The sequence below is a fragment of the Furipterus horrens genome, unplaced genomic scaffold (genome assembly GCF_987537825.1).
Source record: "Furipterus horrens unplaced genomic scaffold, mFurHor1.1.pri manual_scaffold_10, whole genome shotgun sequence".
In the NCBI taxonomy this organism is placed as follows: domain Eukaryota; kingdom Metazoa; phylum Chordata; class Mammalia; order Chiroptera; family Furipteridae; genus Furipterus; species Furipterus horrens.
This window is the reverse complement of record NW_028327180.1, coordinates 38,995,815-39,062,494: the sequence shown is the minus strand read 5'-3', so window position 1 is coordinate 39,062,494 and position 66,680 is coordinate 38,995,815. Positions and strand designations below refer to the sequence as shown.

The 66,680-nt window shown below is 53.2% G+C and overlaps 1 protein-coding gene across 3 annotated transcripts; it reads right to left on the bottom strand.

Moving 5' to 3' along the window:
* Positions 1-6,502: 6,502 nt before the first annotated feature.
* On the bottom strand, positions 6,503-62,126 carry NFIC (nuclear factor I C). 3 transcript variants are annotated; one of them, XM_090289290.1, is made up of 11 exons: positions 62,036-62,126; positions 51,831-52,362; positions 26,878-26,949; positions 23,365-23,439; positions 22,531-22,654; positions 21,773-21,897; positions 16,715-16,840; positions 13,948-14,132; positions 13,175-13,322; positions 11,001-11,086; positions 6,503-6,690 (listed from the first exon to the last, which is right to left on the bottom strand). In XM_090289290.1, the coding sequence occupies exons 1-11, from the start codon at positions 62,063-62,065 to the stop codon at positions 6,673-6,675; spliced, it is 1,521 nt and encodes a 506-aa protein (XP_090145416.1). In that variant the 5' UTR covers positions 62,066-62,126; the 3' UTR covers positions 6,503-6,672. The 3 variants fall into 3 exon arrangements, with proteins under 3 accessions (XP_090145416.1, XP_090145418.1, XP_090145417.1); XM_090289291.1 differs by lacking the exon at positions 13,175-13,322 and having other exon boundaries at positions 6,628-6,690; XM_090289292.1 differs by lacking the exons at positions 11,001-11,086; positions 13,175-13,322.
* Between the last annotated feature and the right edge of the window lie 4,554 nt (positions 62,127-66,680).

Here is a 66,680-nt window from a genome sequence, read left to right as displayed (position 1 = left end):
GTCCTCAGTCCTCCCACAGGGGGGCGCCAGAACCTCACTGCTGAAGGCAGGAGAAGCTTCGCATCCTAAGACTGCAGAGGGTTGGAGCTGTCAGAAGCAGAGCTGGGAAGGGCCTGGAGGAGAGCTCACCCAAACGCACCATCTGAAGCAGGTCTCTCCCCTTCAGCACTGCCGCCGTGGGCACTGGGGGGGGGGGGGGGCGTTCTGGGCACTGTGGGTTGTTGAGCAGAAGCCTGGCCTCCACCCATTCAATGCAAATAGCTTCCCCAAGTCATGACCACAGATGTCCCCAGACATTGTGAGAAGTCCTCTGGGGACATTTGATCTAAAGGTCTCAGGACGCCTGCTGGCTCACCCAAAGTGTGGGGGCCCTTGTTTCCTATGGCCACCTGCCCCTCCAGCCTCTACCCTTCACTTTGGTACAGAACACAGAACAGTCGGCACTGAGCGTAGAAAGGATCCAAGGCAGCCAGAAAGAGTCGAAGCATAGCTTGTTTAATTTTTATACATTTTTCTTTTTTATTTTTTGCCTTTTATTGAATCTTTTATGGAATCCCCCCTTTTCTTCTTCTTCTTTTTTTTTTTTTTTTTTTGCATAGGGAAACAAACAAACAAAATAATAATAGCCAGAGTCACTTTCTGTAAATGGTACTTAGGCGCGTCTGCAAAAACCGAAATGACTGCATAATATACAAGGTTATGATTGGAGTATGATGTGAGGGAGCAGGGCGGGCGAGCCAGGAGAGGGAGCAGGCTGGGCCCAGGTCTGCTCAGATGTCCCCTTGTCCCCCATCCAGTCCCCACACTGGGGAGGAGGAGGAGCAGACCCAGCCAGAACCTCTCCCAACTTGGGTTCATGAGCACGGGATGTGTGTTACCCAGTGTGTGCAGCAAGCAGAAAGCAAGAAACAGTAAACTATCCTGGTAATATCAGTAAAATATAAAATGAGAAAAAAAAAACCCTCAAAAAATATCTCGGACAAAAAAGAAAACGAACAGCAACACCACCAAAAATTTTAAGAAGGAAGGGAGGAAGGAAGGGAGGAAGGAAGGGAGGAAGGAAGGGAGGAAGGAAGGAAAATGGGTCTCTTTCCCTCCTTCCTGTTGGCCCCACCATGCTGTGTGCTCTGTCCCTCTATCTACACTCTGCCTGTCCTTTCCCCATGTGGGGTCCTGGGGAGTGGGAGGGCAGGAAGTGGTGGTCAGGGGCGAGGACCCTTGGACTTGAAGGGGCTTTGGTTTGGGGGGGCCTGACTGGGACCCTAGATAGGAGGATCAATAGATACAAGTGTTGATACATCTTGGGAATGGGCTTCAGGGTTCCCAACTGGAGGGACGCTGGGGAAGCTCCAGTTCCCCTTCCAGTGGGTCCCCTTCTAGCCAGGTGTGAACAGAGGGCTGTGGGGAGGGGCGGCAGCTTGGGGATGTGTGACTTCCTTCCCCTCCTGGAGCCCTTAATCCTGTTAGATCCTGCCTCCTCTTTCCTGAGGCCTGGCTCCCCCCACTACCCCCAGGGAGTTGGGGAGAACCCCAAAGCCACACCAGCAGACATGTGAGGCACTGCTTGGGAAAAGTCTGTTTTGGTATCGCTGGCAACAAGTCCTGCTGGTATTGCTTTGGGTCTGTCTCCCTGCCTTGCTGGGGGCAAGGGTGGGGGGTGGGCCTCGGGTCAGGTCAGGTCCCACACACTGTGATAGTGATACACTTTAGTAATGGATGGATGGTGGGGCAGACAGTGTCAGCTTGGAGGTGAGACTCTTAGGAAGTGTCCAATGGCACAGAAATGGGGAAGATGGAAGCATGTGGAAGAAGCTGGATTTGAGGGTGGATGTCTGGATCCCCTTTCCCAACACCCTCCAGAAAGAAAGGAAAAATCAGGGTCTCAGAGATTCCAGGCCAAAACAAAAAGCAGCCACTATATAACCTGTATTATAATAAAATAATTCATATATATATCCCTACACTGAAGGTCAAAGTACCACTGGAGAAGCAAGAATGAGGTGGGGGGTCCTGTGTGCTGCCTCTTCTAAAGGGCGCTCGATGATTGCTCATGGCCCCAGGGTTCTGCCTAACTGGCTACTGTCCAGTCAACTCTGCCTGCCCCGGAACACTGCTGTCTCTGGGGACAGATGGAAGGTTCTGGAGCGGGAAGGGGGATCCTTGGGGCTGAGGCTGGAATTGTCCGCTGCTTGGGGAGCTGCAGCACCCCTGTCTCCTTTGGGATTTCTTTAGTCTGATTGTCTAGCTCAGGGTGGGGCTCAGAACTCAATCAGAACCTGGGTTCCAGATCTGGGCATGGGGGACCCCAAACCCTGTCCCCAGTCAGATAGGGTCAGGTCTTCTCATACCTCCCTCTCCAACCTGGTCTGGTGCCCTCACCCGAGAGAGGGATGGGGGCAGTTTGCATATATTTAGGAGGCCCCTCTATTCTCTTTCCACAGCATGAGCTGAACCCCAGGGTCAGGCTGGGGGTTGGGGGGTTTATACATGGGTGGGGATAGATGAGTCCTAGGTGACACGGGCTTGGGAGAGGGTTGAGAAGATGTCAGTTTCATACATGTGGAAAAACAAAACAAAACACAAAAAGCCAACCCAACAAAGGCCTCTATCCCCACCTCGGGGCATAAACCCAAACTGCAGAGGTGGGTCAGGGGTCTGGTTTCTGGTGTTTCTGCCTTATTCTGCCTGCAGCGAGGTGCCTGGGAATTCTGCCCAACAGGGGCCTTATAGCTTTTCCAAGAAAAGGGGACAAACAACCCCAGGATAACACACTGGCTGGGCAAGACTTGCCTGCAGTATCAGCAATGGTGCTGGAAGGGCAAGATTGCAGACAGGGAGCCGGAAGGGTACACTGTGGGGGGCAGTCCATGGAGGGACAGAATGGTCCCAGAGGGGCCGAGTATAAAAGGCAGAAATCAGCCACATGAAAATTGACACGCATGGCCTTGGGCTCTCTGGCCAAGTGACAGTTCTTAAGGGCACTGTCATAGTTAGCAGAGGCCGAGGTCTGGGCTCTTTCCCTGTTCCCTGGCGCTCGCGGAGGTGTCTTTTGGGAAGAAAACATGAATGAGTGTATGGTGGCTGATGGAAGCCAGGGCCTTTCTGCAAAGTCCCACCCTGCTCTGGAGACAATTTTAAAGTCCAAGGGGGCATCAGGCAAATAAAAGGGGACCATCGTCCAACTGGTGTGTCCCCCTGGGTGGGGTCCTCCCTGCCAGGCACCCCATTAACCACCTGCTATTGTCTTGCCTTTGGTTGAGTTAAAGGTAGAGGGCATGGGAACTTAAAAAAAAGAAAGGAAAATAAAAGAAAATTAAAAACGAGAAAAAGACAACAGCAAAGCCAGCCACCCAGACAGAGGCCTATGATGGGATGTCCCCCTGACTGTCCCTGACCCCTCTGGCCTCCCTAACAGGGCCTCTGGTGGCTGGGCTAGACCTACAGGTACAGACAGACAGATATTGCATATATCAAGTTTGGTTTTTGATTTTTTTTTTTTCATACCAGATACCCTCCATTAGTCACAGCTGGAAGACATAGAAGTGGGTGTTGGGGGGAAAAGACAGGGCAGGAGAGATCTGACACCCAGTGCCAGTCTCCAGGGATGGGAGACAAGTGGGTCCTTTGGCAAGAAGGAGGGGGTACACAGGGGAAGAGAGGGGACCTCTTTGGGGATGGGAGAGCAATTTGACCCTGAGCCAGAGGGACGCCAGCCTGCATGAAAGGTGGGAGGGGGGTCTGGCTATCGGCAGGATGGGCACCCTGTGAGGGTACTGCCTGGGGTCATGCATGCATGCGTGGCATCTGGGGGACTGGCTGGTGGCCCAAGGGCACACTCCTGAGGTCTGTCTGCTGCTGTGGGTGGGGGCTTCACAAATGACCCCTTGGAGCCCAGGGGTGGGGCTGGGGGTGGCAGAGCACCAGGGAGCACCCCCAATGCAGCAGGAGCCATGGAGACAGAGCCCAGGGCAGGTGGGGTGTGGGCGGTGGGGCTGATCACCGGGCCATTGCTCTGTGGATTGCTCTTTTACCGTGTAATTTTTTTAAAGTTGTTGTTTATTATTATTATTATTTTACAAATAGAAATACATCCCTTTTCCATTTTTACTTTTTATTTCATGTCATTGTTTTGTCTTTTTCTTTTTAACTACACGAGCAGGGCATGCAGCTACCTTTGCGCTGATATTGTTTAAAGGTAATACTTATTTTCGGAAGGCAAGGCACATCATGTGGTAGAAAATTTCGTGCAAATTAGGAAACATGGACTTTTTTAAAGGTTTTTTTTTGTATCTTTTTTAAAGAGGAGGGGAGTAGTGGGGGCTGGGAGGCTGGGGGTGGGAGATAGAGCCAGGTACAACTTGCCATGCAGTGTCAGCTTCAGCGAGCCGACGGTAGGAGCCAGGTCACAGGAGTCCTCGACTAAGCACCATGCAAAGTTAGATCGCGCTGGGGGCTGCCAGGCGCCCCCTCCCCTACCACGCCTACCTGCACCCTAAGGTTCCCGGTTGAGAAGCTTCCGGATACCCTAGCTGCCTTCCCCTCCTGCCCTCCCAAAGATTAGCCCATGCTTTGGTCCCCACTGGCCACCTGGAGGGGCCCTGGGGATCCACAGATGGACCAAGGGTTCTTGAAACCCTCTGGACAATAGGAGGGTGGGTTAGTGGGGAAGGGTCTTGGGTCTTTCTCTTTATGATCAAGTGGGTTCGCCAAGCCCCTCGGGCTGGTTTGGGAGGAAAGTCCGGTTTCTGGAGGTGGGGGGTAGGCTGGCCAGGCCCAGGGAAACCAAGAGAAGGAGCAGAGGGCCAGGCTGGGAGCAGATGAGGCGGAGGCCCTGCCCAGGGCAACAGCTTTGGCCTAGGCCTGGGATAGGCGTCATGGTGGGGTAGGTATTCCTCAGCGCCAGGTATGGAGGCTGGAGGCGGCCAGTGGGGGCTCAGATGGATGGGCCAGGAGGGGTCTCTGTGTTTGGGTCTTGTGACTCTAGAACACCTAACACTCCCTCCCAGGCCCCCCACCCAAGATGGCCATCCCGGGGTGGGGGCAGGAATGGGGCTGGGGAGCTGGGGTGGGGCGCACCCGGTATCCCCAGCTTAGTGTTTTTGGAGCGGCTCAACGGAAAACGCTTAGCAGATGGGAGGCCCCCTAACAGCATAGGGGGCCCAGAGGTGCTGGCACCCCCTCCGCCAGAATTCCCCACCCCTTCCAGGATTGCATGAATTGCAGTCCTTCTGGGGGCCCAGCTGCAATGCACCTCCCTAGCTGTGCCCACTTTGGGGGGAAATAAAAGTGCAAACTGTAGCCCCCCTTTGGGCTGAGAGGCACCAGGGAGGGGGTGTCGCTCCAGGATGTAAGGCACTGGCAGAGGAGGCGTGGGGGGGGGGACACCGGTTTCCCCAGACCCTGCCCCCGCCCCCGCGCCCCAGCATGGCAGGATGCTTGGGGGACACCCAGCTCTGCCCCTTGGGCCCACTGGGGGGTCCCCATCTCTCTGAGGGGAGCATAGCAATGAGGGGTCAGGGACTGGAGGTGGCGGGTGGGGATGCCCACGGCCACTCTCACATCTCAGCTGGACAAAGAGGGGCAGGTGGTGGGAATCAGGCACTTAATCCACTCACTCTCACCTCCCACCCACTCTGGGTAAGTGGGAGGGCCCTCCCCTCCCAGGGCTCAGTGGATGGAGACTCCAGATGACCCCCTTTCTTGAAGAGCTCTGGGTCTTTCCATTCTGCCCCCAGAGCCCCTTCCTTGGAAAGTGCATTTCTTACAGTGTGTGCAACGTGGATCCCTCCCCTGGGGGTGTGGGGCCGCAGGCGGTGCGGTGGGGGTGGCCTTCTATGCCGCTGGGTGTGGGGCTGGGGGGGCAATTGCATAGAGACTTCTCCTCCCAAACAGGCAGGTGTGGGGATGAAAGACCGAGTCCCAAGCCAGCCCAAATGCACACTTTGGGGCAGGTAGACATCTCATGACTGACAGCAGGACACTCCTGAGAAAGAATCTGCCATGCGTCCTTGTCCCCTGGTGATGACCAGGGTCTCCCACAACCCTCTTCTGCCCTTGTCACTTTCCTGCTCACCCTGGCCTCCACGGTGCCTGCCTTCCTGCTTGGAAACACCAACACCAGTGTGGGAAGCCTGGCCAACATCCTGGTGGTAGTGACGATGGGGGCGCGGGGGAGAGGTGGCCTTTCTGAGTGTCCTGCCCCATGGGGCCTGGGCACTGTCACAGGCACCAGGCTGCGCTCACCTGGTCCTGGTGGAGGTGGAGGTGGGCACCTGCCCTTCCAGAGCAGCAGCGAGAGATGAGTAACTTAGGGAGACCCCTGTGGCACTGTTAGATCCTCAAGTCCTCTACCGAGGGGTGGCAGGTCCAGCCAAGGGGTGGCAGGTCTAGCTGTGGCGTCCCAAGAGTCTGAAGCGTTGCAGTCTTCTTTACCTTTGTCTTCTTGCTTGGGTGGGTTTATTTTTATGCTTTTTTTCCCGTTTGTCTTTTTTTTGGCCTTTTTTTCCTTTTTTTCCTCCTGTGTATATGTGTCTGTGTGTTTTGTCTTTTCGGCTGGGCTGGGAGTCGGCGGGATGTTCTTGCTTGCTCTAACTTTCCACCGAAAACATGGGCTGGGGGCCGGCTGTGCAGCACCCCCGGGATGAAGGAGCAGGGCGTGGGAAGAAATCTTGCTTATCCCAGGTACCAGGACTAGCCGGCCCCAGGGGGACACAAAGAGAGAGGAAGAGAAAGAAACTGGGGTCAGGCTCTGCCACTGCCCACACTCACCTCTGCCCCACCCATCCCCCTGTGACCTGTGACCTCTGTCTACCCACAACCCAGACCTGTCTTCACTTGCTGGGTGGTCCTGGGCAAGTGACTTTCATCCCTTAGCAGAGCTGCTACATAAAACATAGTGCGCCCAGTGAAATCTGAATTTCCTATAAACCTTTAAGTATCTACTGAGCAACTTGTGGTATACAGTTATTTTTACCCCCTTTGTTTATCTGGAATTCAAATCTACCTGAGCAACCTGAGATTTTTTCTTTATTTCTTTTCTTTTTTTTCTGAATCTGGCAGTCAGCACTCTGAACCTCACTGCCCTGAGTGTGAACTGGGGGGAAATGTCATTTCACTCTCAGTCATTAAGCAATGCCACTAACCCAAGCACTGTCACCAGGGTTGCTTCCTTTTTCTTAAAACATTCTTCCATTTAATGGTTGCCTCAAACTCCTGTGAAGGAGGGACCACCCTGTTTCGCAGTGGAGAAAACTGGGAAGTCAAGCCCAAGGCCAGCAGCGTGGAAAATGGAAAGCCGGAATCTGCACTCAGGCCTGAGAGGCCCCAGCCCTCTATTTCCCTCTGCCTGGGACTGACCCCCAGGGAGTCAAGACTCCCACTTTGCAAACTGGGAGGCAGAGGCTCCTGGAAGGGAGGCCAGACCTGCACTGGACAGCTCCGGCATCGGTCTCCCCCCACAAGCTGCTATACAGACTCTTCCCCTGGAAACACAACCTCCCCGTGGCAGGTGGGCCTGGGGACAGCTACCACTTCCCTGAGGTCAGGACAGTGCCATCCCCGACTCCTGTTGTAAATCAACTGCATCCCTCTCAACCAGACTGCCCTGCAGTGGCTCTGCCATCCCATCAAACTGGTGCTGTGGCTCCCAGCCCCCAACCTCCAACCAAGTTCAAGTTCATCCTGGCCATTACCTCATGTCTGGTTTCCCTTGGCAACCAGACAGACTTTGGGCGTGGCCCTCTCCAGTGGTGGCCAGCCTCCCTTTGGCCCTTCCTCCCTCCTCCCTTGCTTCCCTTGCTGGATGCCCTGCTCTGGCCCCAGTAATGGGGGTGGCATCCTCAACTCATCATCCTCCCCCTCATCTGAGAGACTGAGGAAGTGCAGTGCCAGGGGTGAGGTCTGGGCTTTGGCGTCCCCCTGGGCTGGCTGGAGCCACTGGTATGGCTTTGGGCACTGGTGGCTTAACCTCTCTGGCCCTTGGTTTACTCAGCTGCTGAAGGGGTGTGACAGGCTCTGGAGCAGAAAGGGTCTGGTGCAGAATGTTTGGCCAGGGGGCACCCCATCACAGGTGAAGGGGTAAGGTGCCAGAGTCCCTGGAACCCTCTCTGTGGGCCATAGTGATGGCTGGCTCAGGGTTGCGGGGATTGATGGTGAAAGACGGGGAGCGGAGGGGAATGGAGAAGGTGGTAATTGACCAGGTGGAGATCAACAGACATTGTTCGGGAGGGGGCACTGATGGGGGGGAGAAAATATTGATCAGGGAAAGAAGGCACTGATGGGGGGTAGGGGAGGGAATACTGATCAGGGGAGGGGCACTGATGGGAGGAGGGCATATTGATCAGGGGGAGGGAGAACTGATGGGGAAGGAAATATTGATCAGGGAGAGGGGACACTGATGGGAGGAGGGGATACTGATCAGGGGGATGGGGCACTGATGTGGTGGGAGGTAGGAGGGTACACGGGGAGGGAGAGAAGCCACAGCAGGCTGGGGGTAGGGAGGGCGTAGGGGGGCAGAGTAAAGGAAACCTGCCAGGAATAATGAAGGCGGAGGCAGAAATGCTGACTGGGCCAGAAACCAGAGGCCTCTGAGCTCTGAGGCCTTTGCACAGGGGCTCTGAGATGGGGGAGCAGGGTCTCACTCAAGGCTTCCTCCTACTCCCTTCCCTCCCTTCTGTGACGGAAGGGAGGCCTGGCCCCACCCAGGGATTGGGGTGCCCTTAGTCCAGTGACCCAGGGTCCAGCCTGTGCAGTACCAGGGAGAGAGGTCTCATCAGATTGGGGGCCTTGTCTCCCCCATAACCCAGGCTCTCTTGGGAGTTTCTAGTCAATTGGACATCTCACTTCCGTGTTTCCCCCCTACCAACATCAGTCCCAGAAAATTCTTTCCAATTCCCAGATCTGGCTGTGCCCCTCCCTCACTCTAAACCCTTCCATAGCTCCCCATGGCCTCCAGCCATAGCCCACATTTGAGGTTTCCACATTCCAGCTATTTTTCTGTCACCTTCAGCCTTTGTCAGTGCCGGGCCCTTGCTGAGACACCATCATCCTTCTCTGCCTGGCAGGACTTTGCTCCTGGGACCCAACCCCCTCTACCCAGGCAGCATCCTGAAGGCCCCTCCTCAGAGCCTCACCAGCCCTGTCCCAGCCTCTCTGGGTCCCCAACATCCCCCTGACCAAGAGGGGGCAACGAGAAGCCTATAGAAGCAAAGGTGCCTGTCCTTGCCTGTCTCAGTATCCCTCCGCTTTCAGGCTGTCCACTTGGGGTGGGCCCCCTCTCCCCCATGCAGACTGATGATGGAGGAGGTGAGGTGGAGGGTGGCTGGGGAAAGGTTAGGCAGGCAGGGCCCCTTCTCTGTTGTTTTTACTAACTTGGGTTTCTCAAGCAATCAGGACATTCCCAGCCTCCTGTGGGGAGGGATGTGGGTGGGGGTGGGAGAGGAAATGCCTGGCTCTCTGAGCATCCGAGGGGCGGGGTACCCACACTGCTGGAACTTATGAGAGGATGGCTACAGGGGACCCAAAACTCAAAGCGGGGAGTCTTGGGATCGTTCCAGCTTGCTGGGTGACCCTGATCAAGTGAACCCTTGGTCTAGATCCCAGTGGGGGCTCTGTAGGCAGAAGGCTTAGTATGTGGGCGTGAGAGGGTGTGTGGGATGGTCCTGGCCTTTCTGTGCTCTTTCTGGGTGAAACTGGTTCCTTAACGTTCCAGGCCCTTCAAAGGCTCCCTGGGAGGTGCCCGAGGCCAGAAGAGACAGAGAGGGTAAGAAAGCAGGGCTGGGTGTGAGAGGGAGAGGGACGGCCAGGTCCTCCCTATACTCTGTACCCTTGGAGTTGTACTCAGGCCAGCCTTGGAGGGCCCCCAGGAGGCCAGGCTGTGGAGGGCAGGTCCTTGGGCCTTGTCAGCGTGGCTGCCTTTGATCTCAGAGGAGAATGGGAGATGTGGCTGTCTCTTCACCTCCTCCCTACCCACGCTCCTGGACTCAGTTGCAAGGGACCCTCCCACAGTGGTTGGAGGGTCTGAATATGGCTCCTGGGATTTCACAAATCTCTGATCTCTGAGGCTGTGGCAATTTGAAGCTGTTGGGGAGCCCCGGGTAGGTTTCTTAGGTGCCCTGTGGGAGCTGGTGCTTGGGCTATTTTACATTCTGCTATCCCCTCCTTAACAGGTGCCAAAAACCAGGGGTTCTGGGGTCCAGCCATCACCCCCAGACACTGCCTCCCAACACACTCCCAGCCTTCACACAGCACAGACTTGAACCCTGACCTGAAGGCTGGAGTCAGAATACATGGGTGGGGGGGGCTGAGGCTACTCCGCACTCCACCAGAAGCTGGGAGCCAGTCCCAGTTCTGGGTCCACGGGGGCTTTGTCCTCCACTGCTGTGCAGCTGCAGGTAACTTGCTCCTCTCTGAGCCTCCTGGTCTTGTGCTCAGCCTGCTCCCCTCCCCAGCCTTGGTGCACTCTCAGCTGCAGTAATGCCAACTCTGCCTCTGCTGCCACCCTCCCTGCCTCGCAGGCTGTAGCCTGAGGCCCCATCACCTGTCACAGGCTGCCTCAGTTTCCCCGCCTGCCCCTGGCATTCTGTAGTCCTCTGACACCCCCTGCCCCCTTCCTCAGGGTCCCTCTGGCCTATGACATGGGAGGGGTAAGACTGGGGGGGGCGGTTTGAAAGCTTGGGCTGATGTGCTGTGTGATCCTGGGCAAATGCCCTCACCTCTGTGGATCTCAGTCTCCTCACCTCCAGGCAGGCCTGGGGTTACAACAGCCCAGGAGGGTCTCCCAGCAAGGAGCTGTAGGCAGGGTTTAGAGCTACAGTCATATCTGAAGCCCTGGAAGGGTACAGGAAGCTGGTCCCCCTGCCATGCTTAATGCCCACTGGGCCATGGGTACGGCGAGGGAGGGGTGGCTCGGGATCCAGCAGCTGGCCTCTCCCTGCACACCCAGGCTGGCCCGTCTGCCCTGGCCCTCCCTCCCCGCCACCAGCCGGCCTCTTGGCCCCTACCTGTGCCTGATAAATGCCCGCTGGATCCCTTGGTCCTAATCCCACAAAGGAACGGTTTGCAGGGGACGTGCCGGGCGTAGAGTAGGCTGCGGGGAGGAGAGAGACCGAGAGCCCGTTAGCAAAGGGGGCCGCACGGGAGCACCCAGAGAGGGTGGCCGCTGCCCAGGGTCACAGAGCACCCAGTGCCCTCCCTCGACTAATCTGGGCACCCAGAAAGCCCACAGTCGCAGGCCCCCGGGGTCACTCGGGAGGGGTGTCTGCTGGGAACAAAGGCACAGGATGAAAGATTCATAATTCAGATACCGCCTGTGAATTATTCAGGGTGTTCTCCTGCCTGGTCCATCCTGCAACGGCAGCCTGCAGCCCGCACGGGGCGCCATCAATTACTGAGACTATTTTATTTATTCATTTTTCTCCTGGAGAGGATGGGGAAGGCTGGGTGTTTGCATCCACATGTACATATATATTTGTATTTTAATTTCCCCCATCACATTTTGTGGGCAAGTGAATAATTCATGGCTGGGCACTGCTGTGGGTCAGGGGCCTCAGACAGACTGGGATTGGGGTGATGGAGGGTCCCTGAATGATTCTGGCCAGGGTGAAGGTAAGTGGGAAGAGTGAGGCTTGGGGGGCTATGAGGGGAAGCAAGCTAAACTTGTCATTAAGAACCCAGTGCCGGGAAGAAGAGGGAATCCATGTTTAGTCTGCATCTATTGTATGCCAGGCACTGGGTATAATCCCATTTAACCCTCAGTGGCCTCAATGAAACCAACATTATTTTCCCCATTTCACAGATGAGGAAGTGAGTAGTGGGTGACCACCATCACCGCACACTGACTATTCTGCACCTGAGATCGCACTAAATGTTCTCCCCAATCTATTTCACTCACTTGCTCCCCTCCGACCGACAAGTCCGGTTTTGTGACTGACCCATTTTGCGGCTGAGAAAACTGAGGCTCAGAGAGGGGAGGACATTTGCCCAAGGTCACACAGGGACTGAGCTGCAGAGGCAGGATTTGAACCCACTGTCCCGCACGGCATCTGGTGTTCAGACAAAGCCTGTCTGTACCTGAAGCTGCCCCAAGTCTTGGCAGGCACTGGCTGCTCGGGGCAGGAGGTGCTGCATGCCAGGAAAGGGGCCAGCGAGGCCCAGATGGAACTGCTGGCCCCTCTTGCTCAGATGGAGTGAGGAATCTCATTTGGGGAGTGAGAGAGAACACCCAAAAGGAAGGTGAGAGGCCGAATGAGATGTTGGGGAGAAGTCTCGGGGCTCAGAAACTGTCTGCCCAGTTGGGGCTGCTTGGCCCAAGAGGAGGAGGTAGGACAGATGCTTTGGGTGCTGGGCACTGGGAGGATAGTGGGATCAGCGGCCCCAAGCGAGGCAGCCTGATGAAGTGTGGACAGCCCACCCAGGCCTGCTCTGGGATCCAGTGAGTCTGGGCACAGAGCCCCTGCTGATGGATAGAGCCCAGGGTGGGGAATCTTGGAGTGGCTTCCCAGCCTGAAGCAGCCCCAGATGGGGGAAGTGAATGGAGGTGTGTGTGGGGGTGGGGGTGGGGCGGCGAGCTGTAATCTGGAGCCATATCCAGAGAGCAGAAAATTCTAGAAGGTGACGAGACCAACCAGGGGCTTCTGCCATGCTATCACCTAGAACCACATCAAGAATGGCAAGTTCTAGAAGGCAAGGTAGCTCACCCAGGGCCTTTCAGGGGGGTTAGGCAAGCCAGTGGAGACTGTGTATGACTCAGTCCAGGTCACTGGCAAGAAGAGGGTCTATTGTGATCATTTTTTCCCAAGAATTTGGAACTCTGTAATTTTTATGTAAAATGTCCTGATTTTAACACAACAACAGATTTTCATGTCCCACAAAGGGCATCTGGGGGCCAGGTCTGGCCCTCAGGCTGCCTTTTGGAGATCTTTATCTATCGTCAGTGGCTTGTTGCACAGAGGAAGGCTTAGGGGTTCAGAGTGGGCACATGGGAACCCCAGGCCACTTGGCCAATTAGGGCAGGCTGCAGACTTGTCTCCTAGGGCTTGTATCTGGGAACCCACAGAATTTGCCAGTCCCCACCAGGCTGGGACTGAGCCCCCTACCCCAGCAGTCGGGGAGGGGAGTGGAGGGGGCCCCTTGGGGACGCCCGCCCTGCCACAGGCACCGCTTCCCGAGTGCTTACAGGGTGAGGTCGGTGACGTGCTTCCTCCCTCGTGGGTGGGTTTGGTGGCAGGGGGAAGCGCCAGTCTCGGCAGCCCAGGGGGTGGGGGTGCCAGCATCTGAGCAGAAAGGCAGTGACTGGACATTTTGAGCTGCCCACTTCCATTTAACTGGGGGGAACAGAGAGACAGGCGGTTAAGGTGACAACACCCCCTCTGCCACCGGCTGCCGTCCACAGTCCTGTGGGGGACGAGGTTGGCATGGCCGGGTGAGTTGGGCGGGTAGGGGCCCTCAGGCCTCCAGCGTCCTGGGACTGCACTCCCTTTGTCTCCTCCTTAAACCACTTTATACCCACTCGCTTTCCTTCTATGAGATGCTGCCTCGTCCTAAACAACATGGGTTGACATCATGGGCAGTTCATACGCTTTTCCTCATTCACTACCAGGACCTAGCCATCCACCACCTTGCCAGCAGTTGCAAAATCCAAAAAGCTCCAAATACTGAAAGCTTTTTGTGACAGTTTGGCAAAAGTAGGCCTGAGCTGCAGCCATATGACCATGTTTGATTTCGAAGCATTTCATAAAATACATGCTGTTAATTCTAACACCTGCAAAGCCCAAATTCTGAACCAGCCCAGCTCCAAGTGCTTCAGAAGAGAACTGTGGACCTCCGCCATTCAGAAAACCATTTCAAATAGAGGATGCACGTCAGAAGGCCACCTGAGACAGCCCAGGGCCCCAGGGAGGTCGCCTGGAGCCCAGCACAGGAGGGGAGGTCTGCACCCTCCACACTCACCGGTCCAGGTTGTTGGCTGGCCGGGTCACAGGCCAGTGAGACGAGATCTTTGAGCGGGTCCTGGGGGTTGAGGTGAGGTGGGTAGCGGATGGCTGTGTGAGGGAAGTAGGTGGATGCCGTCTGGGGCAGGATGGAGGTGGTGGGGAAGTGCAGGGCTGAGGACGGGTGAGGGCTCCGGGCTATCCCTGTGGAGATGGAAAGGAGCAGTTACTGGGGGCCCTGGCTAATCTGTTCTGCTCTCTGTGACTGCTTTTGTGGGTTGCATGTGCACCTTGGTGCATTTGACAATAATGAAAGCAGCAGGACCCAGCAGTGCTTGTGATGGCCAGGCCCCATGGTCATTCACACGCCCAAACTTGCTGACTTTCATGGAAAACCCTTGAAGTTCTAGTATCATCCTTGTTTTTGTTTCTGTTTTTTTTTAAATTAAATTTTATTTTATTTTTTAAATAATTTGTTTGTTTATTTATTTTTAGAGAGAGAGGAAAGGATAAAGAGAGGGAGAGAAACATCACTGTGTGGTTGCCTCTCACTCACGCCCCCAGCTGGGGACCTGACGTGCAACCTCGTCATGTGCCCTGACTTGTTTTTGTTTTTAAATGAAGAATGACATGGTGGCTCTCAGATGTTATGTCCTCTGCCCCAGGCCACACAGAAAGCAGATGGCAGACTCAGGGTTGGAGCCCAGGCCATCTGGCCCTATGGCTCACACCCTAACCGAGGGCTCAGCTAGCTTTTTTTTAAAAAAAAAAAATTTATTTATTTATTTTTAGAGAGAGGGGAAGGGAGGGAGAAAAAGAGGGAAAGAAATATCAATGTGTGGTTGCCTCTTGCACGGCCCCAACTGGGGACCTGGCCTGCAACCTAGGCATGTGCCCTGACTGGGAATGGAACCGCTGACCCTTTGGTTCACAGCCTGGTGCTCCATCCACTGAGCCACACCAGCCAGGGCTCAGCTAGCTCTTTTCATAAAGGGCTGGGTGGTCAGTATTTTTTTAAATTGATATGTAATTTGCATACTGTATGGGGGTGGGCAAAAGTAGGTTTGAATTCAACCACCTCAAGGAGGTAGTGGGGCTCACCCAAGTAGGTCACTGAAATTCAGGTTTGTTTACTGATTTTCAAAGACTATAAGAATGTGTAAATAATGAAGGCCGGCAAGTTGAGCACTAACAAGATTTTACCTAAGTGCACTGTGCCACTGTGACATATTTTTTTAAATCCTTATCTGAGGACATGCTGATAGATTTTAAGGTGGGGAGGGGGAGAGGGAGAGACATTGATGTGAGAGAGAAACATCAATCGGTTGTCTTTTGTAAGCACCTAGACTGGGACGAACCTGCAGCTTAGGCATTTGTCACGAATGGGAACTGAACTCGTGACTTTTCAGTTTATGGGGACAACGCTCCAACTGAGCCACGGCAGTCAGGACCACTGTGAGATTCTTTTGAGTTAGTAAAGCTACTGTATAATAATCATACCCTGTGTGTCTTTCTTCATACAAATAACTATAAACCTACTTTTGCCCACCCTGTACAATTCACCTTTCTACTGTATATACTTTAATGGTTTTTAGCACATTTACAGAGCTGTGCAACCATTGTAATGCTCTCTTTTAGAAAATTTTCATCATCCCCAAAGAAGTCCCCATTTCATCAGCAGTCACTCCCAACACCACCCCTTTCGCAGCCTCTGGCAACCACTTTCTATTCCTGAGGATGGGCCTGCTCTGGACATTTCACATAAATGGAATCACACACTGTGTGGCCTTCTGTGTCTGGCTTCTCTCACTGAGCACCATGTGTTCAAGGTCCGTCCACGTTGCAGTGAGTGTCAGAGCTTCACTCCTTTTCATAACTGGTATTTGCTTTTTTTCTTTTTCTAAACAATCCAGTGACTTTTAGTATATTCACTCTCTAATTCCAGAACATCTCTTATCACCCAAAAAGAAGCCCTGTGCCCTGTCACTGTCACTCCCATGTTTTCTCTCCAGTCTGTGGCCAGACAGTAAATATTTTCGGCTTTTTGCCATATGGTCCCTGTTGCAGCTACTCAACATTGCCATCATAGCCTGAAAGTCGCCACAGAATGGGTATGGCCATGGGTCAATAAAACTCCCTTTATAAGGACAGGCTCTGAGGGCCACAGTTTACCAGCTACTGGTCTAAACCGCTCTGCTATGCTTTTCTCTGCCTCTCTATATGTGTGTCTGCCGTTGTATGGACCAAATCATTATCACAACAGTGGGGTAACAGGCAATATTCGAGGGCTGACCACAACTTAACTCATTTAGTCCTAATGACAGATCTGGGAGGGGAAGCCCCAGTTGACAGGTAACATTAGGGAGGGCCCAGTGCAGACCGCTGGAGTTTGTTTCCTTCTGTTATTGGGGTGACAATTTGGTCTGTGTGGCCGGGAGTGCCCCCATATCACCTGTGTGGCCTGTGTCTGGCCACGTGTCAGGAGTAACTGCCTCCTTCTGTGACCACCCAACACTATCATCTGTCTGTGAGTGCAACATAAGGGAAGCAGGTTGAGGGGCAAAGCCACAGGCTTTGCCTCCTTCTCCTGCAAAAGGAGAAACTGAGGCCCAAAGAGACAAAATCAGGTCCGGGCACTCTCCACACGGCACCTCCAGGTTTCCTTGCCTGGAAGGGAGGCTATAGCAATAGGACTCGTGCTCAGATGGCTGGTGGGACTTCCCTGGCCTCAAGGGGACTGGTAAGAGTGCCTGGTCACACCTCCCCGCAGGGGCCCATGTGCTTACCACTGTGCACTGCTATGACGGGCCGGTGGTGCTGGGTGAAGCTGGAGAGGCGTGGGGAGTCCTGGGGAGACGGGCTGTTGAAAGGTGATTTGTCCATCTCTGTTTTCTTCACCGGGGATGAGATGCCTGTATTGAGAGGGGTCAGAGGGTCACAGGGCTGCAGGCCACTCCCGGGACCCCAGTCTTCCTACTAGAGCCCTTGCCCCTTTCTCTCAGCAGTCTGTGGGCAAGGGGCTGGAGGGCCTATTTTATAGATGGAGCAAACTAAGGCTCAGAACAGAGAAGGGAGTTACCCAGGGTCCATGGCTTTGATGACAACATGGGCCCCTGATGTCCCAACCTGGCCCCCCACCTTCTCTCCTTCCACATACAGGTCTGCCCAGGGAAATGCATCCTTTCCCTGTGGCATTTCCACATAAGGAACTTGCTGTCCTCTCTGACAGCATAGCTTGGGGTGAACCAGATTTGGGAACCAGGGCCCCCGACGGCCACTCAGGCTATCAACTGCTTTTGCTATTATAAACCATCCTGCCCTCGGTGGCCCTGAGGATGCACAGTGTTGTTTGAATGAGGAAATCCTGGCACATGGGTCAGCTGGGCCTTGGGAGCTAGGGTCCAGTCTTTCCCAGGGAACAGGAGGAGCTAGTGGGATGGACAGTTGCGGACATGAGAGGAGGCTGGCTCTGGGCTGTATGTGTGTGTGGGGGGGAGGGGTGGCAGCCTTTCTGCTGGTGCAGGGCTGCAGCAGAACCAGGTTAGGGCTGTCAGACACTCACTTAGGAGGATTTCCTAGAACAGCCTGTCCTGGATGGAAATAGCTTGGTGTGGACCCGCCCCTCCTGAGCTTCCTGAGATGGGGCCTGTGGGAGCCAGGGCAGGGCATGGGAGGGAGAGCCCAGTGGGTGCTGTAAGAATAACCATTTGTGCTCCTGGGCAGGCTCTAGAGGGCCCTGAGCGTGCACCCCCACATTGGGGCATCCCCCATTTGTTCAGCAAACAGGCCTATAATGCCCCCATTTGAGCTACCACCGTCAGTTAACACATCCTCCATCTAAGCTCCTGCTTCTCCTTTTAACCTGTAATATCCCCCTCATCTGAGCAGCCGTCTTTCTCTCGGCACACACAGCTGCAAGTCCCCATCCCAGCATCCTGTTTGCCCTCATCAAAGATGTACACGTGCTGGTCTGTCCCACTGAAGCACATAGTCTTCAAAGAACAAGCAGGACTGTATAGCTCCCATCTGAGCATCCGTTCGTAGAACAAACAAGGCCATCCCCCACTGGAATGCCAGCTCCACTGTGCGTTATTCAAGTGTGACTAAGGGAAGCAGGTTGAGGGACAAGCCACAGGCTGTGGGAGCGGTCAGTCTAGCTGACCGCTTGGTCTCCAGGGCCTCAGGGCCTCCAGAACACAGGGTGGTCAACAAGAGTATGTGGTGAATGGAGTGCTTAGTCTGCTGAGACCAGCCGTCATTCAGTGAACATTTACTACGTAGTAAGGCTCCCTCCCTTGGCACTGTGGACACTGGGGATGACCACAGATGTCCCCAGACATTGCCCAGTACCCCCTTGGGGCAGAGTCATCCTGGGTGAGGACCCTTTGTGAGGTCTCGTGCAGAGCACTCGGAGCCTGCTCTCACATCATCCTCTCAACTACCCCATGCAAGGCTTACAGGAGTCACCCCTGTTTCACAGATGTGGTGATTAAGGTCTGATGGGAGAAGTCACCTGCCCAAGGCCAGGGAGTCAACAAGCAGTGGAGCTGGGATTCAAACCCAACTCTGTAACTCCACAGGCCATGTTCCACCACTCAGGGGGCAGAGGAGAGGGCCAGGGAGCCGGGAATGGGGGGTGGGATGGGGGTTTCTTGCTTCACCCCCATAATAACCACTTATGTGAAGGGCCTAAGTCCCCAGAAGGGCCACAGAAGCAGCAAAAACAAAGCACCCTGGGAGCTGAGCAGAGAGTGCCCTCTTTCTGCCCCATTTGTATGAGTAACCAGGGAAGGCCTCAGGAGGGAGGTGGCCAGGAGGAGAAAGGGCACTTCTGGATGGGGCAATGGCCTGGAAGCTGGCTCATGGGGCCTGAAAGATGAGGCTGCATGGGTCTTGCCTGGGTGGAGTTGGCATGATCTCTTCTAGACCGCTAACCCTCTCAAGCAAGAGTATGGCTGCTGGAGTTGGGGGTTAGCTGAACACTGCTTTTGGCAGCCACAATAGAAGAAGGGAGAGAGTGCTCCAATCAGCTTAATCCCCTTAATGAGCAGCTAATTGTGGGCTGTCTAGACAGGAAGCTGGAGGAAGCCAGGAGGAGGAGAAACAGGAGGAGGGGAAAAAAAGGAGGAGGGGGAAAGAGGACATAGGAATCCATTTCTCCTACTAGGCTGTGAGCACCTGCAGGGCAGGGACAAGCATACAGCAGGGTTTTTACTGAGGTTCCCATAGGAGGGAGTGACTTTGCCATCACTGGAGACAACCAATGGAAGCTGGAGGGGGGTAGACCCCCCTGTGACACGCCCTTCCAGCTCCCTAATTCCCCATCACACACCCAAAGCTGGTACAGGTTTCCTCCTTGTTCCTTCATTGGTGCCACTCCATTCTCAGGGCAGGAAGGTCAGACCAAGCCATAGTAATGCGCTCTAACATCTCCTTACTTTTAAATCTTTTTCTTTTTTGAGCTTCCTGAATTGAAAGCTAGGTTCTTTATTTCCGACCTTGCTCTTTTCCTAATCAATACTTAAGGCTATAATTTTACCTCTCAGGGCTGCTATGGCTACATCACAGAGGCTGTATTTCAGGTTTAAATAGTATATATTTTATATGCAGAAAGTCTCTTCAATCACAAGAGTTAATGAGAAGGGCTTTTGAGTTCCCAATCCGTAAATGACAAGGCATAAGTCTTCCAATATCTGCTCTACCCTTCTTCTTTAGTAACAGAACGCTTAAATTTTAGATGGGCACATAATTGACCAGAATAAGACTCTAGTCCCCAGTGTCCCTTGTAGCAGAGGGTGGCCACATGATTCAGGGACTGAGATAAGCAGAGGTGGCAAGTGCATCTTCTGAGAGTTATTTTTAAAGGGGGACGACATGCCAGGTCTTGACCCTCCTTCTTTCCCCATGGTTGGAATGCAGACATGATGGCTGGAGCTCCAGCAATTGTCTTGGACCATTAGGTGGAAATGAAAACCTCACTGAGTAGAGTATAAAGCAGGAGCTCCCTTACATCACACTTGCCAGGGCTCCTGATGGCTGGACATTTCTTGCAGGAGAAATGCATTGTCCATTTGAGTTTCTGTTTTTCACAATCAAACTTCAAGCTTACTGAATACAGGGTCTTTATAAAGACAAACCTGACAGAAACAGGGAACCCACAGAGACAGGCCCATTGAGACACTTTGACCCATAAATTGGAGTCTAATAAACAGAGAAAGGATGTCCCAGAATAGGTAGTTGCTTTGGGAGCCCACACCGTGGAAGGAGGACCCTTGAGACCTCAAAAGTAACAACAAGAAGTGTTACAAATCAATTCAGAGAGATGGGAATTTTACAAAGATATGAGCAACAATAAACTCTCCTGCTTCCTGGGTACTTATCTTGCACCATACAGTTGCTCTGTGTATAACCTACCACTTCCTCCTTCCAACTTTCTGAAAGAAGAGTTATCTTATCACTCCCATTTTGGAATGAGAAAACCAAGGCTCAGATAAGTTGTTACCTGCCCAAGGTTACACAGCCCACACAATGAGTCAAGGACAGAGCTGGGATTCAAACCCAAATCTCTCTGATGCCTGAACCTGCCCTCTTCATTGTAAAGTTGCTTTTCAGGAATCCTGCAGATATGGCACTTTGTGTAAACATATCTTTATAAGAAAGCAGGCTCTACAGGTATAAAGAGGGGGAGAGAAAGGAGGAGGGGAGGAGAAAACAAATCCTAAGGTTTACTGCGTGCTTTATGTGCCAGGCGTGTATAAGGGACATCAGATGTATTAATTCACTTAAGCCCCACAACGGTCCTATAAGGTGGGTACTGCGGGTATTAACATACTTATTTCACAGATGGGCAAACTGAGGGTCAGAGAGATGGGGTCATTAGGAAGCTGTAAGGACTGGTGAACTCGAGTCTCTGTTCATAACCCTTAGGCTATCTCGTGGGGTTGAGCCCTTAATAAGGGATAAGGGATTGGATAGAGAGATGCTTCTAAAATTGCGGGGCACAGACCTGCTGATAATCTGAGAAGTAACAGGGACGCCTGCCCCAATGTAATGTGGGCCACTTTGCACACCATTTCTTTAGAGTCACAGACGCCGGAAGGCTAGAAAGAAACTTAAGGTAAAAGAGATTCTTTAGATGAAAACCGTGGTGGAGAAGCGAACTCTTTGGAGAAAGCACCTGGAGAGACGATGTGGAAACAAAGAATCCCCAGGAGCCCAGGAGCTAGAGCTCAATAGAAAAGAGACACTTCGGAACTGCTGACACTATAGAACAGAACCCCACGAGAAAGTCTGGAGAGTACCCTGTATAAGACAAAAGAGCAATAGAACAAAATCCCCCTGGAAAAGAGCGCTATGAGAAAAAGACGGGGCTCCTACAGAACTGAAATGACACGGGGGAAGACCCCATGGAGATGGGAATCTCATAAATATAGAAACGTCACGGAGGACCCCAGTGAGAACTGATCCTAATACCTCTGGACCTCTAGATAAGGTCTATGGCAGACCCCACAGGAAGAAGTACCCTGTTGACCGGAATCGCTACAGTCAGTCCTATAAATCAGGAACCTCACAGAGATTTGCCCCTGACGGGAAGAAGGCAGGAAAGTCAGGGGAGGGAGAGAATCCACCCTCCCCCGCCTGAGCGGAACTCAAAAGCTGCGAAAACTTGAGCCGGGACTTTACTTTCAACCGCACACAAGCGCGTGCCTACAATTCCCAGGAGGCCTCACAGACCCAGGCCTGCTTCCCACTCGGTGGAGCGCACGCAGTGCCTGCCGGAACACGTAGTCCTGGCCGCGTAACCCCGACCGGAAGACCAGCTCCACCCCCACCACCAGCCCCACCTCCTTCCATGTCTTCCGTCCAGTTTCGGCTGCTACTCGTGGGAGAGCTGGGCGACGTATAATAATCGCCTCCAGGGCTCGTGTCCACGTCTTCCTCCATCGAGCCCGATTTGTGCCGCTTGCTCCTGAGGGGCGAGGGAAGAAGAGCGTAGGCCAGTTACCACGGAGACGCGGGCGGAGGCGGTGGGCTCTGGAAACTTTCAACCCTTAGAGGGCGGGGCCAGAAGGGTGCTCTCGCGAGACATCATGGGAACCGTAGACTTTCAGCCAGTTCTGTAAACACCTGTTTCAACCTGCCGATTGCTTGGATTGAACACCTGGGGCCAGAGGCCGGGAGGGACCCAGCTGAGAGCACACAGCAAGCTAGCAGAGTGCTGACTAAAGCCCTGAGGCCTGGCCGGTCACTTGGCCTACTGTAATCCTCAGAACAACGGGTAGGATTATGATCCCGGTTTACAGATGAGGAAACAGAGGCAAACAAGATGTGACCAGCTCTTGATTACACAGCACATGCCTGCAAAACCTGGTGTCTTCATTCCCATGGAGTCTCAAGGGTTGGGCCTGCAGGACTCAAGCCCAGAGTGGGAAGTCAGGGCTGGGGAAATAGGCACTTGGGACTTGGTTTTGAAGGATGAGTACGTGTTTCCTAAGTGGACCCTGAAAACAAGCGTTCCAGGGAGAGGAATCAATCAGCTGAGGCCAGGTGACGGTAGGCAAGGGGTCATGAAATGCCCCAGGATGAGGATCCAGGCACGTACCCACTGGAGGAAGTGCTGGGTAGCGTTCTTCTCATGCCGGTGCTGGCTGGATTCAGGTCATATGCCAGGTGGCCCTGCAGTTCCCCCAGGGAGAAGTTGGGTCCTGTTCCAGTCACCACTGGTGCTGCAGAGGGTGACAGAGAGAATGAGGAAGGGAGCAGAGTCCAGGGCTGCAATTTGCCCTGGAGGGGTGGGGAGAGCCTGGTTCCTAATTTGGCCAAAACTGGTTTTATTCAATGGATCAAAAGACCAAGGCCATCACGAGAGGCCAAGGTCGTGCTGTGAGGCAGAGACATAGCAAGAGGTGGAGCCCAAGTTTTCCAGCACATCAGAGGCTGATCTGGACAAGAAAACAATGGTCAGGGTTAAGCAGAACTCCCTGGGATGGGATTCAAAAGGGGGTGTCTGAGGAAGTGGGGTGAGTATCTAATAGGTTCATAGGGAAGGCAAGGGGAAAGGAAGCAAAATGGAGGGTTGGAGCCTTCTGGGGTTCCCTCCTGGGACAGGGGTGGGGGAAGGTCCAGGAAGGAGGGATGCTGGGAAGGTTTTTCAGACCCTCCACCCAGCATCTGGAGTCTATTTCCTGGGGAGGAGCATGTCACCCTGACCCTGGGCTCTGAGAAGGGCCTGGATACTGCCCTTCCTAGAAACCTTAGCTTGACGACAGGGTGGCTGGAGAGAACAAGGGGTCGAAATGCATCCTCCTCCCTGAGCCCTTCCCCTGTCCTTGAGATCCTTTCCCTCTTGGAGCCTCCATCCTGAAGCCCCTTCTACTCTCTAACACCCCTCCCCCAAACAAGCCCCTTCCCTCTCAAGGTGTGTGGGGGCACTCACTCCTTGACACTTGGATGAGCTCGGTGACACTGAACACGCCAGAGGTGATGAAGCTCTCCTGGAAGTCGGTTGTGTCTGGAACAGGGAGAGAATGGGCATCAGTGGGTTGGTTTCCCTCCTTGACACCCCGGCAGTACCAAGACTTGGGGGGCTGGACCCAGCCTAGGCAGTCACCCCCTCCACCCTTGCAGTTGGGGCTATCAAGCTAAGCCCTTCCGCTCAGATGGGGAGTCCCTCTGCCCTTACACAGCTGAAGCAGATGTTCTTTTCTTAATATCTGCAGCCAGTCTCCCCTTCTCCGGGGAGGCCTCAGGTGGGCCCCGTTTCCAGCTTTACCTTCATTTGGGGCTTCCTAAGCTGCAGCAGGCTGGAAGCAGAGGCCAGATCCTGGTTCATCCACTTGGTGGTGATCCTGGGCAAATCCCCTCCCCTCCATGCTCCCTAACTTTGAAAATGGGGACGTATGCCCTGTTGTCTGAGCAGTTGTGAGATAGGAACCAAAACACCTAGGAGGGGCAGGTTTGCTTTCCTTGTATCAGTCATCACCCAAGGCAATGCTGCCATTTAGTATCCTTCTTCCAGACTGGGAACTTCACGAAGGCAGGGATGTCTCTGCCTAGGCCATGCCTTATTCCCAGTGCCTAGACCAGAGCCTGGAAAAAAGGCTCAGAACCACAGGCTGAAGGGAGGGTTCACAGGTACCAATTAAAATCCTGGGTCCCCAGAACCACTCCCACCTAAGGTCAAAGAAAGAAGGACTCTCCTCTCTGGGGATGGTTTGTATACAAATGGTTCACAGCAGCATGATTCATGAAAGCCCAAACTGGAAACAACCCAGTGTGCACTGATGGATGAATAGATAAATCCAATGTGGTCTACCCAGGCAGTGGAATATTTTTCAGCCATGGAAGGAGTGAAGCACTGACTCGCTACAACATGGGTGAAACTTGAACACATGATGCTCAGTGAGAGACACCAGATACAAAAGGCCACATAGGATGTAATTACATTTATGTGAAATGTCCAGAACAGGCAAATCCAGAGCCAAAGAGTCAGTTCATGGTTGCCAGGGGCTGAGGGAAGGGATGGGGAGTGACTGCTAAGGGGGAATGAGGTTTCTTTTGGAGTGATGGAATGTTCTGGAACTACATAGTGGTGATGGTCACACAACATTGTGGATGTACTTAATGCCATTGAATTTTAAATTTTAATATGGTTAAAGTGATAGAATTTCTTATGTGTATTTTATCACAATACAAAAAATTAAAATAAAACTTAAATATCACTAACTCCAACAAGAGATGTGCCAGGCAGGGGTAAGGCAGGCAGGGCTGGGGGAGCCTACTGGGAAGGGACATATCTTGTACAAAGAGCTCAGAGAAAGCCTCCCTGAAAGGGCAACGTTTTACCAAGACCTCAGGGTACCACCAGTGGATAGCAGGAATACGTGAGTTAAAATTTGTTAAGTGTCAAGGACAGCATGTGGCACGGGGTAATGGCCCTGTGAGTGTTGGCTACTCTGGTTAGGATGATCATAAATGTGATATTTCGCCACCTCCCTGGGGGCCACAAAGTTCCTGGTGGCAAAAATGGCCTGTGTAAAGCCCCTGGGATTGGAACACACTTGGCAAGCTGGAGGCCAACAGGGCTGGAGTGGAAGAAGCTTCTAAATCCTTTCCATTCTTCAGAGCTCTGCTCTCAGCTCTGCTTCAGGGAAAGTGGTCAGGAGAGAGGTGGGAACGCAGGCAGGAATCTCAAGGCTTGGGCGGTAGTGTGTGCTGGGAGCAGTTCTTATGCCCCACAGGGGGCAGCACTGGCTGCAGGGAGCTCACCATGATGCTCACTTCTCCAGCTGCAGGACACCCTGGACAGTCCAGGAACCCCAGTCTTCCTGGTTACAAGCTTTGTGCTCACCACTTATTGAGCATTTACTGTCTCCCCAGGCTCATGCTGGGAGACTCAGGGCCACAACGTCCCAGGGAGGACAGGGCGGTGGACCCCTAGTATCCAGAGCAAGTGGCCATGGCTGCTTCCTGCTGACCCAACTGGCCAGCTGGTGTCAGCACACCCCTCTGCCCTCCCCACCGCCGGTGTTTCCTGTTTGTGCAGCACTCGCCCAGCTCCATCTCCAGGGGACTCCCTGGCGGGGCAGGGAGGAAGTGATTTCCTCCACCAGACACTGGAGCTCCCCAAGGGACCAGGCCAACCCTGTGCAGCTGTCCCCCCCTGCCCCCTGCCTTCCTTGAACATCTGGCTTAAAGGGAGGAAGCCAAGGAGGACTCTGGTCATAGATGACCAGTGAGGAGTGGCCTAAGGGCCTGTGAACCTCCTGGAACCAGCCAGGCCTCCCTGGGCATGGCTGTGACAGTCCATCCAACAGGATGCCCTCACACACTAGCTGTTCCTTCCTCCCTTCCTCCTTTCCTTCCTTTCCAGTTCTCCTTTCTTGTCCCTGATGTACCACCTCTCTAGTTTCTCTTTTTCTCTCAGCTTCATGCTTCCCTTCCTTCTTTCTCTCTACAAATATTTATTGAGCACCTATTGTGCACTAGGTCCTATTCTAGTCACTGAGAACACAATAGTAATCAAAATACACAAAAACCTCTGCCTTTAAGGAGGATATGTTCCATTAGAGGAGATAAGCAAACACATATGCAATCACTAACTTTCTCTGAAGGAAATATAAAACAGAAGGTAGTGATCCATCCAGAGTGGCTGAGGCTGCTTGAGCTGAGTGGCTCAGGGAAGATCTCTCTGAGAGGGGTGCAACTGAGCTGAGACCTGGGAGATCTGGAGAGAGAGACAGCAGATGGCTGTGCAGGCAGAGGTCACAGCACATGCAAAGGTCCCGAATCAGAACCATGCCTGGCCTGTTGGAGGAACAAGGAGGAGCCCATTGTAGCTGGAGCAGAGTGAGTGAGGGGGAGAGAAGGGGAGAGCAGGGAGGACAGGGTGGGGGACAGGTTGTGCAGGGCCTTGTGGGAAGGACTTGGGCTCACCCCCCACCTGAAGGCGGGAGCTCTTGGCGGACTGTGGGCGGGAGAGTGGTGGGACCTACCTCAGGTGTTCACAGGTGCCCCCTGGTCACTTTAAGGAGGACTGACTGTAGGGTTCAGATAGGGGTGAAGGCAGGGAAGAAGCAGCTTCCAAATCCTCCCCATTCTTTGGGGCTCTGCTCCCAGCCCTTGCTTCATGCAAATTCTCCCACTTTCCACCTCCCAAAATAGAACAGACTTGTCCTACTTATTGTTAAATGTCCCATGGGACTGCAGGGCTCTCTAGAGGGCATTGCTTGTGGGGTGAGTACCTTCGACCTGTCTGAGCCTCAGTTTCCTCATCGGCAAAATGGGACACAGCAGCTACCCCATAGCATAGCTGTGAGAACGAACCACTCATGTGTGCGAGGCACACGCACAAAGCCACAGCACACGATGGGGGTGCTCAGGCAATGATTTCCCAAGAAAAGATGGGGACAGGGCCTTGCCCTCTACACCTCACATCCCCCAGACTCACCCAGCGTGATGGGCTTGCTGTCCTCCTGGTCGGAGCCCATCCCGGCCCGGGGACTGCCGCTCTGCTCCACGTCTGCAAAGAGAGGAAGGAGTTGGTAACACAGCATGTCAAGCTCTGGGGTCTCTGCTTGGTGCCATCCCTTGGCTGCTACCCTAGAAGGTCATGGATGTCTGGCCAGGCACCTGCAGACATCAGCACAGGCACCAAGGGCTCACATGTACCTGTGAAATAGGGTAGCTCATTTAATCCTGCTTTAGCCCTAGGAGGTAGAAGCTATCATGCCCATCTTACAGATGGGGAAACTGAGGGCCAGAGTGATGAGTCCTTGAGCCCTTGGACCCTCTCCCTTCGGCCTCTGCCCTTGAAGTCCTGAGAACTCAGCCCTTGGTCTTGGGGTCCCATTCAGGGCCTCCAGAAAAGGGGCCAAGGGGTGTCCCTCTATAGCTGCAATTCCCACCCACCCACCCACCTGGCTTGAGGGCTCCCTTCTGCCCCAGCACCATCCATCCATCTAATCTAAAAATAATCAGGCTCCTTGGCAGGTGATTGTAGCAGACAGACGCTGAGCTCAGCTTTTATTGGCTCCAGGGGCCTGGATGGAGAGTGATCACGCCAGTTCCCTCTGCAGCCCCCACATCCACCCAGGACCAGGCTGAGGGGGCACTTGGCCAAGCCCAGCCAGATGGAACCCAGGACCCACACATTTTGTCTCTCAGATCAAACAGAAAGGTGGTGAAAATCACCATCAAATACCAGAGGAGAGAATCGTACCCCCACACTGACCATGCCATACCCCAGAGCCTAAAGTAATCGCTGTGTGACCTTAGGCAAGTCACTTAACTGTTCTGAGTTGCAGTTTTCTCTTCTTTCAAATGGGTGTGAGCAACACCCAGGCTCGAGGGGGTTGCCAGGAAGTGTCAAGGAGATAATGCATATGAAGTGCTTGGGCATACACATGGTAATATACATCACATTATTATTATTATTGTTATTTTTAACTCCCAAGATGACCACAGATGTAGCACTTCACTGTTCCCATTTCATATGTTCCCCTAAATCCTTAAGATAGCCACAAACTAGCACTATTATTGTATCCATTTTATAAGCAAGGAAAACAAGATTAGAATGATGAAAAGGTCCCCACTCCATGCCACTTGTGCTATGAGGGTCACAGTTGAACCTTGAACAACGTGGAGGTTAGAAGTGCTGTTAAAAATCCTCCAAAAACTGAATAGTCTACTGTTGACTACTGATAACATACACAGTCTAACACATATTTCGTATGTTATATGTATTCTATACTGTATTCTTACAATAAAGTAAGCTAGAGAAAAGGAAAGGTTATTCAAAAAGCATAAGGAAGAGAAAATATGTTTACAGTATTTACTGAAAAAAATCTGTGTATTAGTGGATCTGTGCTGTTCAAACCCATGTTGTTCAAGGGTCAACTGTATTTCGTTCATTTGTCTGGGCAGGCAGCCAGACAACCAGCACTGCGCATGCGTGAGCTATCTGGCTTCTGGGATCAGATGCCTGAGTTCCCATCGTCTGGGAGTCTCAAAGGAGGTGTGGTTGTGGGGAGGTCACTTCCCCTCTGGGGCCTCAGTTCCCTCAGTGTTGTCATGGAGATAATAATAATGATGCTACTTCCTAAAACAGTCACGAGCCCTCACTGTTTGCCTGGCACGGTGCTAGTGGCTTTGCACACATTGTGTGTTGCACACCTACCTACTGGCTGCTAAGAGTGAGGGTACCATAAACAGCACAGGAGTAGGGCCTGTGCAAGACCCTGTGCCTCAGTTTCCCATCCAGGAGTGGGATGGGGGCAGCCCCTTCCTGACTTGGCTTTGCAGCCCCAGTCGTGGCCGACTGGGCTGGACATGACTGGGCAACAACCGAGGGGAGTGTGCCCGGCTCGGCCCTGAGCCCTGTGACTACTCCAAGGTTGGGCAGCCAGCAGCCCCTCAGAGCTGGCCAGTCCCGCTTGGATGGCCCCACAGCTGGGCACGGTGGCCAGTCTGTTGGGAAGTGCCCAGCCCAGGCAATCATCTGTTGGGCTCCGGGCCTCGGGCACAGGACCCTCTTCTGGAACTGGTGCCTACATGGACTAAGCAGGCAGGAGTGCCTGGCTGGTACTGGGGAAGAGGAGATGTTCTGGGAGCACTGCCTCTGTGCTTGTGGCTCTGGAACCAGGCAGACATGGCCAAGGGCCTCAGATGCAATGCCTCATTTCTCTCTCTGCCTCTCTCTCTTCATCTGTGAAATGGGCACAGCACCTCTCCAGAAGGCTGCTCATCGGGGAAAAGGTGGTAATGCATGCAATAAAGTGCCTGAAACAAAGGCTGGTGTGCAGTAAGTACCTCACCAACTGGAGGAGGGACCTTATTACTGTTGTTTGTGCCTTGGTTGCTTTGTATCCATTAAAAGCAACTGCACTAGGCTATGGCTGGTTCTAGCTGAAGTCCTTTTCTCATTGTTTATTCACTGTGTCCTCAGGCCGGCCACAACTGCCTCTCTGAGCCTTAGTTTCCTTATCTATAAAATGGGAAGATAATAAATCCTACCTCCCAGGGTTTGTTGAGTCTCCTAGTTAGCTAATATTGAGTGTAAAGAGTTGCCACCAAAGTGACAATCAATACATGGTAAGTTTGGGGACAGATTATAAACGATATTGTGTTTTTAATTTAATTTGTTTATAATTGTTCACTGCTAGCATTTAGAAATGTGATTGGTTTTGTGTATTAAACTTGTATTTTGCAATCTGGACTTCTTACTTCTTAGTTCTAAGAGCTTTTTGGTGGTTTTTTTTTTTTTTAGCTTCCCTGGAATTTTTTATGTAGACCATCATGTCCTTTGCGATTAAAATGGGAACAGTTTTATTTCTTCTTTTCCAATCTGTACACCTCTCATTTCCTTTTCTTGCCTTATTGTACTGGCTAGGATTTCGAGAGCAATGTTAAAGAGAAGTGAAGGGAGCACATGTCCTTGCCTTGCTTCTGATCTTAGGGAACTCATTCAATCTGTCACTACTAAGTATGACAGCTGTGAGTTTCTATAGATTCCTTTATTGGGTTGAAGAAAATCTCTTCCTTTTCCATAGTCCTAGGAAATATTTTTTAATTTAAATAAGCATGGTTGCTAAATAATATGATGCTGTACTTATATGCCATCTCATTAAATTTTTAAAATTTCATTTCATTTTTCACTAAGGAATTATTTTATTGTACTTGTTCCATTGCCATTTATCCCCCTTATACCCTTTCCACCTCCACCCCCCACCTCATTTGAACTTTTTAAAATTTACTTTTTAGACTGTGGTTCAATATATAACATAACATTTACTGTCTAACCATTTCTAAGTACACAGCTCAGTGGCATTGCATACATTCACAGGCTTTGTGCAAACCATTCCCACCATCCATCTCCAGAACTTTCTCTTTTTCCCAAACTGAAACTCTGCCCCCATTAAACACTAACTCCCCAACCCCCTCCCTTAGCCCTTGGCACCCACCATCTACCTTCTGTCTCTATGGATCTGACTCCTCTAGGGACCTCCTATGAATGGGATCACACAGTATCTGTCTTTCCGTAACTGGCTTATTTCACTGAGCATCATGTCCTCAGGCCCATCTATGTTGTAGCCTGTATCAGAATTCCCTTCTTTTTTATTATGCCATCTTATTTTTAATCATCTCTAAAATTTCAATATTTCTCATCCACCTGCTGACCACTTGCCTGTCATTTGGCTCCTGAAAACTCCCCAGCTTCTAGAGCTGTCTAGTATGGGAGCCACTAGCCACATGCCACTTTGCATTTAAGTGAGCTGAATTGGAATTAAATTAAATTTTCAGGACATCAGTTGCACTGGTCACCTTTCAATAATAGCCATATATGGACAGTACTCAACACTGCGATCATCACTGAAAGTTCTACTGGAATTCTCTGGGTGTTCCGTGAAAAATAAGGAAAAAATGGCACTGCTAATTCCTCCTCCCATGTACTCAGACATCCAATCCTATAATGGATCTTCCTTCAGCCTAAAGAGATGTGCCCACAGTAGATAACGTCTAAAGGCCGGCTAGTGTCCAATGCCTCAAGATGTCCCAGCCTCCAAGTGCGCAACTTTCAGTTGCTGAGTTCTCACTGTGTTAAGAGCTTCATGGCATCATCTGATTAAATCCACCCAGCTGATGACATTGGTAAACTAAGACCCAGCTCAGAGAGTCTACTTCCCAAAGCTGATGTCAATTAGAAGTTGTCTGCCTAGCACAGAGGTTCTTAACTGGGATGATTCTACCCCCCAGGATGATGTCTGAGGACATCTGTGCTTGTCTCACTGGGGATAGCCCTGGCATCAAGTGGGCAGGGGTCAGGGTTGCTTTACAACACCCCAGTGTCCAGGATGGCCCCCTGCCAAGAATGACCTGGCCCAAATTTCAGCAGTGGGGGCAAAAATTGGTTCTTGGCAGGGTGATAAAGGGGCTAAAGAATTTTGCTCTTTTTATGAATAAAACAATATATAGATACACAGTATAGAAATAGGTATATAATATACCAGTGATATTAAAATTTTATGGGGTGAAGTGATTAGGGAAAAAATGTCTAAAAAGGCTCTTTATGGGGAGGCAATAATAATATAAAAAAAGGTTATGTACATTTTTAAAGGGTTGCAAAAAGAAGAAAAGAATATGTGACAGAAACTGTGTGACCTTCCTGGTCTAAAATACTGTATTCTCTATGTGACCCTTTACTGTGTGTTCTTAGGCAAGTTCTTCAATGTTTATGAGCCTCCGTTTCCTCATCCATAAATTGGAGCTCAACTCTACTACCAATTACTTCTCTCCTTTGATCACTCAGTGCCTCCTGGGTGCCAAATGCTTGGAGGACACAGCAATGACCAAGATGGACGAAAATCCCTGCCCTCCTGGTACTGACCTCCTAATGGGGGGAACAACAGGTGACGAACAATCATGTTAACTAGGAGGATAATTCCAGGCCTTGCCAAGTGCAAAGGAGGTCACACAACCCTGAGATGCAAATGGCAGCCCCTGGTGCATGAGAGGCTGAGGCTGGCTCCTGGGAAAGTTGACAAGGTCACTCCTTTTCAGATGGTACCAATAGTTAACACTTAGTGAGTCATTCCTTTGACTATGTGAGGCTGCAAGTTTCGCCTCCATTGACTCATTTAATCTTCAAAACTCCCCCAGGACAGACATGTGATTATCATGTCCATTTTTCAGATGAGGAAACTGATGCACCCTGCAGCAGTCCTTGATTGAGACTGACAATCCTGGTTTACCCAGAGAGGGTAAGTAAGTTATCCATGGCCACACAACAAAAACAAACAAACAAACAAACAAACAAAAAAACCAGATATATAGACCTGGTTCTATCTGCTCATCTCTTAAAAACATAAAAATGAACATTGTATTGAACTTTAACATTGCTTGTTTGTGAGTCTTCTCCTGACCTTGTCGAACCTCATCCCCACCCCAAATCCGTTTTCTGCAGTCCAGCTTGTTCAGTTTCGCTCCTGGGGCTGCTCAGAATGTATTCTCAACAATATGAGGAAAATGTGGATGGACACACTGTAAAAACTAAAGCAGGACTGTGGAAGCTGGTCAACCAAAGTTCATGCTGTTAGCAGTTGAGCTGGAGAATCCCTATGGGGGAGCCCAGAGATGTGAATAAACATTACCTGAGCACGGGGTTCTATGGTCGAAAGGCATGTGTGGGACTTTCAGAGCCTGTAAAATGCACTGGGATGTTGAAGAAGAGGCAGCAAGTCCCAAATTCATCTGAACTTGGGCATCTTCTTAAAGCTACAGCCGTGCCCCCAAACCTGGGGTTGAGTCCCAGCTCTGGCACAGCCTGCCTGCCGTGGGGCCTTGGACTACTCATGTCTCTCTCCTTCTGAGCCTTGGTTTTCCACATCTGTAAAGTGGGCATTCTCAATTGTTTCCTGTCTTTATGGGTTTGAGGTTTTTAGAGCTCAGGGAAGGGAAGGGCCAATCAAAGAGAAGGGGATAAAAACTGTTTTGCTGAGAGCATTTTGCCAAACTCATAAGTTAAATGAACTTTGTCTCTCCTCTGCCCACAACCTTTCAGGGCTCCCACCTCCCTCAGGGTAAGAGCCCAGGTTCTCCCTGTGGCCCACAGGCCCTATATGACCTGCCCCATCCCAACCTGCCCTCGCCTCTTTCCTCTCTCCCCCTCGCACACTCTGCTCCAGTCACACAGGCCTCCTCGCTGTCCTTCACATGCCTGCCACAGTCCTCCCTGAGGACGTTTGCATGAGCTGTTCCCTGTGTGAAACACTGTTCCCTCATTATCTACATGGTTCACACTCTCCCCTCATTCTGGGACCTTCTTCAAAGATCTCCTCAGAGACACACAAGGCCCTTTGGCACCACACATGAAGCATAGCTAACCACATTCATGCTAGTATAAGTGAGAGTCTAGTCCTCAACAGCAGCTGTATTTCAAGTGACCAAGGACCTCGTTTGGCTGGGGACCAGTTCTCTCTGCTTCCCAGGTCCATGGGGTGTTCATGTGCAGCTGGAATGTCACCACCCCTTGTAGCCTTTTGCTCAAACAAACACATGATCATGGAGACAATAGAAATGTAACCTGGATCCCATTGACAAGAGTGTACAAACTGTTCTTTCCTGTCCGTGGCCATGAGCCCAAATTTGGCCTGTCCCAGTCCATGACAAAAGTGCTGTGGTGGCCTCCAGTGCTGTCCTTCCTGCCCTGGGGCACCCACCCCCTTTGCACCTGACAACTCCTTTCATCCTGGTGGCTAAAACGTCTACGGTTCAAAACCGGGAGATCAGCGTGTCACCCGGCACTCATGTCACAGATGTTTACTGATGACCTACTACTTGCCGGGCATTGGGGAAATGGCAGAGAGCCAAGGGAGGAGAGACAGACAGGAAAAGAACAAACAGAAGAAGGCTGAGATAATTTCATGTGGTTCTACAGAAGCAATAAAACTGGGTGAGGGGACAGAGAGTGGTTCTGGGTGAGACTTTCAAAAAAGAAGTCAGGCAAAACCTCTCCAAGGAGGTGACATTAGCATTGAGGACTTAGGAATGGAAAGGAGCCGGCCATGGGGAGAGCTGGGGCAGATGGCGCAGCAAGTGCAAAGGTCCTGGGGCAGGAATAAACATGAGATGTTTGAACAGCCAGACCATGTGGCTCAAACATGGTAAGCAAAGGGGATCAAAGGGGAGAGAAGTTGGACCACTCAGGGCCACATGGGCTTCCGTGAGAAGCTTGGGTGTTACTCTCAAGCAAGATGACTCAATCCATGTTACATTTTAAAATGTTTGGCCATGAAGATGTGGACAAAGTGGAACCCTCATGTGCCATTGATAGTAATGCAAAATGGTGCAGCCACTGTGGAAGACAGCTTGGAGGTTACTCAGAAAGTTAAACATAAAATTTCTCTATGACTCAACTCCTGTGTACATACTCCAAAGAATTGAAGTCAGGGACTGAAACAGATATCTCCACATTTGTGCTCATAGCAGCATATTCACAACAGCCAAAAGATGGAAACAACCCAAGCATCCGTCGATGGATGAATGGGCAAACACAATGTGGTTCATCCAGACAATGGAATATGGTTCAGCCTTAAAAAATAAGGACATTGTGACACCTGCTACAATGTGGATGGACCTTGAGGACATTAGGCTCAGTGGCATGAGCCAGACACAAAAGGGTGACTATAGTATGACTCCACTTCTATGAAGTCCTTAGAAGAGCCATATCCACAGAGACAGAAAGCAGATGTAGGTGCCAGGGGCTAGGGGTTGGGGATGGGGAGTTAGTGTTTAATGGAGACAGTGTCAATTTGGGAAGATGAGAAAGCTCTAAGGACGTATGATGGGGATGGTAGCACAACAATGTGAATGTACTTAATGTCACTGAACTGTACACTTGCAAGTGGTTAAGCTGGTGAATTTTATGTTATATATATTTTACCAAAATATACACATACATACACAGTCTCTGACTGTTGAGTGAATTCTGCACTCTTGGGTGCTGGGAGCGCAGGGAGGAGGCGTGGGCAGGTGTCCCAGCTGGCATAACAGCCTGGCCCAGGGTGATGGCCTGAGGATGGACTGAGGGGTCATATTTATTTAATCTTTGGGATGTAGGAAGGACAGGACTTGCTGAAACCATAATTACACTTATTTAAAACCTGGCAGGATATGGGAGAGCCTAGCATTCCCATCGGCTGCCACGGTGAGCTCACCTGGTTTATTTTCCAACTTTTGTGTCCTTCCAAATGTAGCTGGCTTTGCTGGGCTGCCACGTCTGCCTCCTAACACCAGCCAGCTAGAGAGAGAACCAAAGCCAGGCCCTGGAATTCCCAGCTCCCAGTGTCACCAGTCATTTTTAAACATTAGCCGGGTAAGGTTCAACTTTCTTTGTCCTGGAAGGCCCTGCTGTACACGCGACCCTGGCCTTCGTCCCCTCACCATGCTCCTCCCAGGCACGTTCCCTGCTCCTCTCCCTCTCAGGCAAACTCTAGCTGCCTTTCCCAGTCCACTTTAACATATTTTCTGGAACACCCTCCCCTAGCCCCTTGTCTAAACCTTTGTCCTAGCCACCCCCCCCCCCAATCACATTGGACTGAGTCTGGGTCTATAATTATATGAATGTCCAAACCACTCCCATGGCCCACATGGCCCTGCATGACCTGCCCCTGTCCTCTCCCTGCCCTCACTACCTCCCTCTCGCCCCTCACTCACTCTGCTCCAACACACAGGCCTCTTCACTGTTCCTACAACATGCCAGGCACAGTCCTGCCCCAGGGCCTTTGCACGTGCTGGAATACCTTTCCTGCAAATGTCTGCCTGGCTCACTCCCTCACTTATTCAGGTGTCTGCTCAAACATGGTTTATGCGTCTACAGGACCGGCACTGGATCTGAGCCTGACATTGGGGAAGTTCAGTAATTTACCTCCTCATGCTCCTCCCAAGTAATGTGACAACAGAGTCTGTGTATGTCCAGTTATGTTACAAGCTGCTTTGTGTCCCAGAGCCTCCACCCCCAACCAATTCTAGTGTCTGTGCAAAACCAAGCATAAGGGGAAACTGTGATTCTTTCATTCAACATGTATTGAGTGCCTACTGTGCACCAGGCCCTGTCCGAGGCTCTAGGGACACAGCAATGAACAAAACACAGAGTGCTGCTACATGAGGTTCACAGCCATGGGGTTCCTCCCAACCCCTGAGGAGGGCCAGGGGTTGAGCCACAGCATGAATGGCTTGAACTAGACTGAACTTGGACTTTCCTGGCAGTGTGGCAGGTGGACCAGAACCAAAGTTGCCCTGCACATCAAGGAATTTCCTGGAGACACCCCATTCTGCCCCCGGAAGCTCAACAGCTCAGGCCTCGAAGGGCAGCAAGAATAACACTGGCTGTATCCCCAGTGGTGTGTGACCTCAGCAAAAGTCCTTTCCCTCTTTGAGCCTGAACGTCTTGGCGTCTTAGTGCAAAGGCAACCCCCCCACCCCCCTGTCTGCAGCCTTTCTCCACAGTCTGTTTGGACAAATCAAAGGAAAAAAGCCAGATGCTAGACGTTCATGGCACCAGTCTGCCCCTAGGGAATGATCTGGGAAATCTGGACAAGAAGTGTTGAACCCAAGAGGCAAAAGGGCGTGGCCGAGGTGACCTCCTGGACATGGGCCTCCACCAGGGCCTCCCCCGCCTTGTCCTTCCTGACCGGCTACGTTCCTCAAGTCTGGACCACACTTTCCATCTCCCTCTCCCCTGCCTGCGGCCCCGCCTGGGCCGGAGCCAACCTGCTCGGGAGTCACTTTCAAAGAAAAGTTTCTTTTTTCTTCCCACCCCGCAGGCTCGAGCCCCCGCCTGCTCCTTGGCCTGGCTGCGGTCCCCGACGGGTGCTCATGGACAGCTCTGACCAGCGGGTCAGGGTAATGGTTATTCACAGCCCCCAGAGTCCCCAAGCGCTGGGCTTGGGCTGTGCCAACTGGCGGCACTCCGCGGGACTTGGGGTGTCTGGGGGGCTCCAAAGGAACCTTTGCAAAGGTTGTTTTGAGATGTCCGGCCTGAGAAGCCAGTGGGTAGGTCCCTGTAGGCCGCTGGGCCCACTCTGAGGCCTGCAGGCATGGACTGGTCCCATCCCGGCCACTTTTGGCGGCTTCACTACCCTATGACATCACTGCTCGGCGGCCATTTTCTCAACTCTCCTCCCCCGCGTTCCAGACGCTTCTCCTGGCCTTGGCGGCCATTTTGTGCGCGCAGGAGGAGCGGCTGGCACAGGCATGGAGCGCCAGGCCCACCCCTCTGGGGTGGGGAGAGTGGGGAGAGTGGGGGGGTCTCCCTGCATACCGCCCAACTCTCTTGCCTCCCCCTCCTCCAGCTTCCTGTGTGGCCTCTCAGGGGTTAAACACGCGTGTGCCAGCAGGGCGGGGGCCGTGCCAGGCAGCCTGGTGGCGCATCCCCGCTGCCAGCTCGGCCGCCCGGCACCCCTGCTCGGGTCTGCAGTCACTGCCACTAGGTGCAAACCAAACTCCGTGTGGCACCAAGGATGTGGAAAACAAGGTTAAAAATATCCACTCAGGCACCCTGGCCCCCACCAATGTCAAATGTGTCAACACCGCCCCCCCCCCCCCAGGAGGGGGCCTGACTTAAAATAACTCGCTGTTTACATTTGGAGCAAATTCTTGGCTTCTCCAGCAGCTAAGCCAAGGCCTCCTCCCGCCTCCCTGGCAGGCCTGCCTGGTTCAGCGGCTGCTGAGGGGGAGACGGGCAAGCCTAGGGAGGAACTCCGGGAGCCACATGTGCCCACAGGCTGAACACATATGTGCAGGCCCACAGCAGGGGGAAAGGCCAGCCCCGGAAGCCATTTGTGGCCACATGGTGGACAAAGCGGGCGGAAGCGCCAAGGAACAACCTCTGCCAAGTATGGGTGCGGGGGGGGGGGGGGGGGCTCCCGGCTTCCCCTTCCTTCTGATGTTTCTGTGGCTGTTCACTGACCCAACGGCCCAGGAGAGTTGGAACTCCAAGGCTGGCAGCCTGGTCAAGGGAGGCAGGCACCAAGGGGAGGGCTCCAGGGGTAGGGGCAGAGTCAGCCCCAAACGGTGTGGCCTCAGACAAGCCCTGCCTTCCTCTGGGCCTAGCCTTGGAGTGGGGTCAGTAGAAAGGAACCCCATCTCAGTTTTGCTTGAGGAGGCAAGGGGAACAGATACATGGTGGTCCCTCTCCATGCCTCAATTTCCCTTTCTGCAGAAAGTAGATGCTGAACTGAACACACGTAAGATGGTTGGATGCTTCATTTTACAGAGGGGAAAATTAAGGGTCAGGGGCTGAAGGGGCAGAAGGTGGACCAACTGATTGGAGCCCAGTTGTTGTGGTTCCAGTGCCCACATTTTTAACCAGCTTTCTCAAATGCAGAAAGAGGTTGAACACTAGAGGGCCCAAACCTGAAGGGAGAGGGGATAGTGGAGACCCTCCCCGCATGCCCTCTCTTTCTGGAGCCTGGCATAGTTAGTGCTCAGTAAATGCTTGCACATAGCTGGCACGCCACAGATGCTTGGAGACGAGTGTGATTATTTCAGCAGAGCCTGGCATACAGTAGGCACCCAATCATGTTCACTGAACAAATAATTGGGTTTATCCCAATATGGGCTGGCATACAATATATGCAAAATAAATGCTTGTCAGACAAAGGAATCTGAGGAACGATGTAAAAAGTGGGGGATAGTCGGAGGGAAAGACCAGGTTTAGGGGGATGAAGACGCCAACCAATGGTGACACAAGGGATTTTTCACAATCCCAGGGCAAGGTGTGAAATGTAACTTAAGGATTGACCATCTCCCGCCCCCTTGGTCCTGTGACAATCAGCAGAAATAATCTTTCGAGCCTGGCTGGTGTGGCTCAGTGGATTGCGCGCTGGCCTGCGAACCAGGGGATAGCTGGTTCAATTCCCAGTTGGGGCACATGCCTGGGTTTCAGGCCAGGTCCCTAGTTGGGGGCACGCAAGAGGCAACCACACATTGATGTTTCTCTCCCTCTCTTTTCCCTCACTTCCTCTATCTCTAAAACTAAAGTCTTTTAAAAAGAAAGAAAGAAAGAAAGAAAGAAATCATCTTTTGAGAAGCTAAACCAACTACTCCAGGTCCTGAATATCAGAGGGAAGGACTTGTGGCAGGAAGAACACAAGGAAGTAACAGGAACCTGATCTGGGGGAGGAGGACTTCCTGGAGGAGGGGACATTTTGAGTTGGGGTATTGATATATAAGTAGGAGTTTGCCAGGCACAGAATAAGCTTGTGGGGAGAGAGACTAATGTTTGAAAATAATAGTAATAATCACAACTTTCATTTATTGAGTGTTTATATACTAGGAGCTACACACAATCCCAGGGGCTATATAAGGACTTACAGAGGGGCAGATAAAGTCCTGGGGAAGTTGGTCTGAGTGCATGGAGAGAGACAGTTGCACTGCCTGCTGCCTTGCTAAATGTGTCTGAGGTCTGACAGGCTAGGCGGGTGCACAATGGTGGTATAGGAAATGTCTAAGGTGGAACAGACTGTCTAGCTCTAGCCCTTCTACTAGGCAGGTGAGGCCAGGCCTGCTTCCCAAGAGCCAGATAGAAGTCATGGTTCCCATGCCAAGGGGCTTGGTTATAGGAGGAGCCCAGTTAACCTGGAAGCCCCCAAGAATCTGCTTTCTCTTCCTCTGCCAATGCCAAAGGAAACTGGGGGTGGCCTCCCTTACATATCTCCCCAGTACCCAAGGAGAATGGCATCTAGGCAGAACTGCATGCTAGACAGGTAAGCCTTTGCAGCTTCTTCCTGGGTCTCCAATGATTCTCAACAACCCCAGCCATGTGCCCATTTCATGGATTTGGAAACTGAGGCACAATGAACAGCTTGGAGCCAGGCCATCTGTTCCAGGGGCTTCTTCTTGTTCCTGGGGTGTGAGAACCCAGTGGCAAGACTGCTCATGGCTTCCTTTTGCCTTTGACTGGCTGTGAGACTCTAGGCCAGTCTCCAGCTCTCCCTGAGTCTCAGTTTCCTCAGCTGGCACATGGGGCTGAGAATGCAAAACATCAGTCTAGACACCTTTCTAAGCAGGAATCTGGCCTGGCACCATGGGGGTTCCGTGGTTGTGGTCCCCATTTTACAGGGTCAAAACGGGCTCAGAGAGGGAAAGTCAGTCACCCAGTGGCCCATCTCAGTGAGTATTTTGGGTTCCCGCTTGCATGCCTCCCATGCCAGGGGGCTCCCTGCTCCCAGCCTCCTGCCTTATTGCTGCTAATCACTGAATTGACACCTACTGTTTGCTAGATGCTCATTGTACCTGCTGAACAGTTACAAACTATCACTCCCACTTCACTGATGGGGAAACAGGCGCAGGGGTGGGGCAGGAGCTAGCCCAAGCTCACCTGGTAAGACTGGGAGTAAAAATGTGAATAATAGTGCCTGTGCAGGTTTAACACCCAGCTTAGGGCTGGGCAGCTGGCAGTTACCCACCAGGCCCGCCCAGAGCCCCATGGGCCGTGTGGGCACTGGAGCCACATCCCAACTTGCCCGCTAACAACGTTCTGATTCCAGGAGTGTTCCTGGGTGTGTCTGGGGTGCCGTGCCCTTGCCTTGCCCCTTCCTTCCTTGCATATTCCCAGGCAGATGCTGCTGCAGGCAGGAGACTGGGCAAAAGGCAGGAGGGCCAGTGCCAGCCTCAGGAGGAGTTGTGTGAGTGGGTGACTAACTTGCACTCTCCCACTAGGCAAAGACTGACAATCGTCACCAAATTCTCACACCTCTGGAATCTGCCTCTTCCTGGCAGGCCCCCATTATCGCTGGCCTGAATCAGTGCAAGACCTCGGCCTGGGTCTCTCAACAACCATCCTCACTCCCCACCCCCCTGCTCAGAGTCTGTCCTTTCTGCCATGGCCAGAGGGCGCCTTTGAGCACCTGAGTCAGGTCCAGTCCCTTCTCTGCCCACAGCCCTCGAGGTCACCCACTTCCCTTGGGTAAGAGCCTAGGTCCTCCCTGGCTCCATTGCCTCTTTGCCCTCACCTAACTTCCCTCCTCCTCTCACTCTGCTCCAGCCACATGGGCTTCCTCGCTCTTCCTCCAGCACGCCAAGCCGGGTCCTGCCCCAGGACATTTACACTGGCTGTGTCCTCTGCTGGAATTCCTGTCCCCTAATTCTTCACACAGCTGGTTCCTCCTCAACCCTGAAGTTTCAGCTCAAATGTCAAATCCACAGACAGACCTCCCACAAATAGCCCATCACTCTATTCTCTTGCCTTCTTTCATATTTCTCGATAGCTTTTATCATGAACTGATGTTAGTTTCTTATTCTTTGTTTATTTCTTACTCTTTGTTCATTTACCCCAGCAAACTGTGAGCCCCATGAGGGCTGGGTTTTTGTCTGTCATGTTTACTGTGGTGTCCCTAGGCCCTAGGAAAGTCCTTGGCACACAGTAAGTGCTCAATAAATATTCCTTGACAACAAAGTAGTTCTACTGACTGAGCACTGAGCATGTGTGCACAATGCCGTCCTAACTCTTTTGCGTGGTTTCACTCACGCCTCCTTCAGCAGCCCCGTGAAGTAGGCACATTTTACAGATGGGGAAACTGAGGCCCAGAGAGGGATACCACTTGCCTGAGGTCACATGGTGAGCAGAGGGCAGAGGCAAGACCCCATTATGCCCCATCACCTTTCTTCTCTGACACCCTCCACTGCTCAGAAGGGGAAACTGAGGCTCAGGGAGAGGAGAGATTAACTGAACATCAGAAGCAGACTGGGGAAAGCCACTCGACTGACTCACTGCCATTGGGAAAAATAGTGTGACAATAAAACAACATCAACGACAATAATAATAATGATGATGACAATAATGGCATCGATGAGTGCAGAGATGGCCAGGATTTATAAGGCTGTGGATTCATGCAGGGCCCTGAAGGGGAGACTCAGGGGACTCGGGTCCCTTTAAGAGCCTCCCCTTCCCCTGCTGGGCTCTGGCCCGCCTCCTTTTATGTAAGCAGGCCAGCTGCCCTTGCATAACCTGATTACATAAGAAAGCAGGGAACAGGCTTGTCCATCCAGCAGCAACCTGTCCCAGGCTGTCTGTGGGGCTGGCCTGGGGCACAGGAAAGCTGAGGCCACCCAGAATGGCCACTAGGTGCAGCTAGGGCCTGGGGGACTCCTTGACTCCCAGACACAGCATCCTCTGGGTGGGAGAAAGTGAAAGGCTTCCAGTTTGCTGGTGGACAGAGGCTATTCCCATTGTTCTGAAGGTGAAACTGAGGTCCAGAGAGGGCAAGTGAGCAGCCTGGAGCTGCACAGCTCGGAGTGGAGGGTGGAGGTGGTAGAGCTGGGGTGAAATATGGGCTGTGTGTAGCCTCAGCCCTAGCCTTAACCTCTCAGTTCCTCCCTCTTAAAACAAGGCTGCCAATAGGACCTTTCTCAGCAAGGCCTGGAGGGGGAACTCCAGGAGCCACACGTGCCACAACAGGCACTCAATAAATGAAGCCTTAAACTTGGTGCGGGGCCCTGCTCTAAAACCTTTTAATTCTATTAACTGGCTTAATCCTTGCTGGCTGAACTCATTCTACATTTGAGGAAACAGGCACAGAGAAAAGCAAAGTAACTGCCCCATCCACAGGGCAGGCGAATGCCCGCTCACACGATGCCCTGGCAGCAGGTGCTGTATAATTAACTGCACAATGGGCACAGGAGAATGCCGGCTGTGTACCAAATACTACTCTATCTGTCCCCCAAATCCCGGGGGAGGGCACAAGGACCCTCAGACACAGATAGGGAAACCAAGGCACAGAGGGGGGAAGTGATATGTCCAAGGTCAAACCCAAGCCCATGTGTGTACTGTCTTCTCCCCCAGGCAGGCCTACCCAGCTCAGGGTCCAACCCTCAGACCACATGGGGTTGGGGACATCTAGGCATGGTGCCCTCCCACCCTACCATGCACATCAGTTCTTCCATCTTTGGGAGGGGTGGGGCTTGGGTGTAGAGGCAGTCCCTCTCCTCCCCCTTCTCTCTGGATGCTGGCCCTTTAAGGCAGCAGGCTGCCAGGACTTGTCCCTGGGTGACCCCAAGGGGCGGGTGTGGTCAGGAACAAGGGGCCCATTCAGCTGCTGCTGTTGCCTCCGGGCAGCCCACAGGCTGGGGTGGGAGGCTGGGAGGAGACTGAAAAAGGCAGGGAGAGACTAGGGGTGGGCAGAGCAGAGACAGGAACTAGGAGAGAAACAGAGGCAGAAAGGGAGACAGCCAGCCTAGGATGCACTTCAGCCTCCCTCGCTCCCCCAGGTTGGGGGTTTGAGGCTCACCCAACCCCCTAGGCAAGTTGTGACCCCCACAGGAGCTCCTTGATCCAGCTGCACTCCTGGGAGGTCCGTGATGCCTTTCCAGGGGAATGTGGGCCCTCAGAGATATCAGACCTGGGTTCTAATCTTGACTTTGCCTTTCAGCTGCGACCTCAGGCCAATGGCTTTGCCTCTCTGGGACTCAATTTCCCCATCTATTAAATGCAGTTAATGATAATCCCTACCTTGGTGGAATTAAGGTAAAATGAAACAGTGCTAAGAATTCCTGACATTTCCGTCGTCGTCGGCAGCCGTCCGTCTCGAGAGACGATGGTGTAGCTTCTTAAGAGTCTATCTGCACCGCCGAGAATGGCTGTGCTGTCCGACTCGGGAGTGACATGGTATCTGTCTCCTCCCGTGTTGAATCGACATCATGCGATGACGCTGAAGCTACAGAGCCTGGGCAGGGTAATATGGAGGGTCTGCTGTTGCCCATGCAGCAGACCCCCCCTCTCTTCGCAGCTGAAGGATCCAAGGGAAAGACGGAGTCGATACAGCTTGGCTTCAGGTGCGCCGCAGGAGTTGCCGGTGTTGACTACGTCAAACCGCCTTAGGGACTCCGGCTCCGGATTTTCTGTCGGGGTTTACTCCCTTAGCCTTTCCCCTGAAGAGGTATGCCGCAAGGCAGCGGAGGTTTTTTGGAGTCAGAGTTTTCCTTCTCTGATGTGCCCTGACTGGAAGATCGAACCAGCGACACTTAGCTCGCAGGCCGACGCTCAATCCACTGAGCTAAACCAGCCAGGGCCATCCTGACATTTACTGAGGGTTTAACTAGGTAGGCCCTCATTAGGCCTGCAGTTCCCCTGTAAGTGCCTCCAACACCCAAAACACACAGGCAGACAACTCCTGCCTCCCGCCAGATGTCAGCATCGCCTATTACAGCTACTGCCTTCGACTGAGGACCGACTAAGCGCCCATGGCCCCACAACAGCCTCTGGAAACACAACAGGGTTCCATGTCCCACATCCAATAAACAAAAGCCTCTTACTAGGGATTAAATAAAGTCTAGACTCTTATCCAGGTTTTCACAACCACATATTCCCACCATCTGCTCCCAAACACCTCACCCCACACGGGGGGCCCCCATTCAGCTGGTTGCCCCCAAGAAGGCAGCTACTGCCTCAGCCAGTCTGGACAGAGCCTCAGAGACACTAAAATCTACCTCCTTCCCCCTCTGAAGGCATCTTTTCTTGAATATTCTGCTCAGTCACCAATGTCTGAGGACAGGCTTATTCGACTCTGACCCGAACTTTCTGGATCCCTGACTCCAAGAATTCTAGAACCTGCCCCTTGGATGTTCTAGAAACTAACTCAAGAAAATCCCAGAGCCTGTCCTCGGGCATGTAAAAATCCAGTGTGAGGAATTCTGCAACCAGCCATTAATGGTCCAGGATATAAGGGTTTCTTGGATATTGGTAAAACCATACTGAATTAAATCATTAGTGACAGATTTGGGCATTTTAGAATCTATCCTCACATTCTCGAGAACCTGCTTGGGAGATGTGAAAGCTGTTTCCAGACGCTGTAAAAACTTGCCTCAAAGAGTGACAGAACCCGCCCCAGGATGTTCTAGAATCCAGCTGACAAAATTCTGGAGCTTGTCTGCTCACAAGCAAAAACCCAATGTAAAAAATTTCTGGGTTTTGTTTCTGGATAACCAGAAACCCAACTCAGGAAATTCTGGATCCTGCTCCTGGGTAGTCAAGAATATACTTGAGGAATTCTAGACCAAGGAAAGAGCTTGCAAGATTCTAGAACCACTTCTTGGGTGGTGAAATAACCTAACTTCAAAGAATTAAAAGGCTTCCCTTAGTACAGTTGTTCTCACTGGGGTGATTCTGCACCCCAAGGACACTGGGCGATGTCTGGAGATATTTTGGGTTGTCACAGTTGGGGAATGCTCCTGATGTTGAGCCAGGAATGTTGCTTAACCCCCCACAGTGCCCAGGCCAGCCCTCCCCCGCCCAAGGACCACCCTGCCTCAACATCAGCAGTGCCCAGGGGGAGACCCTGTCTTTCTGTATTCAAAAGCCCCTAGGTGAGACCTTCTAGAACCCACTTCTTGCATTCTCATAACTCAACTTGGGAGATCTGAGACATGCCTCAGAATACTCTAGAACTCAGATATTCTACAGCCGAGCTTCCTGACACGGCAGCAGCTGGCCACACGTGGAGCTGAGTGCCCGAAACGTGTTCAGTTGGAATGGAGGTCTGTGAAACACACACTGAATTTCACAGACTTAGGACAAGAAAAAGAACGTGAAACATCTCAATCACTGTTTTATATCAACTTTGTGTCAAAGTGACACTATTTTGGATGTCCTGGGTTAAATAGAATAGGTTGTTAAAATTAATTTCCCCTGTAGATTCACACTTGTAAGTAGAGATACCAGAAAAAAATGTTAAATTACATGGCTCACATTGTATTTCTACTGGACAGTTCTGTTCTGAAATTCACCTAGGAGAATTCTAGAATCACCTGGAGAGGAAACTCTGGAAATTCTAGAACTCAGACCTTGGCAATTCCAGAACTTGCCCCCTGGAGGATCTAGAAGCCACCTCTGCCCCAGCATCATATAGTCTCCCTCACCCCGTCTGGAAACTCCTTCCCAATTTGCAAGCCATCTACTCTGAGATATAAGGGTCCCTCCTTTCCCTGTCCTGGCACCCCACAAGTTGGCCTGGAACAGAAGATGGGTCAGTATGGACCAAAGGAAGGGTCTTTACTGGGTAACCTTTGGCAGTGCCCTGCCCCTCTCTGGACCTCAGTTTCTCCATGTGGACAACACATCCGTGTCCCCAAGTGCCCCCTTTCTCATCCCTCACCAACTCTAACCATCTGTGACTTCCTGCCCACACCCAGCTGGAGAGAGAGGGGCTGGCCTGGCAGCTGGCTGGCAGGGGGGGTGTGCAGAGATGTCCCTAGCTGCCCTCAGCTACCCCTTAACTCCCTGGGCATGGGGCCAGGGTGCCAACTGCAGCCCCGGCACGCCAGGATGGCCGCCACAGGTGCAATATGATGCCTTCCGCTACCGCTGGCTCCTCTGCGGGCCATGCCCTGCCTGTGTGGACAAGGCACCCTCACGCGCTGCCTCGGTGCCCTTGTACTGGTGTGTGACACGTGTAACCCAGGCACACGTGCAGGGGCGTCCACAGCGGGAGGACTTACTCACCGAGAGCTCCCGTGTCTGAGAACTCACCACGTGCTAAGAGGCTTCTTTCTCTTAGATGCTATCTGGATTCCTTCTCTGGATACTCCCTGTGCTGATTTCACAAAAGCAGAAGCCCAGAGATGAGTACTAACTTGCCCAAGGCTTCCCAGTGGGCAGGAGGGCAGAGCTGGGCCTAGACCCTCAGTATGATAATGGTTGTGATAATAATAACTGTTATTATATTACCGTCACCGATATTACATTTATGAATTACTTATCATTATATACATATAGAGGCACCATTATTTATTTGTATTAAAAACAAACAATTTTTAAAATTGTGGTATAATCATAATAACATAAAATTTACCACTAACCATTTTTAAGTGCACGGTTCAGTGGCATCAAGTCCACTCATATGCCCCTAACTTCCCAACACTGTGCAGCTCCAACTGTGGGCTCTGGGTGGCCTGCTGCGTTAGCAGTATCCTCACCTGTTAGTCCCTCTTGGCCACTAACCATGAGCCCAGAGGCCTCCCGCCATCGCTATAAATACACCGTCAGCTGGCGTCTGGGCCTCACACCCTGCAGCCACCTTCCCTGCACAGACAGACAGCTGGCACACCTGGCTGCTGGCCCTGGGAAAATCCAGGCTTCCAGGAGCCCCTCACCCCTCCATTGCCCAGAGACCTGGAAAGGCGACAAGGTACCCGTCCTAGGTCACAGGTGTCCCTGTGGGTTCACCTCACTGTGGGAAGAATGAGGCTCAGGGGGGTCTCAGAGCAGAACTGAAGTCTCCCCTCTGCCTCCTGCAGCTAGGGAGAGGATCCAGGAAGGGACTGAGCATTTATGTGTGCTCTTCTGGAATCACTGACTCTGACCTCTCAATTCAGTGAACACAGTTTGTCTTCACCCCATTTTACAGATGGAAAAACTGAGGCTCAGAAAGGGGGATGTATCTCACACAGCCTGGCACAAGTATGGATACAAATTGTGTTCATTATACAAAGAAATAGCCACCCCCATGCACCCTCCTGTCCATCCTTTGTCTCCCCAGCACAGCACCCAGTGCTGGGATAAAGATTAACGGGGACCAGAAGACAGGAGCACCCTCAGTCAGGGCCTGGCTTGCTTCTCTCTGTGGCCCACAGGTCCTACCTTCCTGCTCTCAGTTTCCCCCCACCCCCAACCCTGGACTAGAGAGGGCAGGTCTTTGCCTTAAGTCACACAGAAAGCCAGGGGCAGAGCTGTGGCTGATCCAGACCCAGCTCCAGGCTGAGGCCCTTTTTTCTGCCATCCCAGCTCAGGGTGCCCTTCATGGAGACCTTGGCCCTAGGTTTGGGCACAGCAGACACTTTAATATGGTTCACCCCTCTTCATTCACTTATTCACTAGGTGCTCAGCACCTGACCTTTTCATCATCCGTACACCTGGGAGGATGTGGGTCCCACCTGATAACCTCAAAAGTGTTTTTTAGTTTTTTTCTTTTAGGGGTTTTGAGGACTCAAAATCCATGGGTTCTAATTCTGCTCTGCCTCTTACAATCTGTGTGACTTTGGGCAAGTGCCTGGCCATCTCTGAACCTCCATTTCTTTATGGAAAACATGGGAAAAGGTCCCTCCCTCCCACGGTGGTGGACAGAATTAAACCAGTTGAGATGTGGAATGGGCTCGGAACAGGGCACACAGTGGGCATTCAATATATGTTCAGTTACTGTTCACTTTGTTATTATTATTGCTTCCTGGTTCCATCCAGGAGGGGATAGGGATCCCCCAGTTTCTCTTGCCCCCTCCATGGGGTACCCTGGGTAGCCCCTCTCCACTTTGAGCCTTCCAAGCTGGCCCCTGCCCACAACACAATTCAGAGAGGTTGGCACTACACAAGGCGGAAGCGGAAGGCTGGCCCATGGCAGCGTCAGCAAATGGGCACCAGCTGGGCTGGTGGCTGGGGCGGGCTGGCAGCTGCCTGGAGTGGGAGGGCCTGGCAGCCCCTCCCCTGCCCACCCCTGGCATGGTGCCCACCAGCCTCAGGTTTCTCAGGCCGCCAGAGCGGGCAGGGAAGCCTGGCTGGGCTTCAGGGCTGGGCAGGCGGCTTCCCTCTCTGGGCCCTGTTTCCCCCAGGCGCCTTCCCAAATGCAAGGCAGGTTGAAGAGCGCCAGGCTCACCCACTCCTGGCCTCTCCATCACCCTCATCAGCTCCCTCTCCAACACACCCTGCAGCCTCTGGGCCACAGGGCCTTTGTACTGGCTGTGCCCCTGCCTGGTGCATTCTCATTCAATCCCTTCACATCTCCTTCATCTCCTTCAGGCCTCAGCTAGAGTGCACCCCACTGGCCCCTCTCCACACACCTCCCCTGCTTAGTTTCCCTGACATCACATTCTTATTAATTTAACTGTGAGTTGTCAGCTTCTTCATCTCCTGCTCACGGCATCCCCCAGCCAAAGTGCACACATTTAGCAGGCAGCCCCCCATGCCCCAAGGGGAAGCTCACATCACTCCTCATCACAGCGCTGCCAGTTGTCCCCTAGGCTGGCTGTGGGGCACACACTGTGTCCAACACTGAAACCAGGCTCCTATGGCCACAGTGGCGCTAGATGGACACCTGGGGCAGCCAAATTTGGCTCCAAGAAGTGCCCGGGGGCTCTGACAGCCCCAGTACTGAAGGGATCTTCTCATGGTTAGTCCCCATCCCTACATCCCCCCAAATAAACCCAAGGGTGGAGGCCTTGGATTCCCCTTTGGGACGTGGCCCCACCAGTCCACCTAATACCCCTTGGGAGAGGCGGAGAGGCTGGGCAGGGGGCAGCCAGGCCTCTTCCAAGGACAGGGAAGGGCCGAGCATGAGAAGGCAGGTGTGTGCAGTGTCTGAGTCTCTCTGTGTCTCTCCATGTTTCTGGGTCCCTCTGTCTCTCTGTCTTTCTGTCTGTATCTCTGTGTGAGTGTGTCTGTCATTCTGCCGGTTCTGGGGCCCAACTCCTGATGTTGGAGGTGGTACCTCCTTTCAGCTGTATAGCAGGTGCTCCCCTCAACATTCACCTTGCACCCCTCCAGAAGCCCAAAGAGGCGCATCCTTACCCCTCATCAACTCCACAACTCCCAGTAAGACTAAATAATATGGACACTGTGCTCTGACCTAGGCTGGGACCCGACCCCCTCCAGTCCTGGGACCCACAGGGTGGGAGCAGGGAGGTGGTAGCCAGTTCTCGCTGCCATTGGCCTGACATCAGCCTGGCCAAGAACAGACTTAACTCTGGCCCAGAATGAGGACAAGGGTCCTGGGATAAATGTCAGGGAGCTGAGGCTCAGCAGGGGGTCCTGGAGGGCAGTCTTGGCCCAGGGACCCTGGATGAGGCCTTGGCTGCTGGAAGCCTAGAACACAGACGTAGCCTGGAGGTGGCCAAACCATGCTGATTGGCTGCCCACCTTGCAAACTACCATTCCCTTCATCCCTTTCTGCCACTGGGTATAGAAGGTTGGGGGAGGGGTGGGGATGGGGTGTCAGCTCAGAAGCTGCCTGCATCCAAACCCCACTTCTGCCCTCTCTTGGCTGTGTAACCTTGGGCAGTCCCTTCTCTGGGCTTCTGTTTCCTTTTCTGTGAAATGGGTACAATGATGATTCCTGACTCAGCGCTGCTGTCAGAATGGAGAAAAATTGCTAAGCCCTCAGAAAACAATGGCTGACAAAGAGAAAGTGGAGCTAGGAGTCAGAGTTTTGAAGCATAAGTAGGAGTTTTCCATAGGGAAACAGCATTCCAGGCAGAGGGAACAGCATGGGCAAAGCCTGGATGTGGGAAACTGTGATTACAACGAGGATGTACAATAGCCATCCATGGAGCCCTAGCCCTGTGCCTGGCACTTGTCTTCAACAACAATGAGCACCCAATGTTCCTACAGGCAGCTATTTTTGAGTTTCCCAATTTACAGACAAGAAAATGAAGCAGAGAGAAGCTCTGTGACTTGTTCAGATTTCCCGGCGACAGGCAGCTGAGTGAGAGCTGCAATCCAGGCCCAGCTCTCTCACACCATGCTCACTCCAGGCCAGCTGGGGCTGGGTCAGCTGGGCCCAGTGTGAGCCGGGATTCCCCTGGGATGGTGAAGCAGGGGAGGGTGCAGCCTTGGCCTTTCCTGGCCCTCATTCAAAGAGGTTGACCAGACTGGCCGGCAAAGGCTAGCAGTGGGGCTTGAAGGTGTCTGGGGAGGCCTGGAGGCCTAGCTTGCCTGCTGAGCTGAGGCGAGGGAGGGGGGCATGTGGGGGAGGGGAAGCGCCTGGAGATTGTGCTGACGCTGGCAGAAAATTCTGCTTCAAAATTTTATCAGCTCAGCTCCGAGGACGTGGGGGTGGGGCTGGGTGCAGAGGATGAATGTGGAGGGGGAGACCTGGACCTGCATGGTAATGAGCCCACGCAGCCCCCTGCCCCCTGCCTGAGACAGTCACTTCCTCCACTTCTGTGCCCCCACACCCTCCCAACACAGCTTCACTCCCAGCCCCAGTGGCCTGGTGGCCAATTGGTGGGGGTGTAGCAGGAGACTGGTAGAGTCAAGGTCAAGAAATCAAGGTCAAGACTGGGAAATTCTGCCTGGCTCTTCCTACACACTCTGGAGACCTGGAGTTCCACAGCTTCATCTAAGGATACCATTACAAAGAGTTGGCATGGCCATTAACCCCACTGTACAGAGGGGGAAACTGAGACACGGTACAGTTATACGTCCTAAGTCACACGGGGGCTGCATCTGGAACACAGACACACAGGAAACAGTGGCCCTGGCTTTAGCCACCAGCACCTGTGATCTTGAGAGGCTGGACAACACATCTGGCCTCCACATTTCCACCTAGACTGCTGACCACCTGGGATACCTCCACACCAGTCAATGCCCAGCCATCCTGCAGAGCTCCATTCAGCCAAACCTCCTCTTCCAGGAAGCTGGCATGGATACCCACCTCCCCCCCCCCAAAAAAAACCCTGTTCGTCTCAACCTCAGGCATTTGACCACAGAATCAACAAACACCCAGGTGGAAGGGCTGGAGCTTGGGGACACTGGGGACCAGAGAGGGTGGTGACCTAGCCAGACTCACACAGCAGCCCAGCTTCCCACTCATAACACAAATGTGTGCTCCATCAGGCCTCTGCTGGAGGTCTGAGTCAATCAACCAGTGTTCACAGCATACAATTCCAGTACTCTACCAGCTTTCCCCAGAGGCACCAGATTGTACATCTCCCATCTGTCTGTCTCCCATCATTCTCTCTCCTGTCTGCATCCCTGCTTCCACCAACCCACTGGGACCTCCTACGGGTCCGACTTCCCTTCCCCTTGGCCTGCCACCTCCCACATCAGACTTCACATATGCTGGCTCCTCCCTTGGACCTTCAACTGTGCACAAGCCCACCTTCCTCCTTGTACACGGGTGCACCCCATTTCCTCCAGCTTACCTCTCTCCCGTACGAAGTAGGCCAGGTAGAGGTCAAGCTCCTTGACTGCCACTCCGATGTGGTGTGGTTGCACGCAGAGCACTGGGTGGCCGCACTGTGCCGCCTTGACCAGGCGCTCGCCGTCAGTGCTCTCCAGGGGGATACCCTTGAAGAGGATGACCATGACCAGGTCCAGGCGCCACACCTTGTCGGCCTGGCGCAGGCAGTCGATGCGGCGCATCTTGCCCTTCTGGTCAGGGTTGGAGAGCACGCAGCCCGGTGCCTTCTTGCCGGTGATGGCCAACACGAAGTCCTCACGGCACTCAGGCCGGATGTCCTTGCGCAGCTTGGCCAGCAGCCGCGATGCCCACTTCTGCTTCACCTCGGCCTTCTCCCCCAGCAGCTCGTCCTTCACTGCACGCTCCTCGTCCTTGGACATCCGCTTCTCGTGCTTCTTGAAGTACTTGCGCTTCCGTGCCTGCAGGTTGAACCAGGTATAGGCGAAGGCGCGCACATGAGGCAGCAGCGCCTCGATGAACGGGTGGAACTCATCCTGCGGGCAGGCGGGAGAGGTAGGAAGTCAGGAGGCGTTAGGGAATAGGGACCCATTGCCCAAATCTGAAGACTGAAGCCTGGGGACCCCCAGGCAACTCAGTAAATGGGGAGGGCCAGGCAGATGAGGGCAGGGGGCCATTGTAGACCTCTCCACCTCCTGAGGAAAGCTGAAGGGACCCAGAAGTTCATGGGGGACAGACAAAAACCCATTGCTCATATGGGGAAATTGAGGCTTGGACTAGGCATGAAACCCAGGCCAAGAAAGACATTCATGGAGGACTGTCTTGAACCCCAAGACAGGACACACTGAGGGTTCTAAGTAGAGGCTGATGGGGACCCATGTACAAACAGGAAAACTGAGATTGGGAGAATGAGGATGTCATGGATCCATTCTCTTGCTTCTAGAACTGGGGTTTGAAAGTACCATTAAGAACCAGATAGTGGCCCTGGCTGGTGTGGCTCAGTGGATTGAGTGCCGGCCTGTGAACCAAAAGGTCACCTGTTGGATTCCCAGTCAGGGCACTTGCCTGGGTTACAGGCCAGGTCCCCAGTTGGGGGCATGCGAGAGGCAACCAATCCATGTATCTCTCACACATCGATGTTTCTCTACTCTCCCCCTCTCTTCCCCTCTCTCTAAAAAATAAATAAAATCTTAAAAAAAAAACAACAAAAAAACCAGATAGTGAATATTATAGTTGCCATTCCTCCATTCTATACTGTTAAGTGTAACATAGGTGAGATGTCAATGACTGGCACAGTGGTATTCCAATAAAACTTTATTGACAGAAACAGATGGCTGGCACTGGGCCTCCAGGCTATGTGTGAGCTCTAATGTTGAGAGCAGGACTGAGCACACAGTGGGTCACACAGTGGGTGCTTAGTGACTGCAGTAGAAACCAGGCATGGAGCATGGTGCCTGGGGCTCCTTTCTCAGACCCAAGTGCTCAGCAGAGGAAGCGGACACAGATGGGAGTCCAGGGCTGCCCCTACTGGTCCTTGGCGCAGATGGAAAAAAATGAGGATAAAGATTGCATGTACGGACAGGACTGGCTGAGGCCCACAGACCAAGACTGGGACCCCTGGATATCAGGGGCTGATGGAAGGGTAGGGCCTCCAGCATAGGCCCATTGTAGGGGCCAGGAAAGGTGAGGCCCAAGACACCAGGTCAGAATACACTACAGAATGGGAGTTCAGCCATAAAGGTTCAGAGCTAAAGAGAGGGGCCCCTGAAGGCCAGTTCACCTCGCTCTGTCCCCCACAGACCCATTCCACAGATGGAAAAACTGAGACCTAGCCAGAGCTGTGACTTCAACATCTCCCTCCCATTGTGCCTAACTGGTATTGCTGGGCCCATAATAAGGAAACAGAGGTCCTAGGAGAGGACCCAGTCATGAGGTGAGGGACTCTGACTGGACCCCATAGCCATCTGACTTCCCCCATGAAAGCAGCAGCTCCAGAAGGGTCCCTTGGAGAGCCACATGAGACGCCTCATCCCCTTCTTAGGGGGTGGGAGGACTGCATCATTCTCTCCATTTTCTAGCAAGGGGAACAGTCTGCAGAACATCGGGGGCTGGTTTCTCAGCCCCAAGGAGTGAGACAATCAAGGAGAAAGGGAGACAGTGAAAAAACATCAGTCCCACCTCCCCACTCTTGCCTGGACTGGGCTAGGCTTCTTGAATGGGGTGATATCTCTTCCTGGCTTATGAACCCCATTATCGGCCCAGCTCTCTAAAGGCTGCATTAGCTATTACAGTCAAACCTCAGTTTTTGAACATCTTCCATCTTGAACAACTTGGTTCTCAACCAAGTCGTTCACAAAAAAAATGTCTCGATTGTGGAACAAAACTTCTGTTCTCCATCTGACAACCCTTTCATGCTGATACTATATTTCTAATGGGAAAAAAATGATTTCGTTTTTGAACAAATCGCTTCTCCAACAGCCTTCCTGAGGGAGTTAAGTTCAAGAACCGAGATTCCACTCTACCATTATTATTGATGTTGTTATGATTAGTTTGCTTGCCTGCAATCTTCCAAGAGGGCAGGAAAATGCCTAAGACTTTGCTATACATTGTGTGATGTGGAAACAGGCTCAGGGAGGGGAGGAGACCTGGCCTAGGCGCCATTCTCAGGGCCTGTGTGATGCTAAGAACCTAGGACTCCCACCCCCACAAAAGCCATCAGGCCGCTTCCTCAGAACAGCCCTCTCTCCGCAAGGCTAGGGTCTCAGAGGAGAAACAGTGCTGTGGGCTCTTGGTTTGCTTTCTAGGTGGGTGTGGCTGTGCTCAGTCCCACCTCCAGACCTCAGATGCTCATGGTACCTGCTGACCTGTACGTCCTCCCTGCTCTGTGCTTCATCTCCCTTTGAGCCACCTCTGGCCATGGGGTGCTGAGGGGGGAGGGGGATGACCTCAGATTTCACTTATTACTGAGTCTCTGAAAATAGCCTCCCACCCTCACCAGGGTGGGGTGGAACGGGGCTCGGCTTGTGCATCCAGATCCCCTCTCCAATGTGTTCTGAAGCATGAGTCACTGGAACAACTGTGGCAGGGACTGAACCTTGGGCCCTTTTCCGCTGCCCCCACCCAACTGACCTGCTGAGGCAGAGGGAGGACAAAGGGGTCCATCCCTTGACAATCCCTGTCCAACCTGAGTCGCCTGTCCTGAGCTTGAATGCCACTTGACACACCAGACCCAGAGATGGGGAGGCACTTGCCCAGGGTCACACAGCTAGCTGGTCAGCAGAGCCCAGGGCCAGAACCCAGGCCACCTGGCTGGAGACATGGGCGGGGGAGGGGTGGGAATCGATAGAGGCACAGGTCGCTGTCCCTGTGGAGGGAATGCCAGGGCAACAGTGTGGACGTTGGGCTGTGGCTGCCACCCAAGTTCTGGTGATTACTGGGGCCCTGATAAGAGGGAACTGGGAAGAGGCAGCTGTGGTGTCAGCCAGCAGGGGCAGGCTATAGTCCCCAGACTCTCTCTCTCCTTGACCGCCTTTCTCTCTGAGTACCTCCCCACTTCTGAGCCCCTCTCCCTCAATTTCTTTTCTTGGTCTGGGCTCCTCCTCCCTAAGCCCCCACCCCTCTTCCAGCTCCTTCCCTATTTCCCCCTCCTCCCCTCTCTGATCTCTACCCCTTCTCTGGGGAAAGGTGCCAGGAAGCGAGCAGGGGTGGGAGCCCACGTCACCAGTGACCCTAGCTGGTCCTGGAGGAAGGAAGACAAACAGTCTGTAACTGGGTCATGGACCTGCTGCCCCATCCTCCCTCACACTCCCTGGGAGGTCAGGCCAGATGAGAGGCAGGCTTGTCACTCTCTTTGTCCCACAAGACCTGCAACAACCAAGGCCTCTTCCGCAGGCACCTCCCAATGCCCTCACTGGCTGACAGGGCAAAGGAGACATCCAAGGCAAGCTAGATGCTGAGAAGCCTCCCAAACTCCTACATATCCCTCAAAACCCTATCTCCAGTGTTCCTTCCTTTAGGCAGCCTTTCCTGCTCTCCTCAGGGTTCCCTCAGATCTAGCTTGGACCATACAAGCTGTGGGGTCTGAGTCCAGCTGTTTCTCCTCCTCCAACCCTAAGTCCTAGGGCTGAGGCATTCATGGTTAGGCAGACCCTATAAGGGAATGAGGCTGGGTGATATCAGCCTCCATTTGCACCTTCTGTATGGCCCAGGAACAAATCACTGCTCTACTATGGGCCTCAGTACCTCGTTTAGTACAATGGGTAGAAAGGGACATTGTGGCCTGTTGGGGGTTGGGGGGCTTGCCTACTGCCCTGGCAACCAGGGAGTGGAGGGACGGGGGGCAAGGCTAGGCCTTGCCCAGAAACCCCACTTGGCCCACTGGGACTTTCTGAACAAAGAGGGCAGCAGCAGCTTGGAGGTAGGGTCCAAGTCCTTGCTGGGCCCTATGGACTGGGCATCTGTACACTGGGTTGGGCCCCTCTATTTTCCCTATTGCCCCCACAGTGCAGGGCAGCACACCAGCACATGGAACTCCAATTCCCACCAAAAATGTTCCAGGAAGGATTCTCTCTCCTTTATTCACTCAGCGATCACTATCTTATCCACCTCCTAAGCACTTATTCCAAACTCCTATGCATCCTTCAAAACCCTGACTTCAATGTCCCCTTCTCCAGGTTAAGCCCAGCAGAGCTCACATGTGAACACAGACCCATCTGGCACCCGAGTTAGGGTTCCTAACTTAGGGTATCTCCTCCCTGCAAGCTCAGAGCATCAGAGATCATGAACAGCTCTTATCTAATGAGGGAGAGAGCCATTCAGGCGTTCAACAAACATTTACTGAGTGCCTACTGTGTGCCAATCCCATGCAAGGCGCGGGAGACCCAGCAGTGACCTAGGTTTGGCCCTCACCCAGGTCCCAATCTGAGGCAGGAATGGACACTAAACAAGCCAACAAATACGTAATAAAATGTCGGGTTGAACAAAGTGGTTTGAAGAAATTGAGAGAAGTTTAAGGGGGCCAGGGGGGTGTAGGGTCTCTCATAGGAGAGGAGACTTGTACGAAGACCTGAAAGATGACAATCCAGAGTAGCTTTCCAGGTGGAGAAAACAGCACCAGCACAAGCAAAGGTCTGGAGGCAGGATCGTGCTTAATGTTCTAGGGGCACAGCGAGGAGGCAGATGAAGTTACAGCAGAGGGAACTAGAGGGAGAGGGCAGGGAGGTGACTGAGGCTGTTGTGCGGGGCTTTACTGGCGTGGGGGAGGAATCTTGTAAACAGACCAGAGAGTGAAAACCCCCTACCAAACTGACAAGTGAGGGTGAGTCCTGGATCTCTGACTTCCCTGCCTGGTATTCCAGGAAGAGGACTGGGGCTGAGCCAGAGGCACGGTGTTCAAGACAGTCAAGGAGTGAGGTCGTGCCTTTTGGAGGCTGAGCACTTATTGTGCCCACTGTATGGAAGGAAAGACTGGCCCAATGTCACACAGCCAGGAAGAAGCAGAGCTGGGACTTCAGCCTGAGTCCCTACAACTGTGGACATCCTGACTCCTCGGCCCCCCTGCTGGGCCTCTGGGGCTCCCCAGCCATGCCCACTCTGCACTCCATGTGCTCTTTCTGAATTCTGTGTGGCTCCCTTCCGCTGCTCCACCCTGGGTCACATGCTGCCACCCCCTCCTCCTGGGAGAGGCCGACTCTCCCCAGAGCAGCAGCTCAGCCCTGCGTTGTCCCCCATCCCCCACCCATCCCCTCACCTCAACTACAGCCCCTCTAGGAGATGGGTTTGATCTGTCTGGTTCACCACTGTGTCCCCAGAATCTAGATCAGTGAAGGAACCATCTCATCCTTTGCCTGTTGACCCTGTTCACACACCCCAGCTGACAAAGGCTGCTGGTACCCACTTGGTCTGGCCAAACTTGGGAAGACCCTGGACAGGACTGGCCTGGGAGGAAAGGTCAACAGAAAGACCCTCATGGGTCAAAGCTCCAGTTTTTGTTGGGTGACAGCTTTCTATCCAGTTATTTGTTGTCTATGTATACCAGTCACTGTGTGAAGGGTGAAGAATTGGAGGGACGCGTAATTATGTTCCCCACTGGGGAACACAGGGAGAGAGGATGAGGCTCAGAGACTCGAGTGCCTTCTCGCAACTGGCAGAACCATCCATCATTCACCCACCCACCTACCCTCCCACCCATCCATCCATCCATTCATGCAACAGATAGTTATGAGCAACGACTGTGTGCCAGGCCCTGTGCCCAGAACCACAGAGGCGCCCTGTTTCTCAGACTCCTAGGGCGGCCCGAGGTGTTGAGGATTACTGGTCACTTCATTGCACCGGGGGGGACGCAGAGGCATGGGAAAGCTAGGTCACCACCCAGAGTCACATAACTGGAAAGAGAGCTCCATTCTGAGCCTCCTGAGCAGGATTTGCATGCAGATCTGAGGCCACCCTAGGTTGCTGCTACCCACCCCCCACCTTAGGGCAGTCTGAGGTGGGGCGGGGTTCTGTCCTCATAGGTGTGGTGTGAGTGTGCATGACAGTGCTGGGGTGCCCCTGCACTGCTGACTGCAGATCCACGTGCACCCAGGTGTGTGAACATGAGCAAGAGCTGCATGGGGCAGGGGGCCCAGGACTCAGCATTTCCCATCCGTCATGAGACAGGGAGGGAGGAAGGCTCAGGCAGAGAGAAAGAGACAGAGCGACAGAGGGAGAGAGGGAGACAGATAAGACAGAAGGAGGGAGGGAGGAAGGGAAGGAGGGAGGAAAAGGGAAAGGGAGAGGGAGGGACAGTGAGAAACGGGGGGGGGGGGGGCAGAGAACGCTGACTAGGCCAGAATCCCAGCTTCGAGATTTACAAGGCGCTGCGCCCTGGTGCTGAGGCACCTCCACTGCAGAGAAGGGAGGGGGGAGAGATACAGACGCGGAGAGAAACGGAGGGACAAAGGAAGGGAGCTAGGTTGTGCCTTTTACAGGATCTAATCAGAGGCTATCAGACCCTGGGTAGGGGGCACATAGGGAGTCCCCACCTGCCCAGGTCTGGCCACTCAACCAGGTGCAAAGTGGCCCCAATCCCCAGTCCCACCAGCCATGCTGTGCTGCCCTGGAGAGGCCCTAGTCCTCTCTGGTCTTGGCCTCCTTCCCAGTCCAGAGGTGCTGGGGAAGCCTGACCCTCACCTGGCCCAGACCTCACTGCATTTTGCTTCCCCACACCCCCATGGGAGGTGCTTAATAAAGATCTACTAAAACAAACCAAAGTCGGGACCCTCTCCCAGCCTCAGTCTCCCAACTGAAGAAGTGGCAGTAAAGAGAGTGCCTCCCCGAGGACAGAGGTGAAGGAATGAAGGAAAGAATGAATGAATGAGGGAGGGGGCCCTGGCGGCTGCACTGGCTGTGGCCCCGGGGAATCCTGGGCACTGCAGCCAAGAGAGATTTGGCCCCAAACCCGGAATAACTAACGTGGCGGTGGCAGCAGGCAGAAGGGAGGCAGGGAGGGAGGCCCAGAGTGGGGCAAGCGCAGGGAGGCTGGCCTTCCCGCCGGCAGGATTTATGGAAGTAACGGCTGCTCCACACAGTTCCTCTTAAGAGTAAAAGTGAAAAAGAGCTTGAGTCACCACCATTGAAATAAGGACAGGGCTCCCAGAATACTTCAGGGCCACCACCGCCCCTAGGTGGGCAGGGCCAGGGGCACAGGGCAGCTCACACCAGAGCTGTACCCCCCAAAACACTCTCAGCTCCTAGGAGGATCCGGGTCAGATCAGTCAGATTGGCTAAAACGGGGCTATTTTAGGCTGGACTCAGGTTGTAAAATCAGTCAAGTCGAGGGGGGTGATGGACACCCAGAGACAGAGAGACCCAGGGAGAGACCGATGCGGTGAGGAGAGAGATGCACAAACAGGGGAGAAAGATGGTGAGAGACAGACAGAGAGGTGGAGAGAGACAACAGAGACAGAGAAAAGTGACAGATGAAATGACAAGGAGAGAAAGAGGCAGACAGAGACAGAGATGGAGAGTCAGAGACAGCGAGACAGGGGGAGAGAGCGAAGACAGAGAGAAACAGGGTGGGGCCGATTAGGCAGACTGAGCCAGAGAGGGGGTGGGGGAGACACATGACAGTCCTGCAGGGGCTGTCAGGGTCCTCTCAGGTCCCCCAGCTTGAGACTCCAGACCATGCTGGGCCTGCAAGGAGCTGCAGGAATTAAACTGAGGAGGCTGGGGTAGGGGTGGAGGATACTTGACAGGAGGTTGAGGGAGGCTTCCCTCCAGGTTAGGGAGAATAAACAGAGGAGGGGGAGCCCCTGCGTTTGCACAGCTCCCTCCCCACTCCAGCAGGGAGCGCTCTGGTTCTCTGCCGGTTTCTGTCGCCTTGTGTCCCTGTCCCTTGTGCCCAGCAACCTGGTTTTTGTGACTCCATAAGAGAGTCTCCTGGCTGATCCTTGCCCTGCTCCTGGGGAAAGCCAGGCCCAGTGAGTGCCCAAGTTCACGGGTGATGCCAGGGCTCTGGTTCTCCCTGCCACCCCCTCTCTGCAACGTGGATAGAGGCCTGTCTCCCAGCGTCCTGATGGGGGAATTCCAGGGCACAGTGACAACAGGCGGCCTTCCAACCTCCTCGCCTGGAATAGCCTTCCTCTGCCTTACCCCCTCCCTGCCCCCCTCCCCCGTGGCCCTAGGGAGTACGCAAGAAGGGCAGAGGGGGCAGGGGCACCCAGAGCCACTCAGGCCACCCACCCCCTAAGGCCTGAGCTGGGGAGGCCTAAGGCCCCGTAGCAACTGGACCAGAACCCTAATTTTTATTGGGGAACTTCAGGACGGCTGGGAGACTGAGATGGGCCAGTGATGACTACTTTGAGGGACCCCCTCCAAAAGTTGCTCAGAGGGAAATGGAGGCCTGGAGAGGGGTAGGCACTTGCCCAAGGTCATCCAGGAGATGGTGGGTAGGACAAGCCTGTGACACCCCCCCCCCCCTCAGCACCAGCCCTCACTGTCTGCCGGGAGCCACGAACTCCGCAGCGGGTGCTGGAGGAGGCCAGTGACAAAGATCCTATCCTGAATAGGGGGGATCTCTGGCAGAGACAGTCTCTGGGGCCCAAACTGGACATCTGTGCTCTCCCACACAGTGTTCCTCAGGACTTTCAGGGCTGCACTTTACAGTTTGGAGGCCATGCTGTGCCTCTCTCTAAGAAACTGCTTGAGCCCCAAGTCACCTCAAGGGAAACTGAGGCTGGAACCCCATTGGCCTGAAGAAACACAGGACATGGGGTGGGGGCAAAGCTGGAAGGTAGAACCAACAGAAGAACGGGTGTTGTCTGGGAGGGAGTTGGGACGTCCCCGGGTGTGGCCTGGGGAAGGGCAGTCCCCCACCCCATCTTTGCATCGGGGCTCAGCTTTGGCAGCCTGGGAGCGTGGTCAAGGGTTAGAGGCTACGGGAGGGGGCACCGGCTGGTACCGGCGGGCAAGGGTGTGAGCAGCACCGCAGTGCCTGCCAGACCCCGGAGCGCAGGCCTCTGGGCTCCTCCCGGCTGCGGCTCAATAACCCCCAAATCGATGCGGCGAAAACATCGGGACGGTGGTGGGAGCACAGGGATGGGGGAGAGCAGGAGACAGAGCAGGGAAGTTGAGCACCCCTCCCCCCACCGCTGGTACCTCCAAGTTCGCGCGCCCCCTCCCCCTCCACGCACACGTGGGCCAATAATGGGGGAAAAGGCGGCCAGGGCTGGAGTGGGGGCTGGAGTGACGGGTCGCAACCTTGGTGAGGAGAGGGTCCGGGGAACACATCAAGAGTGCTGGGGAGCCCAGGAGCCAGCCGGGACCCCCTCAATTCCTCTTAGAGGCAGGCCCCGGTCCAGGCACAGGGTTCACGAGGAACGCTGTCTTTGGGGGCGCCCCTCAGACCTTCCCGAATGGGTGGGGAAGCTAATCCTGCCGGGGGGCAGGGGGCAACCTGCAGCCGGCGCCTAAACGTCCAAGACTAGGGTAGGTCCTGATCGTGGGGTAGGGGAGCAAGCTGCGGAGCTAGAGTCCGGGGTGAGTGTCTGGGGGGGGCGTCCCGGCCCAGCCCATCCCCCACTGGCTTCTGGTCCGTGTTTGGGGCATCCCGGCCGGGCCGCCGGAGGACGCGTGCCTTTTTCGTCCCGCCTCCTCGGGCTTCCAAACTCCGGAACCAGGATGCGGGGAACGCGGGACCGGGCGCGCGGGCGGCGTGGGCCGGGGGCGTACCTGGGTCAGGCAGAGCGGGGACGAATACATCCCGGGCGCGGCGGGAGGCGCAGGGCCGGCCGGAGCGGGCGCGCTGAACTTACTGAGTCATTTTTCCAACCCCCCCCCCCCCCCGCGGCCGCGGCCGGCGCGCGCTCCTAGCCGCCTCCTCCCTCGGTTTCCCTCCCTCCTCCCTCCCGCTCTCTCCCTCCCTCTCTCCTGCGTCTCTCACTCCCTCTCTTCTTTTCCTGCCCCCCACCTTCTCTATCCCTCTCCCCTCCTCCGTCTCAGTGTCTCTGTCTCTCCTCCCTCTGGCAACCTCCTCTTCCCTTCCCCCCAATTTCTCTCCCCTCTCCCTCCCTCCCAATTTCTCTCCTCCCACCCGAACCTCCCACTTCTCAACATCCAACTTTCAAAGAAAAGAGGGAAAATAAGAGCGCGAACGAGGAAGGCGAGCCGCTCCCCTCATGCCTCATGAACCCCATTATTGCTATTATTACTAATTTCTAGCCGCTGGGCTCGGGACACCGGATGGGGACCCGCAGCGGTACGCAATGAGACCGAAGAGGGTCCCCCAGGACCGCCCGCCCAAGTGGGGAGGGGGCATTGGGCTGTTGCTGGACATTTGAGGGACTGAGGTGGATTTTTATGACCCCCCCCCCAACCCGCCCTGAGCTGGCCGGGAAGTTGGAGAAACGAGCCAAGGGGGTGGGGTGGGGTGGAGAATGAAGCAGTGACGTGTGCAGAGGCCGCGCAGCGCGCGGAAAGCCCTTAAAGATGTACGTCCCGGGGTGCATGGCAGGAGAAGGGTCTCCTGCACCCCCTCCTCCCTGTGTCTGAAAGCCAGACAGGGACTGCAGTGCCTGGGCAGAGGGGCTTAGCTACATCTGCGCACCCAATGGCCAGAGGGACCCCAGCTAACCCAGGAGCCTCCAGGAATCTGCTCTTTCTTCGTTTGCCAGCACCAAAGGGGAACTGGGAGGGGGGTGGCTTTGGCCTCCCCCATGTCTCCCCAGAACCCCAGGAAGAAGCTATCCAGACAGAACTGAAGGCTGGCCAGATAAGCCCTTGCAGCCTCTTCCCGGGTACCCACTGATTCCCATGAACACCAGCCATGTGCCCATTTCACAGATCTGGAAACTGAGCCCAGTAGCCCACATTCTTCAAGCTCCATGGTTCTCCCTCTAGAATAATTAAGCACAGACCTGCTCTCCCCCAGTCTGAGCCTCCAGGGTGCCTGTGACTCTGGCCTCAACCCCCCACCTTAACTCTCCCCCTCCCTGGTTCACTCCTTCAATCCTCTCATCTTGGCTCAAAAGCTGCCTAAGCACTGCTTCCCACCTTGCAGACTAGGGGGACGTGGACACTCACTTCCATCCCTTTGCGTCCTGCTCTGTAGCATGGCCTAGCAGTGTCTACCCTACAGGGTCAGCTGGCATAAGGACGATGTTATGTAGCAGAACCTTGACTTCCTATCAAATGTGCGCTGAAACATTGTTAGAAAGCTTGGCCATTTTGACTAGGTTCTCTGAACATCCTGAGGCCAATGACACCCTGTTACGAACATAGGGCAGCAGCCCTATGCCCAGGGCATGAAGGATGCCAGCAACCCTGATATTTCCCTGTATGACAGGCGAGAGAACAGGCCCACAGAATGAGGCCACTTGTCCAGGGCCCCTTGTGCTGAACTAGGAGGGAGCAGATTCATTGCAGCACATATTCCCTGGTCCCAGTGTGCTCCTCACTGTGTGTGGCTGACAGTTTATTCAAACAGACTTAGCACATCATGAACACTTCAAAAATGTTTTTTAAACCCCCCATTGTGCAGCTGTGGTGGGCATTTCGAATCCCAGGATGAAAGGGGGAGGCAGGTGTCTAGGAACCCAAATACCAACATAACATAAAGCAGTATTTTATCATTTAAGAAAATGCAAGGAGCATGTAGATGGCAGAATCCCCAATTCACAGACATTTAAGTTAGTGTATTTCTGAGCATTCTCCTCAGACTGCCCCCCATCCCCACCCTGCCTGCAACCTTCATGTAACAGTTGAGTTTCTTTTCCAAGGTAAAGTTTGGAGAGCACAGACTGTAACTCTTGGAGTCTCAGTTTCCACATCTGTGAAATGGCAACATTAGGACTCATTTTGGAAAACTGGGGAGATCAGGGTCCTTGAGATAATATATGTGAGGACAGTGTTAATATTCTTATTCTTAATAGTATTGAACAGTAGAACCTTCTGCAAGTTCACTAACAGCAACCATATATATATACACACACACACACATATGCAGAAGTAGGCTTACAGTTATAATACAATAATTAATAAATAATAGAATAAACTGTTTTTCACGTACTCACAACTGTAAACCTGCTTTTGCCCACCCCACAGTTCAGGCAGGAGAGGCACCTGCAGTACACATAGTAGGACCACAGCAGGCCTGTTGTGCTGCAGGGTTGCACCTGAATTTACATCTCCTCCAGCCAGCAGCTTAACCTACCTGTGCCCAGCTTCCTCCTCTGCGAAATGGGGCAATCAAAGACAATTCCTACCCTCTGGGTTGTGGGCAAATCAGAGAGAGCGTGGACAGGGGTTAGGACAGTGCCTGACATAGTGGTCTCTTAATAAGGCAACCGGTGGATTTGGACCTGTATGTGGAAGGGCCCAGAAAAGGGGTGCATGATTTAGCTCCTGGCATTTTGGAGCACAACTTAGCTCATTTGTTAAAAAATAAAAATGCATTCTCCCTAGAATTCACTCTTAGGCTTCTCTGTAACTGTCCCAGATACAGATGGCACAGTAGTGTTGACAGCAACTCTATAACACTAATGCCAACAATTCGAAGCCAGCCACTGTGTGTCCATCGGTGTGGGACCAATTTGACATTGCTGATGCAGGCACAGGCTGGAATACTATGCAGCTCCATAAAAGAACAAGGGTCTCCCACACGGAGACATCTCCAAGAGACTGCTGGGGAAAGCAAGGTCTGGACCAGATTCCTCCTCCCACTCCATGCCAGGAACACCCTCAGTCATGACAATCACAAATGTCCCCAGACATTTCCCAGTGTCCCCTGGGGGCAGGAACTCTCCTGCTTGAGAACCCCTGCTGTAGACTCAGCCAGAAGACTCACTATCTCATTTGAGATTAAAAAAAAAAAAAAAGGGAACATAAATGTACCCTTTATAAGAATATATATGTATCCTTTATAAGAATATACATGTGTCCTTTACAAGAATTTGTATCTGTTCCACTTGCGATTGCTAAGACAAAGCTAAATGACAACAGGGCCTCCCTGGATTGGAGTCCCACCGGGGTAGGAGTGATGAAGGTTCCATTTTTACTTTTGTCCTCTCCTTAGATGTTCACAAATGGTTTATGTAATTAAAAAGTAAACTTTGTAAAAGTGAGTGGCATTCACAGAGTAACTCAGGCAGGGATGATAGAAGCTCAAGTGGTAACATCACAGCTGCCACACCCAGAGAACAGAGGACACAGCATGGGGCCAGGCCTTGTGAGGACTCAGTCCTGACCGTGTCACTCTTCCTTGGCCCTTGACAGAGGGTCCTGTGTGTTTCCATTTTGCAGATGAGAAACTGAGGCTCTAGAAAGGGACGTTCAGGTGCTCGATCATGAGAAGTAAAGGTGGGATATGACACTAGGGCTTGCACAATCACAGTTACACACATACACAGAAACACAAATACATGTAAAACACAGGGTCATAGATGCAGACATACACAAACATGCCACAGACACAAGTTTTCACACACACACACTCAGATATAGACATACAGATGATGACACACACACAGTGACACAACACAGGTTCACATGAAGACAGCCCACAGACACAGACCCACACATAATCCATGTACACACATGCAGACCCACACAAGTGCACACACAACCACAAACACATGTACATTCACCCAGAATCATGCCCAAACACGACATATGCTTACCAGCAGCACACACGCACAACAGAACCTAGTATTCATACACGGGCACATGCACACAATGACTCACAGCACACCACATCTCTATGCCTCCCTCCTGGCAGTCCCCACTAACTCCCCCCACAGCTGGGGTCCTCCCTCTCCCACCAATGTAGGTATCTGTGTGTATCTGTGTGTGTCAGTGTGCATGGACTTATGTACATGTATGGCTGTGACCAGGTACTTCTTGAGGATATGTCATGGTACATGCATGAATGTGTCCCCCTGGTCACCTGGAGACAAATGGAGATGGAGGTGAGTGTGCTATAAGGCAGACCACATATGTGAGTTGGGTCTGAGTGCTGGCAGCTAGTGTAGGGAAGGGTGAGGATGAAGTGGAAGGGCCTGAGTGAGGGTGAAGGAGCTGATGGGAGCATGTGACCCTGAGCACTGGTGTGTATGTACCCTGGGTCAACGTGGAGCCCCGTTTCCTCGCCCTTCCCTAACAGCCCTCTCAAAATGGGTCGCAGGTTTTAAGTAAAAAGCAAAGACTTGGCCTGGCCTTAGGGCTTTCATATTTGGAAAATTATATAAAGACCCTGGGGTGAGGGTGGCACAGCAGGGACTCTCCTGGAGGGTAGAAAACAATACTTTGGACCTCCCGCCCCTGGCCTGGTCCAGGGCAAGTGCAGGGAGGCAGAATTGAAGGGCCGGCCCCCAGCCTGGGA

Excerpts from the sequence above, each read along its gene's own strand:
- NFIC (XM_090289290.1), bottom strand. The coding sequence starts at position 62,065 with ATGTATTCGTCCCCGCTCTGCCTGACCCAG. Across the intron at positions 21,898-22,530 it reads CCCAGCACTTCCTCCAGTGG|GAGCAAGCGGCACAAATCGG; the intron begins GTACGTGCCTGG and ends CTCGCCCCTCAG. Across the intron at positions 14,133-16,714 it reads CGTCATAGCAGTGCACAGTG|GGATAGCCCGGAGCCCTCAC; the intron begins GTAAGCACATGG and ends CCATCTCCACAG.